The sequence below is a fragment of the Bidens hawaiensis genome, unplaced genomic scaffold (genome assembly GCF_021521415.1).
Source record: "Bidens hawaiensis isolate Kalapana, Puna unplaced genomic scaffold, B.hawaiensis_p1.1 tig00008951_1, whole genome shotgun sequence".
Classification (NCBI taxonomy): domain Eukaryota; kingdom Viridiplantae; phylum Streptophyta; class Magnoliopsida; order Asterales; family Asteraceae; genus Bidens; species Bidens hawaiensis.
This window is the reverse complement of record NW_027491653.1, coordinates 726,399-798,487: the sequence shown is the minus strand read 5'-3', so window position 1 is coordinate 798,487 and position 72,089 is coordinate 726,399. Positions and strand designations below refer to the sequence as shown.

Sequence of the window (72,089 nt, the reverse complement as noted above, 5' to 3'; positions counted from 1 at the left end):
ATATATATATATATATATATATATATAAGAGAACCCTAATAAAGTAAAAAACTATTAGGAACCCTTAACAACCAAACAATTTTTAAAATTTTTTATATATTAACATTATTTACTAGTAGTTTTATCATATTTTATATAAAAATTTTTGATTACATATATTAATCACAAGTTTACATATATGTAAAATTTATATACTAACATATTTACATAAATGTCAAATAAAACATAGATATGTATAAAAACTAATTTCAAAATTGTAATTGTAGATATAGATATAAATAATGATAAAACTAATCTCAAAGAACATTAACATACAAATTTTTTTTATAAAAAACGTTAGTTTTCAAGGGTTCCCAAATAATTTTACAGTTCTATATACTCATCCTATATATATGTGTGTGTGTATACTAAGCACCCACAATGGCTACAAATCCCAAAGTTTGAGTCTATGTGACACCAAACAAACTTAAGGAGGGTTAAAATCAACCATTATGAAGTTATGAAGTTTTGAAGTTTGTGATAGGTTTGTTTCTTCAATCCTGTAACAAACTTGCCTTGTGGGCCCATCTTTTATAAACACACATACTATATGTACATATACATATATATATATATATATATACATATTTAATATTTTTTAATAGGTTTGTGAAGGTTTATTGTTGTGAAAGAGAGTGTGGGTTTTTAAGAAAAGTTTGAAATTTGATGTGGCTATGGGTTTGTTGTTGTGGATTCTCTGAGATGGGATTCCTTAATTCTCCCCCTCGTGACTTATGAAAAAATTATAAGTTACAAAGTTATATTTATATTAATAGAACTTTTCCTCTCATATATTAAACAAACACAAACATCTTTTTTTAACTTTTTTAAATAAGTTACAAATGTCAAAAATAAGGAATCTCAGAAACCCACTAATACTATGTCTTTCGTGATAAAATAGTTGTCGTGACACATCACTGTCATGTTGGTGGTCATATGTTAATTTAAGCGTTGTGGGTTAATTCAGTTTAAATAAATTTAATAAAAAAAATGATTTGTTGTTAGTGGTGTTAGACCTCACCTTTTGAGCCCTTATGGGCGCCATCAAGATAACAGGGAGGGAGAAAGAAGCCATGGCGCCATCAAGATAATTTGGGTGTTGTGGTTTGGTTCCGGCTTTTGGTGGATGACTAGACTTTTGGCGCTTGCATGGCGCTCCACAATGCACAATCTAATAATAAAAAAGTTTCCATGGGTGCAACCCTCCCCATTCCTGGGTTGTTGGTCACCCTGTCAGACCCTATCAATAGTTTTGCTACCCGGTATCGTAAATGCAATTGATTACACATATGGGTTGTTTTATGATTGGCAAAACCAAGAAGATGAGACAATATATTTGTTATTGAAGATTTTTGTTTACTGCTTGAACATGCTTCATTCATTTAATTCAACGTACATATACGAAAGAAATATTATTAACTAACCCCACTAGAAACTAGTAAAAATTTAAAAACTTCTCTATGACTTAGAGCATTCACAATAGAGTCCCCATCGCCTAGCCATTCAGTAGTAACGGTACCCAAATTAGAAGGAAAACATGTAACTTTGTTCATTTTGTTGGCCCAGACGGATCAAACAATCGAATCAAACGAACTTATCAAACAAACGAACACGAGATATTGGGTAACAACCCTCGACTCTTTTCATATAATCAAACGAACATACCAAACGAACTTCACGGCTTATCAAACGTACATGGAGAAGAGACCTCTCTTAACTCTCTCTCTCAACTCTCTCTGAATTCTCTCTCTCTCAACTCACACTCATAAAACTAATAATCTAGACCCTATTTATAGACATACTAAACTTGCTCTACAAGACATACGTTTCCTAAACCTACTAAAATTCAAATAACTAAATTATAACTTAACAATATAAACCCTTAACTTTACTAATAATTCAAGATTAATCCTTCATTCACCCCCTTAATCTTGAATTGCTCATCTCTTTTGTACCACCAAGGTCTTGAATTCCCAATAGCACTCTTAACTCTTCAACTTTAATCATTGGTTCATCTTTACCCTTTCTTCTCAGTTGTTTTGTAACAAACTTGTTTAACAAGTTCTTCACATTCATCATTCATACCATTCACATTGATCTCATGTACCACTTCATTCACCACGTTCTTCTTTCTCACTTTTCTTTTCTTTATTTGCTCATCAAAACTTGCAGATGAGCTATCCATTCCTTTTTTATCAGACCCTACTGGACCTTCCATTCTTGCAATTCTTCTCAACCTTTCATTCGGTTCTGACTTTTGATCAACGAATGCATTGTTGACTTTCACACACGATTCTAAATCTGCAGACTTGTTAGCTGCACCATTCCTTTCATTCAATTCCATAACCTTTCTCTCATCATCATCACTAGAAAATTTCTTGCTTCCTTTCTCACTTATCTTATCAATTTTCTCATCTTCAAGGTTGTTTGAGTCATAAAAACATACCTTAAGATTCTCCATCTTCTCTTCTTCTTCTGAAGAAATTCTTTCTTTTTCTTCATTCAACCTTTCTTTTCCCTCCCTTCTCAAAACAGCTTGCAAATGCTTCTTCATTCTTAATAGCTTCCTGAGCTTCATTATTACGTGCTTGTTATTCTTGAACAATAGCATCCAACCTTTCCTTCTCAACGATCTTATCCAATCTTTCTTTCTTAGTGGCTTCTTGAGCTGCTTTTTCTTCTTCTACTTTTCGACATAATCAATTCGAGAAATCGAATCCTCAAAGCACGCCATACTTCCTTAGCATTCATAAGTATGCCAACTTGTACCAAGATGTCTTCCGGTAGGGTTTGACATATGAACCCTAACGCTGTATACATCTTCCGTTCATCTACAGTCACGCCGACTGTAGATTCAACAACTTCCCAAAAACCATACTCTTTCAGAAACCCCTCCATCTTGGTTGACCATACTTTGTAGTTCGATTTTGTCAATACGGGAAGTCCTCCAATCATCATCGTTTCTTTCCTATCTTCACTTTCTTCTCCGGTTTGCTATTTCAATTGGAATTGATTCTCGATCCCGAAATCAATCTCCAATAAATAACCAAACACCACAAACTTTATTTCTTCAGGAAACGTTCTTGATTACCTAACCGACCTTGAAAACCCAGTCACATAAACCGAAATCCTGGTATTATAATCTGCGACTTCAAATCAACTTGTGCGCTAATGGTCTGATTTTCTTGCTTAAAAGTTTAGCAAAACATACTTCTTTTCTTTGGGTTTTTTTTTCTTGATCGTCACAAACTCCAAAGTTCTTATAATGTAATTGCAATATAAAATCCAACAACAATAAAGTATTTTGATGTTGGCAGCTTGTGATTCGTTGTATGCCACAACTAATTTGATTGCAAAATCCAAAATCGAAAAACAAATTCCTCCTATTAGAACTTAGTACCGCAAATCATAAAAGAAAAAATATTACCTTCGATCTCTACTCCGTCAATCACCACACACCACCAATCACGAACAGAACTAGTACACGTTTGAACGAAACGAGCAGATGCAAAGAGCTTAACCGCTCTGATACCAATTGTTGGCCCAGACGGATCAAACAATCGAATCAAACGAACTTATCAAACAAACGAACACGAGATATTGGGTAACAACCCTCGACTCTTTTCATATAATCAAACGAACATACCAAACGAACTTCACGACTTATCAAACGTACATGGAGAAGAGACCTCTCTTAACTCTCTCTCAACTCTCTCTGAATTCTCTCTCTCTCAACTCACACTCATAAAACTAATAATCTAGACCCTATTTATAGACATACTAAACTTGCTCTACAAGACATACCAATCCTAAACCTACTAAAATTCAAATAACTAAATTATAACTTAACAATATAAACCCTTAACTTTACTAATAATTCAAGATTAATCCTTCACATTTTTACTCCTAAATTAAACTATATGTGAACAAATTTTAGTATCAACCTCAGCTTCAGGACCAAAAATTCGTGAATGTTGATCACCCAGACCTGACCAGTGGCCTGTAGCCCGTGTGAACTGCCCCGTTTAGACCAGCATTCACCCCCTAATCGGAGTTTGGTCACACCATTCATTCACATTGTGAACGAATTATCATTATTCTGGTAGCCTGCATGCATTTGTTTTAATACAGTGGTTTGATTTTAATTTGATTGTATTACAATGTTTCTGATAATGTATTTGTTGGCAGTTCCAATATTACAAACAACATTAATCATTGTATTTACCTTTTAGTCTTTGTTTACAGCTACTCAGTCCAAGATGTCGACCACGGTTAAAACAATTCCAATCGGTATTGATCTCGGAACAACATACTCGTGTGTTGCCGTCTGGTTTGATCAACACAACCGTGTTGAGATCCTCCCAAATGAACAGGGAAACAAAATCACCCCATCATGTGTGGCTTGTGACGACACTGGTCTATTAGTAGGTGAGGGGGCCAAAAACCAAATCACCAGGAATCCCAATAACACAGTTTTTGGTAAGTTGATTGGTAATTTGGTATAACAACTTGGATATTCAACATTATATACTTTGTTAATTGATTAAAGTTTATGATCTTTCATGTTTGCTGAATTTCAGATGTTAAACGTATAATGGGATGCAGATTCAGCGATACCAAATTGCAGAAAGACATAGAATCATGGCCTGTTAAGGTAATTGAAGGAGATAAGGATAAGCCAATGATTGTACTTGAACACATGGGTACTGATAAGGAATTTTCACCTGAAGAAATATCTTCTTTGATTTTAAAGAACTTGAAAGAAGCTGCTGAGGCATACATTGGAACAGCGGTTACAGATGTGGTGATTACGGTCCCTGCATATTTCAGTGACAAACAACGACAGGCAACAAAGGACGCTGGTACACTGGCCGGTCTCAATGTCATGCGATTGATCAGTGAGCCCACAGCAGCTTCAATTGCCTATGGTTTAGACAAGATTTCCGATCCAAACTACCCACAACACAAAAATGTGTTGGTCTTTGATTTAGGTGAAGGGACGTTTGATGTGTCACTTCTCACTATCAGCAGGGACGGAACCATTAGTGTTAAAGCAGTGGGTGGTGACACTCACTTGGGTGGAGAGGATTTTGACAAGGCAATGGTTGACCATTGCATTCAAGAATTTAAGAAAAAACAAAAGAAAGATATCAGTAACAATGCAAGAACAATGGGGAGATTGAAAGTTGCGTGCGAGAAAGCAAAACGGAATCTGTCATCGACAGCTGAAACTTCAATTGACATTGATTGCTTGTATGATGGAACTGATTTTTCAATGAAGGTCACCCGGGCTAAGTTTGAGGCTTTGAATGCTAGTTTTTTTGAGAAGTGCGTTGGGCATGTAGAAAATTGTTTAAGAGATGGGAATATGCACAAAAATAATGTCGATGACATCGTTCTTGTGGGCGGGTCGACTAGAATTCCTAAGGTACAACAAATGTTGGGTGAGTTTTTTGATTGGAAAACACTTTGCAAGAGCATTAATGCAGATGAAGCAGTTGCTTATGGTGCAGCGGTGTTGGCTGCGAACTTAAGTGGTAATGGCAATAAAGCTGTGAAAGATTTGATACTTTTGGATGTCACTCCTTTGTCCCTTGGTATCTCGTTAGAGGGAGGATATATGAGTGTACTTATTCCAAGAAACACACCAATACCCACCTTGAAGGAGGATATTTATAGGACATCTGTCGACGATTAAGAGGTCGCCCTAATCTCTGTGTATCAAGGTGAGTGCAAAGAAGACAAAGACAACATTTTCCTTGATGAATTCTGTCTTCATGGAATTCCACCAGCCCCTGCTGGTAAAGAAGAATCGAAGGTTAGCTTTAGCATAGATGCCAATGGTATTCTTGATGTCTCAGCTGAGCTGGTATCTACGGGTAACAAAAGAAGTATTGTAATTGCGGGGAGTGGAAACGTGTCCAAGGATGACATTGAGAAGATGCTGAAAAGGATTGACATGTGAACTCTATTGTTATAAGTAGCATGGCAGGATTAAAACAAGAGCTTTGTTAATGTTTTGCTTTCAAGAAGTTCTTTATCAACTCCGTATCACATTGTTATATAACCTCTGTGATTCTTAAGAATATGTAAGAACTTGTTATGGTTTTATGGAAATCAATGTTATTTACCAGCCTTGTTTTCTTTATGTATTCAAGTAGGTTTTGTTTAGTTATTTTTAATTACAACTGAATCTACCTCCTCTGTTTTCTCTTTTCTTCCTCTTTTTAATTAGTTGCGTACCGAACTAGGCATGTTCAAAACGGTTTGGGACTAGGAACCGGAACCGGTTCCTAACCGGTTCCTATATTCAAAACCCCCTTTTAAACCGGTTCCAGGCTCGAACCGGTTAGGGAACCGAACCGGTTCTCCCACCCTCGGACCCCTAACCTATCTAACCGGTTCTTACCGGTTCCTGTACCGTAACCGGTTGGAACCGGTTACAGTGTAAAATTTTTTTTTTTTTTTTTTCGTTTTTCGTTTGCGATTTGGATTCTAAACTACGATTCGTATTTGTATAACATGAAAAATAAAAAAATTGTGATACAGATTTGGTTATGTCTCGTTCCAAAACTCAACCGGACTAAACCAAGTGGTACCAAATTTATTTGATCGTTTATTATTGTATTTATGGACTTTCGGAAAAAATTTAATGCCAAAATTCATTATCAGGTGATTAACAAAAAGCCGAGGCCAAAAGTTTTAGGTCGAAATTCATTATATTGGCCTAATTTTCGTCAGGCCCATAAGGTTTATGCCAAAATATGTAACCGGAATAATATACCCAAACTAACAATAAACACTTTTAGAGTTTTAGGTTTTATTTTTTCAAAAAACCTAGAAAAATCGTTCAGTTTTGGTTTTGTCCCATACCGAACAAAACTATATATCTAAACCGCACCAAATCAGTTAGAACCGGTTCCGGATGGTTCGGTTCCAGAACCGGTTCCGGTTCGGTTTCGGTTCCTACCCGCCCCCACTCAGAAATGCAAGAACCGGTCACGGATCATCGGGTTGAATCAGATATGATCCGGTTCCTACAAAAAACGGGTAGGAACCGGTTCGGGTCCGGTTCGGGTCCACCGGTTCGGTTCCAGGAACCGGTTTCGTTGAACATCTCTATACCGAACCACAATAAAACTTAACGCTTACTTCGATTAAGGTTATGAGAGACGATTCAAAGCTGACTATAGCGTGGTTCTCACACATCGATAAGGTGATGGAATTAATCCCGATATCGTTAGTTCGTTAAAGAAATTAAAATCAGTTAAGGACTCTTAACTCTGTTAGTAAAGGGTGCTAACGTAATATATGTAATTAGTAGGCTAGATATGTAATTATTGTAAATAGATCAACCTGTGTGTCGCGCCCCCTTCGTGAACACGACAGTAGACTAGATACATCTGGCCACTTCCCACATCACCCCTGTTGCTTCAATCTCTCATGACCTGAGTCACCATTGTCTCGGTCACCCGGGCGACTATCAACGTTCTTTAAGATCTTGTTTGTCAAGAGTTTGAATAGTTCGCTCAGACTGTCCGTCAGTCTGAGGATGATATGCAGTACTCATGTCCAAGCGAGTTCCTAGCGCAGATTGGAGAGATTTCCAAAAGCGAGATATAAAACGGCCATCGCGATCGGATATGATGCTCAAAGGAGTACCATGACGGCAGACAATTTCCTTGACATAAAGCTGCGCGAGTTGCTCAACACGGTAGTTTTCACGAATGGGCAGAAAGTGAGCAGACTTAGTCAAACGATCCACTATTACCCAAATGCTATCATGTTTGCTTGCTGTCAAAGGTAACTTGGTAATAAAGTCCATCGCTACACATTCCCATTTCCACGTAGGAATTTCTGGTTGTTCGAGCAAACCAGATGGGCGTTGGTGTTCAGCTTTCACTTTAGAACAAGTCAGGCATCTAGCTACGAACACAGCAATATCCTTCTTCATACCGGGCCACCAATAAGTAATGCGCAAATCCTTGTACATTTTATCGGCGCCAGGATGAACGGAATATCGAGATTTGTGCGCTTCACTCAGGATATCAGTGCGAAGATTCTCATCAAAGGGAATCCAGATGCGATTAAGATAGCAGAGAATTCCACCCAGATTGGGCACAAAATGCGCTTCCGCGCCACACGCTAACTCGGCGCGAAGGTTACCATTACTGATGGATGCGCGCTGCGCGTCGCGAATGCGTGATTCAAGATTGCTCTGAATCGGCGCAAAGTGAAGCTGGGTGCGCGGCAAGATACAGTTAAGTTGGCAGGGTTTTCGGCTGAGCGCATCGGCTACCACATTAGCCTTACCAGGATGATACCGGATCTCACAATCGTAATCGCTGATGAGTTCGTTCCATCGGCGTTGCCTCATGTTGAGTTCCTTTTGATCAAAGATATGCTGAAGGCTTTTATGGTCAGTGTAGAGGATACACTTAGTACCATAAAGGTAGTGTCTCCAGATCTTCAAGGCAAAAACAACTGCACCAAGTTCGAGATCGTGAGTTGTATAATTCTTTTCATGAACCTTAAGTTGCCTTGATGCGTAAGCGATAACCTTGCCTCGTTGCATAAGAACACAACCGAGACCTTGGTTGGATGCATCGCAATACACGACAAAATCTTCATTACCCTCGGGTAGCGCAAGGACAGGAGCTTCACACAACAAACGCTTGAGCGTCAGAAAGGCTTCTTCTTGCTTCGAGCCCCAAATATACGGTTTACCTTTGTGCGTTAGAGCTGTTAAAGGCAAAGCGATTTTCGAGAAGTTCGAAATGAAGCGCCGGTAATAACCAGCTAAGCCCAGAAAGGAACGGATCTCGGTAGGAGTAGATGGCGTAATCCAGTTCTTGATTGCTTCAATTTTGGATGGGTCGACATGAATACCCATCTTGTTCACAACATGACCAAGAAACTGTACTTCATCAGACCAGAATTCACACTTGGAAAGCTTGGCAAAGAGCTGCTCGGCTCTAAGCTTTTGCAACACCAATCGGAGATGTTGCTCATGCTCGGCCTTGGTCTTAGAATACACCAGAACATCATCGATAAACACGATCACGAATTTATCCAGGAAGGGCCTACACACCCGATTCATTAGATCCATGAAAACGGCGGGTGCGTTGGTTAGACCGAAGGACATGACCAAGAATTCAAAATGGCCATAACGAGTTCGAAAAGCAGTCTTCGGAACATCTTCATCGCGGATGCGCAACTGGTGATAGCCAGAGCGGAGATCGATCTTCGAGAAACAAGAGGCACCTTGGAGTTGATCAAAGAGGTCGTCAATACGCGGTAAGGGATACCGGTTTTTAATGGTGAGTTTGTTCAACTCGCGGTAATCGATACACATGCGAAACGAACCATCTTTCTTTTTAACGAACAACACCGGAGCACCCCAGGGCGAAGAGCTAGGGCGAATGAATCCTTTAGCGGTCAACTCTTGAAGTTGACTTGCCAATTCTTGCATCTCAGCGGGCGCAAGACGGTAAGGAGATTTAGCTACGGGGGAAGCACCAGGGACAAGATCAATACGGAACTCGACTTCACGAGCGGGAGGGATACTAGGAATATCATCAGGAAAAACTTCAGGAAAATCACGCACAACAGGGATATCGCGAAGCTTCTTTTCTTCAGCAGGTTTGACCACATGGGCTAGAAATGCAATACACTTCTTCCGCATGAGTCTTCGGGCTTCGGCGCAAGACATAAGCTTAAGACCGCGGGAGGGTTTTTCGCCGTAGATGTGAAGATCACCATTTTCTCGAGGAATGCGAATCAACTTCTTGGCGCAAATAACTTCGGCGCGATTATTCGAGAGCCAGTCCATACCAATAATAACATCAAAGCTCCCAAGAGGCATGGGGATGAGGTCGATCAGAAAATCGTTTTCGTTAAGGTTAAGTGTGCAATCTTTAATCACAGAGTTAATTAAAACAGTTTCGCCGTTAGCCAATTCAACTGAAAAATCTTCTTTTAAATCGTTGCGCGGTCGCGCAAGCTTCTGCTCAAACGCGCGAGAAATAAAACTTCGATCGGCGCCAGTATCAAAAAGTATAGAAGCATAAAATCCATTAAGCAAAAATGTACCATTAACTACGTCATTATTCGCTTGCGCTTGGTGCGCGGTTATGTTAAAAGCTCGCCCACGCGCCACTTGGTTTGAAATCTGGTTTACCGGATTCGCTTGCGTAATCTGAACTTGTAGTCTTGGGCACGCGTTCCGGAAATGACTGGGATCACCGCAGTTAAAGCACGATCTGGGTCGTGGGTTTTGGTAGGTTGGTTGTGGATTCTGCGGGTAGACTGGTGGTGTTGGCGCAATTGGGTTGGCGAGAGGGACTCTACAGTATTCGGCAGAGTGACCAACGCGGCCACATCGGTTACATTGTCGACACGGGTTTGGGTTGGGTGGTGAAGTCTACAGGTTGGGCAAAAGGGTTGATTTCCTGTGTAAGGTTTCTTAATTGGCGGGGCAGGGAGTGCTGGATTGGTTAAGGCATAGTTGTGGACTATAGGAGGTGTTGGGTAGGTTGACAGTGGGTTAGGCGCGTAAACTGGAGGTTGATAAATGGGTTGCTGGACAATGGGCGGGTTGGTAAGCGCATAGGCTTTGCGCCTGCGCTTGAGGTTGTTACGGTTTGAGGGTTCAGGTTTGGTTTCTGTTGGTTCAAGGGCAGTCTTGGTGAGTTTGGTCTTTTCTGTTCCCCGCAGGAACAGGGTTCCTGCTCTGACATGGTTGTCGCTGAGCACAGCGGCCAACTCGATGGCGTCAGAGAGGGTTACTGGGTTTCTGGCCCATACAGAATCTTGAATTTCCATGGGGAGACCCCCAAGGAATTTCTCTATGGCTCGGCGGGAAGGGGTAACAAGGTGAGGGACAAGCAGGCTTAGTTCATGGAAGCGCGTCGCGTACTCGCGCGCTTCACCGCTGTACTGCTTGAGATTCCAAAATTCTTCCTCCAGGCGCTTAACTTCGTTGGGAGGGCAGAATTCTCGCGTCAGAATCTCCTTAAATTCCTCCCAGAGCATGCTAGAAGCAGTTTCTGCGCCACGCGCATGAGCTACTCCATTCCACCATGTAAGCGCTCTAGATTCCAGGACACTGGAAGCATACAGGGTTCGTCTGTCTGAGGGGCATTGGGTGTGGAGGAAAGTGTTTTCTATTTTCTCAAGCCACTGGAGCATCACGGTGGCTCCTTCAAGACCTGTGAACTTTGGAGGGTTACCCGCGTTAAAGGATTTAATGTTGTAACCAGAGGTGTTGGTATTGTTTTGGCTCAAAGCTTGGGCTATTGCGGCGGCCATTTCCTGGGAACGTTGCTGCGAGCGTCTGCGCGAGGCTTCTTTCCTCAGATGACGGCGAGATAGCGGAGGCATTCTATAAAAGTTTTAATTTTAGTTAATATCTTGGTTTTAGCGCAAAGTATAACCTCGAAAATCTTGGTTTCACGGAGTTAGATACTATCAAAAGTTAAAGTAAAATAAATGACCCTAAATGCAGACTTAATAAAGGTAACAAATTCGAATCAGAAATCGACAATTCATGTATCACCATGACTTTCCGAATTCCCAATTTAAAATATACGAGCAAACGAGTATTGGAGATTGACGATTCATGTATCACCATGACTTTTCAATCTTCAATATAAAACATACAAGAAAATGAGTATTGGAGGTTGACAATTCATGTATCACCATGACTTTTCAAGTCTCCAACCTCAGAACATAATCGTAAATGGAAATTGAAAATCAACTATTCATGTATCACCATGACTTTTCGGATTTTCAAATCCCACAAACGAATATGTAAGTAAAATCAATAAAAATCGAAATTCAACAAAAATCGAAATATCGCGAAATAAAACATAAAATCATATACTGCGCAAGCGCGAGCATATTCATAAATAACGAGTAATTAACAATAAGCGCGCAAACATGAGATTTCTCTCATGCGCGAGAAGGGACTCTTAGGTATTCTAGGCCGTTACGTCTAACCACCTATCCTAAAGTCAACGAGCTCTGATACCAATCTGTAACACCCCGACCAAAGGCGGATTATACATCGGGGCGCCACATATTGTTTCATTACTCGTGACACTATTGGGTGTCAATATTTAATAAATACATTCATTCGCGCACGCGCAGAGTAAACACAGATAACATAAATCATCATAAATCAATATATTATAAATCATAATATTCGAACAGCAAAAACTTGTCTTGACACATTTTAATCTAGGTCCAAAATAAAGAAAACTTCCTACGTGTCCACAAGCTCCAAAACAGCTACTGCAAACCTGAACATGTGTTAAAATAAACGTCAAACACTTGCGTGTTGGTGAGAAATCAAGTTTAATAGATAATAATAGATAACGATAAATCTGCGCGCAACACGTGTATGTCTGGTGTTTAACAAGGGTGCAATCAGATTGTGATCAAGCCTAAATAGATCATAGCTCATAGTTCATAGTTCAATCCGTGCTCCCAATTGAGCACAAAAACGAGAAAACATCTGTGCAAGTGTAAACAAAGAAAACCGTAAACGATAGGTCTCCCGTGTTCATCTAATGGATCCATGAAAACTTCGGAATAGGCCGAACAAAGCGGTTAATGATACACACATACAATTAAACAGCCAAGTAAACGTCCTCAACACATGGGATACTGCGCGACTAAAGTTCATAAACAAGTTTAAGACTCAAGTTGGTACGAACACATGAACATCCCAAAACATTAAAAATAAAAAGGGATTAGGTACGAGATTACTCACTTGATAAACGATGCGGTGTAAGATAAAGCAAGAACCAACTTTAAACAAGCACAAGTTAACCTATAATTAAAGATTATTGTTTTAACGATTTGTTTTAAGTCTTGATTATAAGTTAGCATAATTAATAAGTAAATTATTATATATAATATATATTACCGGAAAAGCAGGGTAGAACAGGGAGGAAGACGGAGGCAGAGAGGAGGCGGCAGAGAGAGCAAGGAGCAAGAGAACAGGAGAGATTAAGTGTTTTGTGTGTGTAGTGTTATGAAAATATTATTATTATTTATAGAGAAACCTTAGGGAACACAATTCCCCTCTTCTAGGGATTGTGTTCCCTCTTCTAGGGATACTGCGCGACTAAAGTTCATAAACAAGTTTAAGACTCAAGTTGGTACGAACACATGAACATCCCAAAACATTAAAAATAAAAAGGGATTAGGTACGAGATTACTCACTTGATAAACGATGCGGTGTAAGATAAAGCAAGAACCAACTTTAAACAAGTACAAGTTAACCTATAATTAAAGATTATTGTTTTAACGATTTGTTTTAAGTCTTGATTATAAGTTAGCATAATTAATAAGTAAATTATTATATATAATATATATTACCGGAAAAGCAGGGTAGAACAGGGAGGAAGACGGAGGCAGAGAGGAGGCGGCAGAGAGAGCAAGGAGCAAGAGAACAGGAGAGATTAAGTGTTTTGTGTGTGTAGTGTTATGAAAATATTATTATTATTTATAGAGAAACCTTAGGGAACACAATCCCTAGAAGAGGGGAAAAAGATCTCAAAAAGCAAAAGAAAAGCAAAAGATATCAAAAGATATGGCAGCAGGGAAAAAGAGAAAAAGGCTGACAGGGAATAGTAAAAAGCATGGGCGGATCAGAAAAAGGTACTGGTCAAGCATGGAAAAAGCAGATCTCAAAAGATAATGTCAGTCACTTTTTCTGCCAACCAATGGGGTTGGTGCGCATGCTGCGCCGAAAGTAACTTTTCAGACATAAAGCAGATTAGGTCAACAGCACAAAAGATAAGACAACACAAAAGCAAACGGCTAGATTAAACAGAAGAAAACTCAAAGGGTTTAGCGCGAGAAAGCTCGAGCGCGAAGGCAGACACAGAAGGTCAAGAGAGCGCGAGCGCGAAGGCAGACAGAACCAACCTTAACGCGTCGCGGAAAGAACTACATTTCTAAGCGCGCCGCGGGAAGAATCACATTTCTAAGCGCGCCGCGGGAAGAATCACATTTCTTAGCGCGCCGCGGGAGGAACTAAAATTCCTAGCGCGCCGCGGGAAGAACTATAATTCTTCGCGCGTCGAGGGATGAACTACGATTCTTAGCGCGCTGCGAGAAGAACTACAAATCCTTAGCGCGTCGCGGGAAGAACTACCGTTCTTAGCGCGCTGCGAGAAGAATTACAATTCTTAGCGCGCTGCGAGAAGAGTTCGTCTCGCGTAACGCTGAAACAGGTGGTCTTCACGCAGGATTCCTTGTAAGGGGTCTGGCGCGTGGAGCTGCGCAGACAACCTTAGGCGGAAAGGAACAAAGGACAAGCAAAGAGTTAGAAGAAAAAGAGGGAAACAAGGCGTAAGGGCGGGACGGCGACAAGAGGGAAAAGAAGGCGGAAAGAGAGAAGGAGAGGGACGGGACGGCGGAAAGAAAGAGAGAGAAAGAGGCGGGAAGGAAAATATATATTATTATTAAAAGTAAAATATAAGTATAAATATTAAATTATAAAAGAAAGAGATCGGGTCAGAGAAACGGGTACCTGGGTCGGGTCGGATCGGGGCAGATGTTACAGACAACCCGCGACTCTTTTCATATAATCAAACGAACTTATCAAACATATATGGAGACGAGACTCCTTGACTCTCTCTTAACCTTCTCTCAACTCTCTCTCTCATAAAACTAATAATCTAGACCTTATTTATAGATCTACTAAACTTGCTCTGCAAGACATACCTTTCATAAACCTACTACAATTCAAATAATTAAATTATAACTGAAGAAACATGAAATGGATCCGGGTCGGATCCATGTCCAAGTTCCCCGGTCTTTGAGATGAACGAACCACCGCCTTGATATTCTTCTCCGGTTGCTCGAGATCTGCCATGGAAAAGTGGGGGAGTGGAGGTGACTGCTAAGAGAATGAACTCTTGTTTACAGACACAAAAATATGTGGGAGCCAAGGGTCCAAGAGAATCCATTCAATGAATGATGAATGCTCCTTATATAGGGACTCCATGGCTACCATCATGAACCCTAACCTTTATTGGGCCAGGCCCGGTTAGGGGTTACCTCCACAAACCCCCAGCCCAATGTGCCTAATTAGTAGACAATAATAATAGTATAATAAACATTATACATAATGTAATAAATAAAGGCCCTACGTACCAGGTTTGACGTACCCTACACCTACAAGTCCCCCAGTCCAATGCTTCTCCTGGGCGTGCAAGCGGTTTGGTGAAGTTCTGGACTTATGAGGAATGCTCGGGAGTGAGGAGTAGTGCTTTTTTGACCCAATGCTTTCTATTATGACATTTTGCATGTGTGTCTACTTTGCTTCGGGTCGTAAGAGAGTTTAAATCATGATGGTGATTTTGGCACAAGGGCCTTTTATCATAAGATGACACGCATGCCATTAATTCGGCACGTGGCCATATGGGTTTATAAGGATTCCCAACCTTTGAGATCGGCGCGTGGCCATATGGGTTTATTATAAGGTTCCGCAACCTTTATGCGGGTTTTTATAAGGGTCCCCAACCTTTATGCGAGTTTTTTGTAAGGGTCTCCAACCTTTATGCGAGTTTTTTGTATAAAGGTCCCCCAACCTTATAATTGGACGTCTTCCATCCAAAGATGACATGTATGTCATAAATTTGGCGTGTAGTCATGTGGGTGTATTATAAGGTTCCCATCCTCGAGAGGATTATGAGGTGTGCCCAACCTAAGTTGGCGCGTGGCCATATGGGTGTATTATAAGGTTCCCATCCTCGGGCGAATTATGAGGTGTGCCCAACCTAAGTTGGCGCGTCTTCCATCCAAAGATGACACGCGCTAATGTAGTGGTGATATACCATGATGGTCCCCCAGTTCATTGCTGCTGAATAATGTTAGTAGCATTGAACTTGTAATAATAAACTTGTTAATAAAGTTTTAATCACATGCGCGGACGAGTATAAACAACTTTTTATATCAATTACAAAAATGATATTTGTTGTTTTAAGATGTCATATGAGATTAAATAATCGTTTAGGGTCATTGTTTACTAATAATCGTCCCAGATATTTGGTAATACTTACGTTTATTTGTAAAGTCTTGATATCGTCCATTTCATTTCATAAACAATTATGTCATATTATAATGACCTTTTAGTTTGTTAATAAAAATGGAAATTGTGTCAAGACATGACTTCACCCATAGTGAAAATCTTATTCACTCAATACCTTTCGTTTTGCTTTACTTTGAATATGATCAAATAAATATAAGTCAAAAGTTTGAGGTGCTATTGTGAAAATTTAGGAATTAATTTACAATGTTATCACGTGCTACTGACCTTGTCTACTAAGTTGCATGAATGCTTTCTTGGAAATCCAATTATTCCACTTGCCTACTCATCAACTATCTCCATTGAATTTGTGGTTTTGAGAAGATGAAGAGAATAAAACAGCAGAAAAACAACGCCTGCGGCCCGCGATGATCAGTTTCTTTGGTGCGTATGTAGCTCATGATTGCCGGAGCGTATCCATCTGAACCCGCGTATGACCCAGCAGTGGCCAGATTTGATCCGCGACTGCGCGTCAGTGACCTTGAGGTTGGTCCCTGTTCGGTGTTGTAGAACGTCAAGACTTGCACTTGACTCACGCGTGTAGTCCGCGTTGATCGTTATTGCTACTCCAGTGTGTCCGACCAACTGCGGGTAAAGTTGATCCGCACGAGCGAGCATGTTCTTGCGACCCGCGGGAGTCGTGATCAACCTGCGAAAGCTTTTTCTCAGCTTGCGAGACAGAAAATGACCCGCCAATATGGTGTAATCAATCCGCGGATGCTAGAAGATATGACCGCGGAAGCCATAAATGACCCGCCATTGTCTTCCTCGGAGTTTTTTAGGTGATCCGCGGAAGCTAGAATTGAGTCGTAAGCAAGACGCCGGAGCTTTTCTTGAGACCCGCGGGAGTCGTAATCAACCCGCGGAAGCTTTTTCGCGGCTCTCAGAAGACATAAAATGATCCGCCAATATGGTGTAATCAACCCGCGGGAGTCGTAATCAACCCGCGGAGGCTTTTCCGCGGCTTGCGGAAGACATAAAATGACCCGCCAATATTTTTCATGTTGCCCGCGGTGACTGAGTATAACGTGCCGGAGCACCTAAATGTCGAACTTTAATTTCATTTTGTACTCGCCACCCTTGTAGTTGCTTACACGAGGACTACTTGGACCCATAGTGGAAGATACAAAAGTTGTTTTGGTCGGCCTAGGGGTCTGTCATTGACCCACCGGGGATTTCAAGTGGCCGCGGAAGATGGAATTGGTCCACCGGAGTTTTTACATGGCTTGAGCAAAGTGTTTCAGAGATTGTCTCCTTAGACAAGGCAAGACTCCGCCATGTTGTACTTTTTGTAGCTGGAGTTGTACGCTTTACATCTAGTCAAATTTTCTTATGCAAATTTATACATATTTTGCTCTTTTCTTCTTTTTGGAAACGAGTATAACGATTATGTATGGGTTTGAAAATTGCCATATCTTTTTAGAGGTTTTTATACTCGTAACCCAATGACACTTTGACTAAACAAAAGATGGATCCGAAAAATCCATTTTTGCATGATGAACTCAGATTTGAAGTTTTCTGAACCGGATCGTGGCTGTATTGTCGGAAGAGTCATGATTTGTCCTGAGATATCATTGAATGAAGCAAAATATGGTTATTCCAAACTTTGGAAGTTTTATCGTTGGCAGGGGGTGAGCATGGCGGAGCGGTTTTGACACGCCAGAAATCATACGTGACCCGTTGCCGCCGGCTGCACTCACGCAGAGCTAACATGGATCTCCATAATCCATTTCTTGGTGAGCAGGTACATGCGAGTTGTCCGCGTTATCCGGACTTGAATTGTCATGGCTTGCGGACGTCGGATTCGAATGAGACCTCCCCGGGAATTTTCGGGTGTTAGAAGATCATCAAACGATTAACATAATTTAGTGGAGTAATAACACATGTGGCCCGCAATGGCGGAGTATAATCGCCGGGAACACGCATGCGGCCCGCTATGGCGAAGTATAATCGCCGGGAGCGCGCATGCGGCCCGCTATGGCAGAGTATAATCGTCGGGAGCGCGCATGCGGCCCGCCATGGCGGAGTATAATCGTCGGGAGCGCGCATGCGGCCCGCCATGGCGGAGTATAATCGCCGGAAGCTCGCATGCGACCCGCTATGGTGGAGTATAATCGTCGGGAGCGCGTATGCGGCCCGCTATGGCGGAGTATAATCGTCGTATAATCGCCGGGAGCGCGCATGCGGCCCACTATGGCGGAGTATAATCGCCGGGGTAAAGAATGTTCTAGGATTCTTTGTAAAGATAGTGGGCTTCCCTAGGCAAAGGATAAAGCTGCCAAGTTCACACCCTTCAATATATATATATATATTTCCCTCTCTCTTCATTACAACGCGTATGCGGCCCGCTATGGCGGAGTATAATCGCCGGGGTAACGAATGGTCTAGGATTCTTTGTAAAGATAGTGGGCTTCCCTAGGCAAAGGTTAAAGCTGCCAAGTTCACACCCTTCATATATATATATATATATATATATATATATATATATATATATATATATTTCCCTCTCTCTTCATTACAACCATACGTAGGTTTCAAAGTGTACCAACCCTGTTTTTAATCTTTTTTTTTTTTGCAATTGGAATCAGATCTCATGAAATCCAAATCTATAACTTTCCATTTGAAATCCAGATATGAAATTCTTTATATCTCGAGCTGAAGCTAAAGAAGAAATTGAAGAGTGGTTCATTGCCAGATATATGAGAAAACAGATCTGTACGAACACAGATCTGGAGGTACAAGATGAATTTTGGACCAAGATTATTGCTCAAATAAACTCAGATCTGAAGGAATTAGACCGGATCTGGCCTACATCACTCAGAAAAAACACACATTTAAGGGTTTCCCCCAAAGTTTGGTGGTATTTCTTCTTGTATACTTGCACATTTAAGGGTTTTCCCCAAAGTTTGTCAGGCGGATCGCGGTTCTGGCTCGCGGGTCGCGGTGCGGACGCCGGAGTGTTGACATGCGAATCGTGGTATTGACTTGCGGGTCGCGGTGCGGACGCCGAAGTGTTGTCAGGTGGATCGCGGTTCTGACTCGCGGGTCGCGGTGCGGACGCCAGAGTGTTGTTAGGCGGATCGCGGTTCTGACTCGCGGGTCGCGGTACCGACGCCGGAGTGTCGACATGCGGATCGGGGTTCTGACTCGCAGGTCGCGGTGCAGACGCCGGAGTGTCGACATGCGGATCGCGGTTCTGACTTGCGGGTCGCGGTGCAGACGCCAGAGTTTTTATCGCCTTGAGTGCGCATGCGGCCCGCTATAGCGGAGTTGAATCGCCGGAGCACTCATGCAGCTCATCTTTGCTGAGTTTGGATCCGCGGGAACTCACAAGTATTCTGCCATTTATGGCTTAGCGCGCATGCGGCCCACTATGGCGTAAATCGCCGGAACGCGTATGCGGCTCGTTGTAGCGTACTATTGGCCGTCCATATTTCTCTGGTGAACGTATTTTCAAAAGATGTATATCCAACCATTTAATATTGAAAATTGAAATCTGACTTGGTTGGTAGTAGACTATCATATATCCATAGGATTCCATAGGATGATGTCATATTGTACAACTTGCTTTGTTTTATGAGCTTTTACCTTACAGCTTTTTGCCGTACAATTATGTCTGCTCCTTTTTTCAAAACGAGTTGATTTAACCAGATCTAGGAATTTCATCCTTTTGATGTTTTGAAGATATAACCAGATCTAGAAATGTTTGAACATATAACCAGATCTGGGAACTAGAATCATCTCGTTTAGTCACAGACCTATACGGTTTTTCCTAGAATTTGGTGGTTTTTTCTTTTTATAACTTCCAGATCTTGAAGTATCTTTCAGATCTAGAATATTTGATGAACAGATCTGAGAACCGAGGTGAAAATCAAAGTATAATTCGTTGTCGTGTCCCATGGATGGCGCCAATGAAGAAACATGAAATGGATCCGGGTCGGATCCACAGGCGGCTCATCTTCGCACTCACCATCACCCCCTCATGGATAGGGCGCATGGGAGTTGGCGTGGCGGTCAGGGTCGTGAACCATGGCTGACCCTCATGAGCAGAAGCCAGAATCACTGGCATGGCCTCTTCCGCCTTGCGACAGATCATCGGGAACGGGACAACATCTTCCCTAATCCAGAAAAACATTTTTCTCGGTGGAAGCAAAACTATACCATCCATCGCGGAAGGTCATTTTGTAGAAAACGGCAAACATGCCGACAGATGGTTCAAAATTTCAAACTTGACAACAGAATTCGAAGTGTCGAATCCTCAACATCCCAAAAGGATGGATTTGAGATACGTGAATCCCATAAGTTGCCAAGATCGATTGGATAAATTTTGTTACCGGAATCCGGAAGTTCCCGGTCGTGAAATGGTCCACGTACAGAGCCATCTTCTTCGGCGGTGGACTGGTGGCAACAGAACCCTTCGCCGGCCGTTCTGGCTCCCATTCATATGCCAGACCGTATACGTTGACAACGTCATTAAAGTCTTTCTCCTTAAGATTTACAACGACGTCATGAATAGTGGGGGTACATTTCTTCTCTCCAGCCATTTAAGTAAGAAGAACAAGAGAAACTTCAGAAAGTTCAAGTCTCGAATGTTTGTGAGAAAGAGAATTTGAAAGTGGTAAGAGTTGAATGGAAGCCACGAGTGGTTTATTTATACTCATCGCAATTAATGCGACGGTTTGAGTGCAAGAGGAGAGAAACCGCGGACCGCCAGATGGTCGACACGTCAGGCGGGAGATTCTAGAAAGTGTGAACAGGCTGTCAAGGGCACCATACATGTCTTGTTAGTCGCCTCTAAGGAGTTTCTCTCTCCGCCACGTCATCATGACTATCCAACTTGCAAGAGTTTCAAATTTCAAAAATATCTTCAAAAGATATTATCACAGTCACAAATATAAAACTCTCAAAAGAATTCCTCAAAAGATTTCTTTCCATTATATCAAAAGATGATTACAATATTCGTAGAGAGATAATTACAAGAATTTAGAAATCTAGTCTATCTTATTCTACGGATTTAAGCTGCTGTATCTTCCGGAGCCTTTGGAGAAGTGTCCTCGGAAGAGTCATCCTCAGACTCATCACCTAGATAGCTCTTCAAATGTTGCACGCCGTCATGGGCGGAAGCAAACTCCGGAAGCATATTCTAGAGTGGGAAGACCAGGTCATCATGTTCTTTGATCCGTAAAGCACGTTCCTGCTTGACGTTAAGACCATAAAGCAGATGATCCTTAAACGTGCGATTACTCTGAGCATAGGCCATCCCTTCATGAAAACCTCTCACACGTCCTAGCGAGGAGGAGGCAGCCATCAGATTGGCAAAGCTATCCGTTAGCTCCGCACCTCCCTTGATGTGACGGACGATTTGTCAAAATAAAAACATAAGTCCTTAGCATCAAAATGCGAGATAAGAAATGAACATTAAAGTGGAAAAAACTTATAGTATCAACTACCCGAGTAAGGAACCATTGACAGTCTCGCTCCGCGTGTTCAGCTCGCATCTGGAGCTCTTGAGATTCCATAGTTGCTTCCGCACGAGCTTGCAGGAGGGAGTCATAAGCAGCTTGAATCTCAGCGGCTCTTTTGTCTCTAAGCTCAACTTGCTCCCCCTGCAACTTCAGCTCCGCCTCAAGCTCTTGGATTCGAGTGCCTTGAAGGGTCACTTGATTTTCCAAAGCCGAATTTGCTTCTTGAGCCCGGGCCAAATCATCTTTTTTCTTTTTGAGCCTTTGCCCGGGCAGCCTCAAGAAGGGAGTTCTGCTTTTCACAGGCTTCCTTCCATCGACGAGCAGCGGCAGCGTTGCGATTCTGCTCACTCCTGAGGGCGTTTTCCGTGCCCGTCTGCTTCCACTTAACAGTTTTGGCCGCCAAACGATGTTCCTCAGCCTTCTTCTGTCACACCCCCATCTAGGGCCTAGGAGCGTGACCCATAAGTTGGTAACGTATTTGTAAATAAATCAGAGTTGCGTTAATTTGCGGAAGACTTATAAAATTTAAGGATCAAAAGTGTAATTTATATATATACATTCAAAAGACGGGAATTATAAAATACCCATTTAAGTTGTTACAAAAATATTACTTGTTTATGTTTACAAACCACCATATTAGACTTATACAAAATAAATCCGAGCCATCGGATATTAGTAGCACTTCGTCATTCCAAGCGCTATCATTGTTCACCTGCAAAACGTAAGAAAATACGTCAGCAACGAATGCTGGTGAACACACTGACGCAAAATTATTTCTTTTACTTTATTACCCCTCGAGACTACGCCTGCCTCGGCCCAACGTGGCTTAGGAATAACAAAGTTAAATAACACATTATAAATATGAGCCTCTACTCTAGGTCACCTCAGCAAACACCGCAGCGTTCGACTTAGTTAAGTACCCGTAAATATACACAACGGTCGTACTCCCTGCAGGAGAGCACCCTACGACCAAGGGTGGTGCGATCATGCCCATACATCGCATAGTACCACCTATGTAAGGATCCCGACATACGTATACCACAGCCTGAGGGCTAGGTTCATACCCTTTATTTATAACGGTTTTAGGAACACATAGTTCCTTGTAAACAATTTCATAAAACAAGTTGACTCATTTTTAATAGGTAAAAGTTTGGGGGCGTATTCACCTTATCTCTTTAGGATCGGCTTCACTCACCGTCCAAGGGTCTTTCCCTTCTTTATCTCGCACCTATAGTACGAGTATAAATATCTGTTAGTCGGATACACGATCCGGCTTAAGACCTTTAGTCTTATTTTATATCTCAATCCTCGATTGAACCTTTAGTTCAATTCTTGTTTACTTGAAAACCTTTAGTTTAAAAGTAAGTTATAAACCCTTAGTTTATATTTAAAAAAAAACCCGACGTTTCTTCTTCTCCAAGAAACGTAATCATTTTCTTTTATTATTTAAGAATACTCATTATTCATTAAATAACATTTTCATAACAAAGAATATAAGCATATATACTTACACACATATATATGTAACTAAAACATTCAATGTTCATTCTTTCATTCCTTTCTTTGTTATGTTTTCTTTTCTTTTATCGAGGTATTGAGTATAACCTCGACTTAAAGACTTAAGCCTTTAATATAATATTCGAATTATATTGAATTCATTATTACGCCTAACCTTTAGTGGCGTAAAGAAACCCTAGGGACTCGAGCAGCACTCCAACGCCGCTTCTTTCTCGATCGTCAAATAATAACGTCAAGCTTCAACACTCGTCGACACGCTTTACGAGATTCTTCGCCATTACAACAACACCTTTGATCGTATGTGGGTGGAGGGTAGCACAAACTTCAAGGAAACGTTGGTACACAAATGAAGGTTCGGGACATGCTTTATGATGAAATATGGCACGCTTATCGAGGTATGGCTAGAGAGAGAGAGTAGTGAGATGTGAGAGCAGATTTGGTGTGCAGAAATGAGCTGCCCTTGGCCGCTATTTATAGGCAAAAATTTGGATCCCATCGCGTACCGCGATGGGTCCTTGGATGGCCCGTCGCGTACCGCGACGTAGGCCTGGCCAGTCACATACTAGACCTGCCACGTGTTGACACATGGCAGGCGCCGCACCACGTGGCGACACGTGGCGGCAGTGTTGCCACGTGGTGACACGTGGCGGCAGACGTTGCCACCGTGTGCCACGTGGCACACCTTGTCGACACCCCATCGCGTACGGCGATGGGTGTTTCTTTTGACCCGGGCGCGTACCGCTATGGGTCAAGAAAACATAATTTTTCATTTTTAACCCTCAACTTTGGAATTTGGCCATTTCAGTCCCTAGACTTTGGAAAATTGACATTTTAAACTTGAAATTTTCACGTTGTTACACCTTCCTCGCAGCTTCAAGAGCTCGAGAAGATTCACCTAGTTTCTCACCCATGGTACGCCATTCATGTAAGACTTCCTGACTACCGGCCAAAGCATTAGCCAGATGATAAGATAAGTCTGTATGAAGGTCGTGACGGGAAAGGTCATGCTGGTGCACCATTTCGGCCGGTGGTACACAGTGCTTCACAAAACTCATGCAGACCCCGAGGTTAATAAACCGGGATCCATTGGTAATATCCCATGGAGGGACAAACAAATCAAATTTATCTCCCAAGTTCGCATCCCCATAGTAACGGGAGCTTGAAGGCTCAAGGCGAACTGGGATTGAGAAAGATTGTTGAGGAGGAGGACGAGGAGGAGATTCGTCGGTCCTGAAACCCTCCGCATTCACGGCAGGGTTGCTCTCTTGAAAACCAGTAACACTCCCAGTCTGAAAAAGTTAGTCGTAACGACTATTAGCACCAGACTGAACGTTGGGTTCATCCAGTATAGTGTCAGTCGGGGGAGTGGGTGGCCTATCTTATGTCGTCACCTCAATTGGAGGAGATGGTGGCCTACCTTCCACAGTCTTCTCTGGAGAAGGAGACGGTTGTTTATCAGTTTTGGGGGGTCGGAGATGGTAACTTCTCAGACACATCGTCCCCAAAAATCGACGGATCTGCATGAAAAAGTTATACTTAGCTAATACTTCAAAACAATACAACACAGAAAGTAATAATGCATACCTTCTACAGTATCCATCCATTCAGCAAGATTGTACTGTAGCTTCTTGGGACGATGGATTTTTCTTTTCTTTTTTGAAGATCCTTCCCCGGCCTCCACGGTGCTTGCACCCGCATCACTCGCCTGAATGGACGAGAACCCCCTCTTCTTATCTAACTCTCCCAATAAGTGTGAGACTGAAGAAAATTCAGAGGTATCGACATTAGAGTTCCCCTCCTCTTGAGAGGCGGAGAATTCAGAGGTGTCGTCATCATCATTGCTTGATGATAGAATGACGATCATCCCATCAGAAGTAATGGCATTAAGGTGAGAATGGATTAGAACATACGCACCTGTTTGAAAGGTAGCGTCCGAAATCATAGGTTCAGCCCGCACCTTCTTTGGAAAAAGGAATCAGGACTTGGTTTTCTCAAGAATAGGTTGGTCCCCTGCATCACGGATGCTTTTGCGGACGCAACCTCTATCCTCAAAAAGGGCGTTAAGCATAGAACTCCGACCTGAAAAGATAAAATTCAATTAAAAAAGAAACTTTGAGGAAGAGAAAAGGCAAAAGGACAACTTACGTTCATTTAAATCAACAAAAATAGGTTCCAAAAATCCTGAAGGCCATAAGCGACTCATGCCTGCCCACACCAGGGCTTCCTCAGGCAGCGCCCGCATTGGCGTTGGTTCCGCACCACTCACAATCTTCATGGGCGGCCGTGACAACATCCGGCAACGCAGAATTAACCGAACGACGGACCATGGCAACAGGTACCACGTCCTTAGAGATCCAAAAAAATTTATTAACTTCATAACCAAGACTCCTATCAGAAAAGCATTGACATGTAAACCAACCGTCACAATTGGCAAGACGGTAAAAAACCGGAAATCGGTCAACATGTGGTACCATGTCACGTGCTATACATACAAATTCGTAGTGACGAATTCGCATTACAGCACGCTGGTGCAGTTGGGATAGATGAATCCCATAAGAAGTTAGCACCTTCATAAAAAATTTCGTTATGGGAAAACGGAAATTCTCATAAACAAAATAGTCAGAATAGACAGCCATTTTGCCAGGTAGTGGCAGGCTGGCTACATAACCCGGAGAAGGAAATTCCGACTCCCACTCCGGTGGAATGCCGTAAGTCTCCAGGAGTTTCTCATACTCAGAGTAATCCCATGAAACTTTTATTTCGTCAACTTAAGTCTGAACGTTCGACATTATAATGGGATTCAGTAAAATAGAAAGAAGATATATGTGAAGTTCAGAGAAAAACAAGAAGATTATCAGAAATCAAAGGCGATAAAACTTCGAATAGAAGATATTTCCTACTATTTATACCCATCGCAATTAATGCGATGGGATATGAACAGTGGGGAGAGAAAGTCATCGCCTAATTAACAAATGCCACGTTACGCGGGAAATTCGAAAAAGAGAAAATGTTGCACAGTCGGGTACAGTGACAGCCGTCATAAACTTTCCATCATCTGTTCACGCGCCTGCAAGTGATCAACTTGTCATTTTTCATGGTTATCTAGACCAACAGAAGATATTTTCCACCAAACCTCAAAATTCAAAAACCCCCAAAATACATTAAGTCCAAAATTTCACCCGCATAAAAACTTCAAGCGGAAGGAACACTGGACTGGGGGACTTATAGAGGTAGGGTACCAAAAAGACCCAAATACCCTTAAGTACCATCCTCGGGTCATAGAGGAACCTCTCATACACTACCCGCGGGACATATGGATCACCCACATATCACAGTAGTGAAGGAACAAACTCGTATCACGCGCGGAAGCATTCTGGCACCTTCAGAAGTCTTCTGCAGGACAGAACATCTGCCCGCCAAAATGGCCGGAAGACAATGTCAACGAGACAGTTGTCACCTATTAACTACCCTCTAGAAGAATGTCTACGATCGTTACTTGAAGAATACGTGACCCACCAGCCAATGAACAAAGGACACCTGGCCAGGTTGTTATAATCGTGCACATGGCCAGGGTGCAATCCGTCCTATCATTGGGCGACGCGTGTCCAGGTTGTTATACCCATGCACATGGGACGTATAGCTCAACCTATCACAAGAGGACACGCGTCCAGGCAGTTATCAAGATATTCTAGAAGAGGACAGCTAGCCCAATCACCTTCCTATATCCTTAGGCTATAAATACCCCGTCAACCTGCATGAGGTACTCATTCACTCACAGTTACTCTGACTTACTTATACTCTGATTACTCTTAGCCTGTTTACTTCAGTACTTCTCTCTTTACGAACGTTACTGATTCTCACGCCGGAGGGTGGTTACAGGAAGACCCCCCCCCCCTCTTGTCCTTCCTGTAACGAGAATCACGGTGTCTGTTTTGCAGGTTCCGGTCACTGGACTTTGGGAAGTTGTACTCATATTGTGTTAGTAGTTATCGTATTTTACCCTGTGGACTCATTGGATCCAGGACCCATACCAGGGGATTGGATTCGTGTTTCTTCAATAACTTAACAAAATAAACTCTTAACGTAACTAATAATTCAAGATTAATTCTTCATTCACCCCCCCTTAATCTTGAATTGTTCATCTCCTTTGTACCACCAAGGTCTTGAATTCCCAATAATGCTCTCAACTCTTCAATTTTAATCATTGGTTCATTTTTACCTTTTCTTTTCATTTGTTTGTAACAGACCTGTTTAACAAGTTCTTCACATTCATCATTCAAACCATCCACATTGATCTCAGATACAACTTCGTTCTCCATGTTCTTTTTTCTCACTTTTCATTTCTTTCTTTCATTATTAGAACCGTAGATGGTTTATTCTCTTTTTCTTTATCAGACCCTGTTGGGCCTTTCATTCTGACAATACTTCTCAACCTTTCATTCGGTTATGACTTTTCATCAACAACTGCTTGATTGTTGACTTTCACACACACTTCGAATCTTCAAAGCACGCCATACTTGCTCAACATTCATAAGTATGCCAACTTGTACCAAGATGTCTTCCGGTAGGGTTTGACATATGAACCCTAACACTGTATACATCTTCCATTCATCTACAACTACACCGACTGTAGGTTCAATAACATTCGAGAAACCATACTCTTTCATAAACCCCTCCATCTTGGTCGACCATACTTTGTAGTTCGATTTTGTCAATACTGGAAGTCCTCCAATCTCCATTGTGTCTTTTTCCAGTCGTTAACCAAACACCACAAACTTTTCTTAATAGTTCAACTTGGCACTATCTTTTCGATCTCGATCAACAAAAACAATAAACAATCGCAAAACTAGTAACAACATTCTTGCAATATTGATAATGCAAAAGCAAGATAGAAAACATTTAATTCCTTTGTGATATTCACGAACAGCAAAGACTAACAAAGAATATCTTTTTCTTTACTTTGGAAGTCACAAATTCCTATAGCACTTATCCTAAAAATTAGACAACTTCACAAACGAATTCCTACGGCGGAGGCTCTCTAAATTACTTAAGGTGCTTGGAACTTTCTTGATGATTCAACGAAAAGATGACTTACCTACTAGCTAGTTGTTTAATTGATTCAACAACTTGGTTGTGGGCTTGTCTCTAAATTAAATCGGCCGTAATTAATTCAATAGCCTCTTTTCTCGATCAACCGTTGCTTCTGTTTGGTTTTCTTGTCTTTCAACGAACCACACTAGAACTTCCTTCAAATTGTCTTGATACGAGTCTACGCTCTGATACCAATTGTTGGCCCAAACGGAATCAAACAATAAGATCAAACGAACTTATCAAACAAACAATCACGCGATATTGGGGTGACAACCCGCGACTCTTTTCATATAATCAAGCGAACTTCACGAACTTATCAAACATATATGGAGATGAGACTCCTTGACTCTCTCTTAACTTTCTCTCAACTCTCTCTCATAAAACTAATAATCTAGACCTTATTTATAAACCTACTAAACTTGCTCTTTAAGACATATCTTTCATAAACCTCTTCAAATAACTAAATTATAACTTAACAAAATAAACCCTTAACGTTACTAATAATTCAAGATTAATCCTTCATCTATGCTATCCCTTATTCCCTTCCACTGCTATTCACAGCCTTCAAAGCCGATCAACCCTGCGTGTTTTCCTTGGTTACCCATTCATAAACCGCCGTAATAAATGCTATAACTAATATCTTGTTTTTCATGAGACTATCTTCCCCTTCTCTAGCATTCACAAACCCGAACCATATTTCTATAAATTCATCACCTGCGAGACTGACCCTCACCCCTCCCTCAACCGGCCCAACATCCTCCAACAGACCACAAGCTCCCAACCTACATCTCCTTCCGTTTCGGTCCAGCCCTATCTTTCAATTATCAGAGTTCAACAATGGACACTCGATGTTCACTGATGTCAACAACTAACTGACTGAAACGAACTTGTTTATTGAATTAACTGATGTTGATTACAAATGAATATCGTCGCGTTGGTGTTTATTGCACGGATTCTTTTTATGGCATACATGTTTTCGGATTTAGTCTATGTATATGAAATTACATTTTGTTTCTCACTATTAACCTGAGGCTAACACATGGTTTGTTTCTGAAGTTTACGTTACATAATCTGTTAAATTTGTGTGAAATTACTACATATTTTTATCGTTATAATTAATTAAATGCCAAAAGCATATAGAATTCTTTATTAATAGGGTAAAGAAGAAAGTCATTTGATTGGAAAACATGATTATGGCAAGTCATATAGCTTATTAATTTTGGATTAAGAGTGTAAAGAGAAAAGTAATACTCAAAATAACACCTTTGAACCGTTTAATTCCGGCACATAGAGTTAGCAGATAAATGATGAATTACTCATTGTTGCCATTTGGACCCTGTTGGTATAGATTCACCAAACAATTCAAATTCAAAATGGATGATCAAAGAAAACCATTGAAAATACTATTTAATTAAAAAACTCAGATTAAATTCAGTTCAATAAGCATTCATCCCATTTGAAGCAAAACCTAAATGGGTTAAATGCCCATATAATAACTAGAAAACAAAGTAAAACAAACAATAATTCAAAGAATCAAAATTGAATCTAATTCATCAAAGCTCAATCGTCAATAGATTATATGAAGTGAAATCTAATTGGGTCGTACAGAATTGAAGTATTGAACAACATAATATTTGAGAGGACACCAGGAGATAATATAGAGATTAGAATACTAATTTAATCGATTCATACATGACTGAAGCGAAGTACAAACATGATTAACAAATAGAAACAACGACTCAAACTACCAACTACTCCATAAGCCATGTTCTTCTAACACTACTACAAAAATGATCAAAAGGTGCGATGCCAAAAAACCAAAAGGTGCAGTTTTATATATCAACCGCACCTTCTGAGAATAATTAAAGTTTAAATATAAATGGATACATAAGGTGTGGTTAAGAAGGTTTGTTAAATTTTTAATAAAAATGGAAGCAAAAGGTGCGGTCCTCTATTGAATATCAAATGAAAAATGGAATGAAACAACACAAAAACATGGTGCGTAATCAGTTCTACATCCCCCCAAAAATCCAAAATATTTTACATTCCCTCCATCTCAATCTAATTCACCATCAAATTGCAAACCCTAACTCAATAACTCTCTGTAGACAGCCTAAATCCATCTCCAGCCGGCAGCCACAATAGACCAGCCCCTAATTGCAAACCCTAACACTGAAATCAGCCCGTAATCGGACCACCCACGACCAACCGTTGACTGAAATCAGTACTTTACATCGTGAAATTAACAAGCACAGTAAGTCACAACTTCAATTCTTTTTTTACTTGTTAAGGCAGTAGGGAAACAGAACCAAGATAATCTTGTGTTTCAATTTCATTGTTTCAAAGGTGTGTTTGTTGGACTAGGTTATGCCAAGGTTTCCATGGATGGTATTGTTGATTCATATAAATATCTTAAAGTCTACAATGTAACAAATTAAACGAAGTGAAGTTGAAAAGGTTGAGCATTTAGTTCATCAGATAGTTCAATAAAGCAGTAAGGGTATATTTTTGGTTATGTTAATACATATTCTAGTATATTACTGTAATAACTAGTATAATATCTTTTTTGTTAGTTTGTAGCTTGCGAACCAACGTGCACCGAGCAAGTCACATACTTTGAGAGTGGACTTGTGTCGCCCGTTAGAGTTTTACAAGTGCCTTGCCACAAACACATGATGATGACACCGTGAACACTTCAAATCTACGTACACAAAACGTTGATCCATTTACTCCAATATTTTTTTATTTTTAACTTAGATTGATTTGTTCATATTATAACAATTTGTTTGTTATTTTAGGCCGATGAAGTGAATTGTGCCTTACCACAGCTTCATGATGAGAACATCGCGAGTAGTTCACTTTATCAATTGGTAGCCGACCCATTGACTCTTATATTTTTTGTTAATTTAGTTTGATTTTGTTAATGTTATAACAATTTGTTTGTTAATTTAGGTTGATAGTGCAACCAACAAAAAGATGGATGGAATGCGGTTATATGTTGATTAACCATATATAGGAGTTTGAAAAAGTAATTTGCATATATTTCAAGTTCAAATTTCAACTTATTTATTTATTTGTATACATTTAGATAGTTTGTTTATGTGTTTTTAGTTATGGAATGCACCAGAGACTACTTCTTATGAGGAAATTGAGAAGATGGTTGTAGACTTGATGCAATGTTGGACAAAGAAGGTGTTTGATGTATGAGGGCTGGACTATTGAGGCGTGCGTCTCAAGGTTAGCCTGGATTCTACCATTTTAAATCTAACGGGCCTTACCTAAATGATAACTTGCAATTTGACTAAAATTGTCAAAGATAGTGACTAAAATACCCAACCTGCTAATTTTCAACTAATGTTGACATGTACCAAATCTGCCTAGATTATGACCCATTAACAAAATTATTTTGAAATGATCTTGTGTGCTGCAACTTGCAGTTTGACTTGTGAGAAGTCAAACCGTCAAATATATATTATTTGCTTAATTTGCAGTATCATATAAAGCTTGTGACCCAAAATTGCCTAATACCATTGATGTGCTTGAAGTAGTCAAATAATTATTAACTAAAAATAAGCTAATCTAGACACTAAATAATAATTATAGACTCTTAAACTACTAACCGGCAAGTATACCGGTCGACTCTAGTACAACTAAGTAAGTCCGGATATCGAACCCCCGAGACTCTATAAATTACGTATACTAGCTAATTAGACTCAACTACAAGACGTGACTATTTAATAATAATGTTTGAAAGGGGGTTTTAAACTAATTATTAATTAACTAAACCTAACCCTAATTAAATAAAATATAATAAACTATTAAAACACTTAGATTAACTCAGATGATGAAAATAACTACCTAGGCTAGAATCCCCAATGTCACGACAATCAATCAAATGGGAAACTTAAGTTATGGAACTAGGATCGTAAAATAGACCATTGACAGAAAACCCGAACAGGACCCTTGACTTTCAAGAAGACACCTATGGATTTCTAACAAGTTTTAAGACTCACCAGTTTTATAAATTAAACTTCCTTACTGTTATTTAATAATTTATGTTTAAGTATCTTTATGACGAAATCCTACCTTACAGCGCGGAATTCAAAAGATAGTTAAGAAGACTCAATTGACTTAATAGACTAAGCTGACAATTAAACCTAGACGGACTCCTTACGAAGAACTAAATCTAGCAATCTTGACCAACAAAAATCTATCAATAACCTATCACCTTACAACTTTCTAGGCTAGCAGTTCACTTTTATCTATTTAATTGCTTTTATTGTTTATATGATTTTAATGCATATCAATCATAAACTAGTCAAAAACACACAGTGAATGACCTAACAAAACCCTATCCTATGAAACAATCACCAAGGGTAATGTGAAACAACAAGTAAATAAAACCAAGCAATCATACGCATCAATTAATTCAAACTCAACACTTTACTTAGAACATAAAATCCATAACGAAAAGAAATCCCAATCAAAATCAAACCGAACAAAGATTCATCACGACCTAGGTAGTTTATGAAGTTTAGCCTAGCATCATATAGTCTAAATCAAACAAAGCAAATAAAACTGAAAACATGGTGAAATAATGAGAAATGAAAGATTAAAGGCGATAAAACCCGTAGTCTTCGATCTTGAACGTAAAGCTCTTCACCAGCTGTTCTCGTGCCTTCAAAATCACCACAAGACTCGAAAGTATGCTCCAAGAAACTCCAATTCGTCTGGTGGCAGCAGGGTTATGTCAGGTTTAAGTTAAAGGTGTTTAAATAGCGAAAACAAGGCCCGACAATAACAAAAAACGAATTAAAAACCATCAGTAGTGCCTAGGCGCCGCGCCAAGGGCTTTTTGCCTTTCCCCTAGGCGCGGCGTGGCGTGCTTCACCAAGGGGGCCGGTCTGACCGGTTCTCTTTTCCGGTTCTTCCTGATCCGGTCTGACCGGTTCTCTTTTCCGGTTCTTCCTGACGCGTTCCGGATCTCCGTTTCGGCTTGTTTTTTGCCCTTTTTAATCACGATCAAATCCCGGAACCTACGACATACAAAAACGTTAGTAGTATACAAATCTTGACTAAAAACGAACAAAAACAATTAAAATATTAAATAAAATAAACAAGGGAAACATATATATTTAGCATTATATCAACCATAAATACCCTTGATAAGTAAACAACCAATCTGTTTGAAAATAAACTATAATTTATCGCTGACACGTTTAACTCATTTATGTATATTTGTTTATGGTCGTGAACCGTTTGTTTATTTTGTTGACGTATGGAAATAAACGAATACGAACACATTCAATTTCTTATTGAACATACTTGCATATATTTATTAAGCTTCATTATATTAATGTAGCATTATGTTTTGTTAGATGATTTTATGATTTTGGTTGCGAGCATGAAGACGTCGGTTCGGGTGTTCGGGTGGCAAGAATGAAGACGTCGGTTCGAGTTGTAAGAATGAAGATGTAGGTTTTAAAAGTTTGTGTATTACTTTTGTTTTTAAACATATGTATATTTGTGGTACAATGAAACTTTGTATATTATTCTCTTTGGGCTTTATAGAAATTTACGATGGATTTATAGTTTTCTGGAAATTTTTATTAGGTTATATAAAATATTATTTGTTTTTTGAAAATCAAAAAAGAAAATCATAAGGAGCTAAAGATGCGGTCAACAAAACAACATCTTTTGGATACAAGCAGGTTCAAATACAAGAGGTTCATATTAGCAGGTTCATATTTAATTGATTTGGTATAAGCAGAAGATGCTTATACCAAATCAATTGATTTCGTTTATTTTGACGTTATTTTACTAATCTCGTGAAAATAACGTTAAAAGTGACGGACGGTTAATCAGGCATCATGTAGTGGCGTTGATAGCCGAAAGACAAGGGTACATGCACCGATCAGCCGGTGTCCCGATGATTGAGTGCTATGTGCCTTATGTCCAAGGCTTGATGCAAAACTACTATCGAGCCGGGGGTCTCACCGGAAGCAGCCTCTCTATCCTTATGGGGTAGAGGTAAGGCTGTCTACATCTTACCCTCCTCAGACCCTACTATAGCTTTGCTATTGGTGGGATATACTGAGTACGATGATGATGATGATGATGTATAAGCAGAAGATGCGGTTCACATATAAGTGAGTAGAAGGTGCGGTTTACAGGAGGTGCGGTTCAATTTAAGTAAAAGGTGCGATGGTATTTAGTGCGGGCCTTGGACCACACCTTTTGGCAAAAAACACCGCATCTTTAGGGCTCTTATGTACTAGTGTAAACTAACGTGCACATATCAAAGTGACACCAACTTGAATACATAAATGAAACAAGGCTAGTAAATAAAATTTAATTCCATAAAACCTTAACAAAATCAAATATAATCTTAAGAATCATGGCAGTTGCATTGAATAGAGCTAGGAATTAAAAACAAACTTCTTACAAGCAAAACATGAAAAAACTTCTTACAAGCAAAACAAACAGTTGCTAATTATAACAATAGAGTTCAAAGGTTAATCTTTTTCAGCATCTTCTCAATGTCATCCTTGGACACATTTCCACTCCCAGCAATTACTATACTTCTTTTATTACCCGTGGATATCAACTCACCCGAGACATCGAGAATACCATTGGCATCCATGCTGAAGCAAACTTTAATTTTTTCTTTACCTGCAGGTGCTGGTGGAACGCCATAAAGAGTGAATTCATCTAGGAAAATGTTGTCTTCCACTTCATGACACTCGCCTTGATAAACTGATATTGTAACTATTTTTTGGTCGTCTGCCACTGTAACACGAGTTACCTCTTTGATGGTGGGTATTGGCGTGTTCCTTGGGATTATGACCGACATTGATCCATCCAAATGTTTAATACCAAGGGACAAAGGGGTGACATCTTGAAGTAATAAATCCTTCATAGCTTTATTGCCATTACCACTTAAGTTTGCAGCCAACACCGCTGCTCCATAAGCGACAGCTTCATCCGCATTAATACTCTTGCAAAGTGGTTTCCAATTAAAAAACTCACCTAGCATTTGCTGTACCTTAGGAATTCTAGTCGACCCACCAACAAGAACAACCTCATCCACGTTATTTTTGTGCATATTCCCATCTCTTAAACAATTTTCCACATGGCTCAATACACGTTTTAAAAAAACCAGCATTCAGATCCTCAAACTTAGCCCGGGTGACCTTCATTGAAAAATCAGTTCCATCATACAAGCAATCAATGTCAATCGAAGTTTCAGCTTTCTCACACGCAACTTTCAATCTCCCCATTGCTCTTGCATTTTTACTAACATCCTTCCTTTGTCTTCTCTTAAAATCTTGTACACAATGATCAACCATCGCCTTGTCAAAATCCTCTCCACCCAAATGAGTGTCACCGCCCACTGCTTTAACACTTATGGTTCCGTCTCTGCTGATAGTGAGAAATGACACATCAAATGTCCCTCCACCTAAATCAAAAACGAAAACGTTTTTCTGTTGTGGGTGGTTTGGGTCTGAAATCTTGTCTAGACCGTACGCAATTGCAGCTGCTGTGGGCTCACTAATCAGGCGCATGACATTGAGGCCAGCCAGAGTACCAACATCCTTTGTCGCCTGTCGTTGTCTGTCACTGAAATATGCAGGGACCATAATCACTGCATCTCTCACAGCTGTACCAAGGTATGCCTCGGCAGCCTCTTTCAAATTCTTCAGAATCATGGAAGATATTTCTTCAGCTGAAAACTTCTTGTTTGTATCCATGTGTTCAAGTACAATCATTGGCTTATCGTTAGATCCATCGAATACCTTAAAAGGCCATGATTCAATTTCTTTTTGCAGCCTGATATCACTGAATCTGCCCCCCCATTAAGCGCTTAACATCTGAAATTTACCATAAACGAAAGAACTTTATTATTTATTTAACATATTTATATGCTCAATAAAGGATAAATCTACGATTATCTTGTGTGACAAGTAACAAAGTAGTTCATGAATACAACTCACCGAAAAACGTGTTAGTGGGGTTCCTGGTGATTTGGTTTTTGGCCCCCTCACCTACTAAGAGACCAGTATCAAATAGAATGGCGTCGTCAAGCTCCAAATCAAGTAATAATCAAACCTGTAATAATGCATAAAATAATATTTGTCAGCACGTATGTTGGTCAGCAATTTCATAGTTTTGAGTATATATAATATGAGGCAGAATCCAAAAATCGTATATGAAACTATAAATAAAAGCAACCATTGCGGTATATAAATCATACGTAAATGAGGATCCTTTCTAATCGGTAACAACCGACATACTCGGATAATGAGGCCCTATTCTACTAGCGACTAAGTAGTTAGGGGAGCGTATTATCATACTTTTCAAGGCTCAACAACAACATAAAAATAAACACTCGTGCACGTAAAGCATATGAAGCATATAACACACAATAGAGCGAGTATTCTAGTATCACACACCCTAACGTTTGTGGTTTAAGGATCGAGTATTATAAATCATTCTTGTTTTTAATAAGTATGCATGTTACCCCCCAAAGTATAAAAGTGATAACGGGGGATGAAATGTACTCACATGAAATAAGTAAATTGAAGGATAGTTTGCGATAAAACGGGGTGTAAGGCCCCGAACCCGGTAGCCCTACTTTAGCGTCGGATTTACTCATAAACACAGTTCTTACAAATCAGAGTTCATTAAAACTTTCGCGGAATATAAAAACTTTCATAAACATTTCATAACAAAACACGTCTTGTCTTAAAACATCATTTTGTCTTTCAAAATAAACGAAACATTAAACTTAAACGTCTTGAGTCTTCAAATGCCAGTCTCCTATTCGCCCACCATGTGCCCGCTCAAGCTAGTTGTCTCATTCTACTCACCTGCGTGCATACTAAAAGTCAGCTACGCTGAGTGAGTTCTAGTTTATCGGACGCCATACAATACATACGCATACATACATATCCGAAGATACATATCCATGCTTAACTAGTTACCCTTCTGTTCTACATACATACTTACTACCATACATACATACATATCTACAATCACTAACCTCAGTCTACTGAGAGTACGTTCATAGTCCGCCGTCTATACCTGTACTCAAGGTCGTGAACACGTAAAAGATCCGCAGTCCTTACCTATGTTCACCATTCATGGTACGTGCAAGGTCCGCAGTCCTTCCCTATACCATCCTACATCCACAACACGTACAAGGTCCACAGTCCTTCCCTATGTTGCAACCTAATTCATAGCACGTACGAGGTCCGCAGTCCTCCCCTATGCTACCACATCACAAATACAGCATGTATAAGGTCCACAGTCATTTCCTATGCTGCAACCTAATTCATAGCACGTACGAGGTCCGCAGTCCTCCCCTATGCTACCACATCACAAATACAGCACGTATAAGGTCCACAGTCCTTTCCTATGCTGATGCCTATCTATAATACGTATAAGGTCCGCAGTCCTTAACTACGTTGTCGTCTATTATCTGTAACACGTATAAGGCCCACCGTCCCTATCCACGTTTACATCTATCATCTACATTACGTATAAGGCCCGCAGTCCTTAACTACGCCATCACCAGCCGAGTCTATGTCCGACAAAAGCTAGAGGGATTTGCCATCCTAACTTACTATGTCGAACGTAGAACTCAATACCATTCGTGTACCTGTATACACATACTTCACATATACAATAATTACATTATAGCATAAGAACACTCTAGGCGTTCTTTACATCATTCATTTAACAACCATACCCCTTGTCGATACGTGCAATATCCGAAGATTGTTCACGCCCCGACAAGTATTCATTTGTAATGTTCATACATCTTCGATATATAATATTCGTACCTTTATTTTTGACCTGACAGTACGCGCAATATCCGAAGATTGTTCGCGTACCGACAAGCAATCATTCATATCCATCACATATATCACATATGGCATACACTTATCACTTAGGATAAATGTATTAACAACACATCGAGTATGCACACAACCCCGAAAACATAACACATAAATGGGGCTAGAAACTCACCTGAACTCTGCCTCTTCCTCCGATAGTTGTAAATCCCTTCTTTAACTGAGCTCGGCTGACTGTATAAGTTACACGTATCAATACTCGCCTGATCTAATCTGGCGGCCTAGTATTAGCTTACTTTTACTTATCGCTTATAATTTATTTTCTAATCGAACTCGACTTTAGGCGAAGTTAAACCTTAGGCGAACTTAGCTTTAGGCGAAGTTAAACCTTAGGCGAACTTAGCTTTAGGCGAAGTTAACCCTTAGGCGAACTTAGCTTTAGGCGAAGTTAACCCTTAGGCGAACTTAGCTTTTAGGCGAAGTTGTCATCAGGCGAACTTAGCTTTTAGGCGAAGTTGTCATCAGGCGAACTTAGCTTGCAGGCAAAGTTCATCAGGCGAACTTAGCTTGCAGGCGAAGTTGTCGGCTGCAGCTACTGTTCGTCCTTAATCACCTTCGTTTCTTAACCAAATAACTCGATTTAGGTATCCACGTAATCGTCTGACCAGCGCCTACAAACCCCAACCATCAAATCGGCCTAACATCGATGTTTAAGGGGTGCGATTTAGGCATATAGGTTACGGGTTCTTTTAGGTTAACAATTAACCTATCAAATGCTAATCAATTCCAGTAATATTTGTTGCTTTAGGTTCGTTTATAACAAACTAACACAGATCTATGATTTCCCAAATCAAACCGAACCTATACGAACGATTTCTAACTATAAACGTACCTTGAACGAGTCGAACTACGAACCCGGTTAAGCCTTGATGTTGTTTTGGTCCGTCACGACGTTCCAGCACCAACAAGCTCGGGTTTTCGCCTTCGGATCTTGGTTCGGGTTGTGTGTGTTTTGGTGGTGTATGGAATATGTGAGAATGAGAATTAGATGGTGATTAATGGTATTTATATTTAGGGATCATGGGCTTAAGCCCATGGACTCTCCTTCCTTCTTTCATAACCCAAGTCCATAACCCATATCCATTACCCAACACTAGCCCGACCCATACCAACTCCTACTCTATTTATTTATTTCCCGATAACCCGAGTAAACTTTCCCTCTATTATTAAGTAATACAATTAATATTATTTTGGAAATTTCGGGATGTTGCACGGGGGAAGGGTAAGTTCAACGGGCAAGACCTAGATTAAAAAGGGTCTTGAGTTAGTAGATGGTTTTTAAAAGCTTTAAAGTAAAATAACTTGACAAGTAAAATAAATAATTAAAGTTTGAAGGCTAAAATGTAAATGCATAAGGAATTAAAGTAATAATTTTTGAAAAGTAAGTTTACTAGAAATTAGGTCTCGTTATTCTATTTATTAGTCTTTACTTAACCTTTGTTAAGTAAATATTTGGGTATAATTGCAATATTGCAAAGTTAAATAAATACCAAAACGAGATTTTACGAGTGTTCGGATTTGTCGGTTCGAGTCTTGATAATTCGTCAAGCTCGAAGCCGTGATTCCAAAATGTTATGAGATAACTCAGTGAAATCAAAAGAAGCTTAACCAAGTGTGTAGTTCTTATTGAGAAGAACCTCGACGTCCGTTAAGCGAGTGTTTGGTTTTGTCGGTCCAAACATGTTATAAGATCAAGTTAGATCCAACATACCAAGTGTTTTGAGAAAACAATTTAAAATTAGTTTATAAAATAGTTTTAGAGATAATATGAGATTCGGTGGCTCAAAACACACTAGTGTGTCTTAAGCGAGTGAACTCGGTTTAGTTCGGTTTTGGTTCGGTCCTTGAATCGTAATAAAACCGAGGATGGTTACCACATACCCAATACCATGGAATTTATTAAAATAATTTAGAAATGATAATACTTAAGTTTACATACAACATGTTAAAATAAAGTGTTTAAACAAGAGTTCGGTTTCGGTTCGGTCCTTGACTCGGAATGAAACCGAGGATGGTTACCACATATCCAATACCATAGAACTCATTAAAATAAACTTAAAAATAATAATACTCAAATCTTTCATACAATATGTTAACAATAAAGTATTACACAAAAGTTCGGTTTTGGTTTGGCTCTTGACTCGGGATGAAACCGAAAATGGTGGCCACATACCCAATACCATTGAACTATTAAAAAAATGATTTGGAAACTAAAAGCAAGTACGGACTAAACAATATTAATAAGCATAAACAAAATTAAAGCATAACTTAAAGTATTTATCAAGGACTATAATAGTCCTCCATGTAGCCTTGTAGCATGACACTTCAACCAACCGTGACCGGAGAAGTGAAAGTCGAAGGAAACAAGGGGTGTATATTATATATATGTTGCAACATCAAGCTTTTAAGTAACAAGAATTAGTTAGAAACAAAGATTAGTATTAGTTTGACCTTGAAGAGTCAAAACTATAAGAACTTGAATAATGTGTATCACACACAGGTTCCAACCATCTTCCTCTTTGTGGTACTTTGCAATCAACTAAAACGGACAGTTGATTTCTTGGTACCAGCGAGTCTGACAGTTGCCTTCCCCTTGTAAACACCACCACGATCACATCTAAGACACATCTTGTTCTTCTTGCCAGCAACATTTGTCTTAGACCTTTGGGTTACTATCACGTAGCCATTGTTAAGTCCGGTGTTGTACGCCCATTGCTTCAACTCATCGAAACACATAAAGACCTGAAATAAGATTCATTTTTGTTAATAACAGGATAACATAATACAAACATGAATAGAAAACATATATCTGTTCGGTTGAGAAAAAAATGACAAGATTCAACAAAAACAGTAGAGAAAGATTCATCGGATTCCACAACATTTTCTTCAGAATTATGCATTTCATTAACGAAATTTATCAATGTGGTTGGAAAAATAAATTTAGGTTGGTAATATTTTTAACAACATTTGGAAGGGATGAAGGGGGAGAAAGAAGTGAGTAAAATATACATATACTTCATTGTTTATAATTATCTAGTTCAAAGAAATAAGTTGGTAAAAAAAACCCACTGAGATCACACAATTTATATGATTGAAAGATTCTTTTTATACCTAATATTCGTCTTACAATATGGCCAAAGAATCGATTACACATAACACAGTTCGTATATCGGTGATGGATTGATTGATTAAATGTTGGAACACTCTTCACGCTTCCTGCAAAAGTAATTGCTCAATTTTAAAAATTCTTCGTCATACGTTTCGTATTATTTCTTATACAGTTCGTATAGATTACTTTTCATGATTTTTCAAAAACTACATGCATACGATTTGTATTATTTCTTATACGGTTCATATGGTTATGTTAGATTTACATGCTTCGTATGAAATGTTATACGTCTCGTCTTCCATATAATACGAAATGTGTAAAAAGGAATATGGCTCGTATAGTTTCTATAGTATATGACTCGTATAGCCTTCCATATGATCGTATGTCTTCTTTGATTTGATTAACTCAAGTAATTATTCCATACGCAGCGTATGCAGCCTATGATTAGATGGGGGAATGGTGTCAAATGGGTGTAAATTGTAACATTCGTCAATTTTCGGACTCGAAAACCCAACTCGTTTAATTTTATTTATTTATTTATTTATTTATTTATTTGATTATAGCTGTAAGATTATACAAAAACAACCCTTAGCTAACTTTGATTAACTCTCGCACCAACATCATAAACTCCAGGGATCCATTATATAAATTCTGATATTATAAATTAACATATTATATTCAAAATTAACCCCTAACCCATCTAACCGGTCCAACCAGACCACCCATGGACCCAACCCGACCCGGCGCACCAGAAATCCTTCAAAACCTCCAAGTACTGCTCGTTTATGATCGATTAATTTAGGCATTTGGAATATTCCATCCTATAATCTGTTAACCGACACCCAATTTTAGTAAACATGCGTTAATTTATCCATAATTTGGTCAATTAACCTTATTAAGCCCGAACAAACCCTAACTCGTGATCCTATATAATACAATCGTTACGAACCAATTAGACCTGCAGAAACCACCTCCTCCTCGTCGCCAACATTTCCCCTAAACTCAGTTCCATTTACAATTGTATCCCGTCACCCAAATTAACCTCTCATTGGCCGCAACTCTTTCGAGCAAATTCACCATCTTACCGGCTATTATAATTCGATTAACAGGTATGATATGAATCGAGATCTATCACCAAACAATAACCCTAAACTCATTTAATCAATCATGGACCAGATTATCCAATTGAATAGTCTAGGGTTCATGTCCTGTTTAAAACCTCATTTATATTTTGCAGATATGCAACTTTTAACAACTGGCCATGTTGGCTTAGTTGGATGGACCTTTGATTAACAAATGCTGGGTCGCGGTTTTGAACCCGACCCAACCGGTTTTTGGTTATTATTATTTTTTTCTTTTTTAACTTTATTTAAGGGTTTTTGAACCTTTTAAGATTAATTATCGCCTACACAATTAAACTTTTTAATATTATAAACCGAGACTTTGAGCCATTCTTTCCGTCATCCTAAAACCGGTTTTGTTATTTATTTATTTTTTAAATACTTTTAATCAATTTCTTGTATATTATTAACATTTAATAAACGTAAATATAATCCAAACCTCTAGACTTGTCGCTTTTCTTTTATATATATGTAATGATAACTCGTTTAATAATGCAAATTGTTTTCATTTTAAAGATTCATGTACGTATTAACTTTTCCAACTTTTATATCACTTTGAAGATCTAAAATATATAATAATAATAATAATAATAGTAATAGTAATAGCTTAAACCCTAAAATACTCCGAAATTCTTTTAAACCGATTTGTAACCGTAAGGTCATGTCGTATTATTTTATTGTTTATACCCCCTAGTTCATATTATCAACAAATTTAGATAATGAACTTAATGATATTTTAAATAACAATTGTACTTAAGGCCCAATCAAATCTCATTTTTATAAGTTTTGTTAATACTTTGTTATAATAAATCAATACTATCTTTAAACAACTAGGAGCTCTCGTTGACGTATCCCAAGGAGCTCGACCGTTTCTAGCTAAATTTTTATCGCCATCTCATATTCGTTAATCCACTCGTTAAGTTGAGTTTACATACCCCTTTTTCCATCTTTTATATTTTGGGGGTAGCATGTATACTATATTCAAGTTCACTTATATTTTATACCCACATCTACTCAAAACACGATTCAAAATATGTTTATGTGTGATTATTGCATGCTTTATGATAATCCTCTATGTGCTTAATTGTTTATGTTATGTTTGGTGGTTGGTATCTCATCCTCATCTATCGTTATCTAGTATGATCATACACTTACCCAAGTACTTTGATTTCTTATCAATAAGAACGGGTTCACATCTATTTAGTTGTTTACATCTTCATAAGAATTGCAATACTCATCATTTACATATGAATTGTGATTTATCTCAATATATATAAAACTAAAACTTATGTATTCTCACCAACATTCGTATTGACAAACTCTATTTTTATACATGCTACAGGTACAAGTAATTTACATTGATCAAGATTGAAGATATTAGTTTTTACCTTAGGATATTTATCTAAAACAATAAATATGATGTAATTGTTTTGATTATTATAATTGTGTACTTGTTTTGATATTAATAAATTAAATAATTATTGTCACTTTAATTAGTGTCTTTTGAGCTGTTATCCAATCAATACGTTACGTCTCGGCATGTTCCACCTTTGGTCGGGGTGTGACATAAATAGTGTATCTATATCAGAGCCCTTCATATAAGAGCATTTAGGAGTTTTTTTAGATGTTTTTAGAAGAGAGAGAAGATGAGATGGAAGAGATATGCAGTGAGGTGGAGGTGAGAGAGTGTAAAGAAGTTCTTGGTGAAGAATGGGTAAAAATATGTGAGTATGACTTTTTTTTGGAACAACCAACTAAGTAGTAACGTCGGGTACTTCGTACGCAGCCCTCATTGGCTAAAGGTATCCCTTGCCGCCCAAGAGACGTCTGGACGGACGAAGCCCTAGCGGTCCACTTATTGTGGGATTCCCCGGATAAAACTCGGCCCCCACGCCCGCCAAACGGCACGACAACTACGGGCCGGTAAAACCGGGTGAGATCAGGACTCGAACCCTGGCAAGCTAGGGTCATTCCTCATGTCTCCCATATAAATTGATGATAGTGAGGTTTGAACCTCCTACCTCTCACTAGTAAAATGAGTGTTTTACCATTGAGCCACATCCAAGAAAGAGAAGAAAGAGAAAAATGGTATTTTTATGTATTTTGTGTAAGGCAAGAGAGAGAGAAAATATATGATTGATGGGGCAAGTGTCACATGGAACACAAGAACACCCATCAAAAACCAATCTATTGGTGATGCTCTAACCCAACCGTCCCAACATCCTCCAACGGGCCCACATGCCACAACCTCTCAACTTATATCCCCTTCTGTTAACATGGGACACTCGATGTTCACTTATGTTAACTGAATGAATTGACGTTAATTGCAAGTGAATACAGTCGTGTTGGTGTTTATTGCATGGATTCTTTTTATGGCATGCATGTTTACAAATTTAGTCTATAGTATAAAGAAATTACATTTTGTTTCTCACTATTAACATGAGGCTAGCTAATACATGGTTTGTTTATGAATTTTCGTTATGTGACGTAATCTGTTAAATTTGTGTGAAATTACTATATATATATATATATCATTATAATTAAATGTCAAAAGAATATAGAATTTCTTTTTAATACGGTAAAGAGAAAAATCATTTGACTAGAAAACACGATTACGATAAGTGATTTAGCTTATTAATTTTGGATTAAGAGGGTAAGTAATACTCATATGGTGCTACTAAACATACTCTCCTGCCATACATTTTTACTAAACATACTCCTTTCCTCAAGTTTTACATTAATACGATTTAGACATTTTTATTCTCATTTGTTGTTATTTTTTATTATCATTATTATTTTTATATAAGCAATTTTTTTCTATTTTTATTAACCGTTTTTTTTCTATTTATCCTTTTATGTTTAAAAACCCTTAATAAAATCATATTTTTTCTTACTTCGAAAAACGTTTTTTTTTTCATATCTAAAAAAACGTTTTTCTTGTGTTTAAAAAAATGTTTTTTTTCTATACTTGTTTTAATCTTTTTGCAGAGCTTTTTTTTTAAATTAAGTGATAGTTTACATTATTATATAAAAAATCATAATGTTTTTTTATAAATAAAAAGGTAAATAACGTACAAGATAAACAAATTTGGCTATCTTCTCAGGTAACATTAATCTTATGCATCCAATCTTAACAAAAAAAATATCAAATTGTTTTGAATACATTTTATAAAAAAGATAAAAACTAGCTAGAGAAAACATACGAAACTTTTTAATACATGTAAAAAAACAAACTTTTAATAAGATCTTAAAGAAATAAAATAAAAATATCAATAACAAAAATATATAAAAGAACTGTAAAACAAAAATAAAAGACTTAATAGTTTTTATTTGATATTTTGAGAGAATTATAAAATTTAATAAGATGAACTAACATGTCAATTACAAATGTTAAGTGGTAATGAAAGTTTAGAGATGGTGTATGGTTAGCAATGGATTGGAGTACTTTTAGCCTGACCCTACTCAAAATAACACCTTTGAACTAGTTAATTCCAGCATAGAGAATTAGCAGATAAATGAAGAATTAATCACAGTCTCTATTTGGACCCTGTTGGTAGAGAGATTCACCAAACAATTCAAATTCAAAATATATGATCAAAGAAAACCATTGAAAATACTATTTAACTTAACAACTCAGACTAAATCCAGCTCAATAAACATTCATCCCATTTGAAGAAAAACCTAAATAAGTTAGATGCCCATATGTTGATAACAAGAAAACAAAGTAAAACAAATTAACAACATAATTCAAAGAACCAAAATTGAACCTAATTCATCAAAGCTCAATCGTCATTAGATGATATGAAGCGAAATCTATTTGGGTCGTATAGAATTGAAGTATTGAACAACATAATATTAGAGAGGACACCAGGAGATAATATGGAGATTAGAATACTAATTTAATCGATTCATACATGACTGAAGCGAAGTACAAACGTGATCAGTGCCGTCTCTGAGGATGCGGGGTACCTCCATGGCCCGTGTAAGGAAAAAATATTGGCCCCTATATATTAAAATTATTTTTGATGAGAAACCAAAAAAATGTTCGGATTAGTCTATTGGACAAAAAGAGTATACTTTTTGTTCTTTGAATTACACGAAATTCGAATTTTATAACTTTAGTTATTGGCTTTTGCTTTAAAAAATATATATTAGATATATATATAAGATTAAAGATCTTAATACAAACAAAGAAATTGATTCAAACAATAAAAAGAAAAGAATGTAGCCCATAAATTATGCAATACAAGTTCTGTACATCATCATGTACACAATTGAGTATACCATGTGAGCCACAAGACATTTTTAGTTAATTTTTATTTGTATCTAATTTATCTATTACATATCCTGCATTCTTTAAATTTCGAGCCCTAAAAATTTTTGGGCCTTTTGCGGTTGCACAGGCTGCACGGCCCTTGGGCCACGTGATTAACAAATAGAAACAACGACTCAAACTACCAACTACTCCATAAGCCATGTTCTTCTAAACTAACGTGCACATATCAAAGTGACACCAACTTGAATACATAAATGAAACAAGGCTAGTAAATAAAATTTAATTCCATAAAACCTTAACAAAATCAAATATAATCTTAAGAATCATGGCAGTTGCATTGAATAGAGCTAGGAATTAAAAACTAACTTCTTACAAGCAAAACATGAAAAAACTTCTTACAAGCAAAACAAACAGTTGCTAATTATAACAATAGAGTTCAAAGGTTAATCTTTTTCAGCATCTTCTCAATGTCATCCTTGGACAGATTTCCACTCCCAGCAATTACTATACTTCTTTTATTACCCGTGGATACCAACTCCCCTGAGACATCGAGAATACCATTGGCATCTATGCTGAAGCAAAGTTTAATTTTCTCTTCACCTGCAGAGGCTGGTGGAACGCCATAAAGAGTGAATTTATCTAGAAAAATGTTGTCTTTCACTTCATGACACTCACCTTGATAAACTGATATCGTAACTATTTCTTGGTTGTCGTCCACTGTAACACGAGATTCCTCTTTGATGGTGGGTATTGGCGTGTTCCTTGGGATTATGACCGACATTGATCCATTAGAATTTTTAACACCAAGAGACAAAGGGGTGACATCTAAAAGTATCATGTCCTTCACAGCTTTATTGCCATTACCACTTAAGTTTGCAGCCAACACCGCTGCTCCATAAGCAACTGCTTCATCTGCATTAATGCTCTTGCAAAGTGGCTTCCAATCAAAAAACTCACTAAGCATTTGTTGTACCTTAGGAATTCTAGTAGACCCACCCACAAGAACTGTGTCATCCACATTATTTTTGTGCATATTCCCATCTCTTAAACAATTTTCTACATGTCCAACGCACTTTTCAAAAAAATTAGCATTCAAAGCCTCAAATTTAGCCCGGGTGACCTTCATTGAAAAATCAATGCCGTCATACAAGCAATCAATTTCAATCGAAGTTTCAGCTGTTGAAGACAGGTTCCTCTTTGCTTTCTCACACGCAACTTTCAATCTCCCCATTGCTCTTGCATTTTTACTAATATCCTTCCTTTGTCTTCTCTTAAACTCTTGTACACAATGATCAACCATGACCTTGTCAAAATCCTCTCCACCCAAATGAGTGTCACCGCCCACGGCTTTAACAGTTATGATTCCATCCCTGCTGACAGTGAGAAGTGACACGTCAAATGTCCCTCCACCTAAATCAAAAACAAAAATGTTTTTCTGTTGTGGGTGGTTTGGGTCTGAAATCTTGTCTAGACCGTACGCAATTGCAGCTGCTGTGGGCTCACTAATCAAGCGCATGACATTAAGACCAGCCAGGGTGCCAGCATCCTTTGTCGCCTGTCGTTGTCTGTCACTGAAATATGCAGGGACCGTAATCACTGCATCTCTCACAGCTGTACCAAGGTATGCCTCGGCAGCCTCTTTCAACTTTTTTAGAATCATGGAAGATATCTTCAGCTGACAATTTCTTGTTTGTATCCATGTGTTCGAGTACAATCATTGGCTTATCATTAGATCCTTCGATTACCTTAAAAGGCCATGATTCAATGTCTTTTTGCATCCTGATATCACTGAATCTGCCCCCCCCCCCCCCATTAAGCGCTTAACATCTGAAATTTACCATAAAAGAAAGCACCTAATTAATTATCTAACATATTTATACGCTCAATAAAATATAAATCTAGGATTATCTTGTGTGACAAGTAACCAAGTTCATGAATACAACTCACCGTAAACTGTGTTAGTGGGGTTCCTGGTGATTTGGTGTCTAGCGCCCTCACCTACTAAAAGATGTGTGTCGTTGTCAAGAGCCACGCATGATGGGGTGATTTTGTTACCCTGTTCATTGGGAAGGATCTCAACACGGTTGTGTTGATCGAACCAGGCAGCGACACAAGAATATGTTGTTCCAAGATCAATACCTATTGGAGTTGTTTTCACACTACTTGACATTGTGGAATACGTGCCTAGCTATACATACACAAAGATTCTCAATGAATCAATTATACACCGTAAAATCCCACTCACAAGGTTTAAATGGAAACGCGCCTTACCTATGGCTCCAAGAGTATAAAGAACAACCACTAGGTAAATAAAAACACATACAAACAGAAATAGAACATAACACTTATCAACACATTCACAATTGTAAGAAGTGGGAGTAGCAAAAGATAAACAGACAGGGAAGCAAACAAAAACTAAATAATTTTCATACTGATTTTGGCGCTACATGCCTAACTCACCCAACCTAGGACCTTGAGTCTTAACCATCCCTCCCATGCCATCGGACCAGAAAAATAAAAAAAATGAAAAACCGGATAGATTTAAAAACCCATACAACAATCTTCTGCTTTTGTCGGTTTTGATCTACCAAGCAAAACGTTTAGGGAAGCTAAAATAAACTTAAAACCCAAACAATAATCAACTAAAATGCTCGATGTTAACTTACGGTATAATTCGAACGCCGATAGAAACTAATCTCAACTGGTACAACCGACGGCAGCCAGAAAACTTCGATATCAAACTGCGTTGACTGGTAAATGCAACTGAGCCGGCACGACGACTTATATTAGGGAGAGGAACGGCCATACTGTGATTATTATTATTATTATTATTATTATATCCCTACTCGTAGCATTTGAGTTTATTATTATTATTATTATTATTATCGTAGCATTTATTATTATTATTATTATTATTATTATTATTATTATTATTATTATTATTATTCCTACTGGTAACATTTGAGTTTATTATTAAGATTATTTTTATTATTATTATCTCTACTTGTGGCATTTTAAGTTTATTATTATTATCCCTACTTGTGACATTTTAAGTTATTATTATTATTATTATTATTATTATTATTATTATCACCACCCGTGGCATTTTAAGTTCATTATTATTTTTATTATCCCTACTTGTAACATTTTAAGTTTATTATCATTATTACCCCTACTTGTGGCATTATGATTTTATTATTATTATTATTATTATTATTATTATTATTATTATTATTATCCCTACTTGTAGTATTTTGTGTTTATTTTGGCATAAGAATTTGATTTAAACTTTGCAAGGTACCGTGCCAAAAGTAATCGAAACAAACTTGTGTTGAGTTACCACCTCAAAGCCTAAGAAAGGCAACGCTTGAGTCTGGTTTACCAACTAAATAATATTATTTTTTATATGTTAATTTAATTAGTTTATCCACATAAGATGTCAAGTAAACAATTCCTATAAATAAATTATCCACCTAATAAACAATTTAATTTTAAACATTAACTCCTAAGTTGGAGAATGTTTCAAAATAAATGTTTATAATCATCATTTATTAAGTAATAAAGACAATTAATTGTCTTCATTGTTTTTTTTTAAGTTTTGAGCTTTTGTTATTTTTTTTTTGTTAATGGAAATTATTTATGAACGTTTGTACTAGATTTATGGATGTTTGGATTGAAATTGTGGTTTAAATCAAGAAGTTTGGATTTTATTGTTGCTTTAATAATGTTTTAATCAAAATTACAATTAACTGTTATATCTCATTGTTATATTTATATTTGAAAATTTTTTTATGTTGTATACTTATATGTTTTATAATTTCAATAAAAATAATATTTATAGCACACAACTTATGTTACAACATCTACATATTTATGCTTCATAGTTTACAGCATATGATTTCAGTGGATAATGAAGTTTAATTAATATTTATTTATTTATTTATTTATTTTTTGTAAAAGTTAGAAAGATGCAATTGTAAAGTTAGCGCATACTTTGTTGGTGATGAAACAATTTAGAAATGTAGCAACGCGAAGTATAACTCATAAGTTGTCACCGCTGTTATCGATTAATGAGTTACAGATTTATAGCCTTTTGTTTATTTTTCCTGGATAATGATAGTCTATATTGTGTACACACAACTTCATATTCTATGACATCTACCTCATGTTCTGTTTTGATATATAGTTAGATCATATTATGGATATTTTTTTTAACATTGTACTCTATATTCAACATGTGTAGCATACAGATTATATATCAACCTAATTAACTTATTATACCTTCTATTATAATAAAACTCATAATTAACCTTTGCCTATTTTACCCTAAATAATGGAATGTTCATAAAATACAAATATACTTGATGGATCGATAGTCTCCGGATGAAAAGTCAACACGCATGAGACAAAGTCAAAAGACCAAAGACTTTTGGAGCGAAATAGATAAGAAACTGCGATAATAACTCTAAAATATTTGTAACTTGCGATTTAATGAGGAGAAATAAATATTTAAGTAGCCTTTTAATAACAAAGAAACAAGGTTGTTTGACAAAATTATGTTGAACCATTAAGATACCTAACTAATTAAGAGTAGTCTCATTGGTTTGCATGTTTCTAAGGCTTACCTATTAAGAGACTTCATTAACCATTAAAAGGTTGTTTGGTAGTTTTTTAATGATTTCATAGGTAAAGTATGTTTTGTTCATCAAAACGACACATGTTAATGGTTAATGAAGCAGGGGCAGACATGTTCATAGGCAGACATACATTGCCCGGGGAGGGGGGGGGGGGGGGGGTTCAAGGCAACACCCTCGAGTTTTAAAATTATAATGTAGTGTTATATATATATATAGGGGATGGATCTTGCGAGAAGTGATATTACAGCGAGAAGTGAATGTGTAAATCCATTAATCCCTAATTTTTTATTCTCTTGCTTATGATGTTACCTACATGTATGTAGGTTGGTTGTATTTATATCTTAATACACATTCAAACCTACCTATACACATACAAATGTACCGAGCCACATTGAAACCTACATACCTACACACATACAAACATGCATACACATATACAAACATACATACCTACACACGTACACAACGCACCTACACATAAGAAATGGAGTGAAATTAGGGATTAATGGAGTTACATTTTCACTTATCGCACTTCTCGCTGTAAAAAACTTCTGAAATGATCCAATACCTATATATATATATATAGGGTGGGGTTAAAATAAGAAGTGGAGTTTGTGTAAGAAGTGTAAGAAGTAATCTGGTGCGTTAGATATGTTGATCTGATGGTGGATATTGTTAGTGTGTTTTTTGTTCGGTGTGTTTTATTTTTTTAAGGGTAAAAACCACTTCTTACACTTCTTATGATAGTTTTACCTCTTATTTTAACCTTGCTATATATATATATATATATATATATATATATATATATATTGAACATCAAAGAAGTTTCCATAACATAACAAATAAACTCCAGCAGGAAGGTGGAGATGACACAACATAATACAAGGAAAATATAAAAGTGGACTAGAGCCTCACTTACCAGCACACCTAAAAGACATCAAAATAAAAGAACTACAGCCCTTAGAGAACCTTAAGCTAAATACAAGATAAAGGTGAACTAATCCAATCCTGTCAAACAATCTATTTATACAAAATAAAGGTGCAAATCCACCCAGTTCGTTGCGGAGGAAATTATGTAGCGTTATATAGAAAAACTAAAGTAAAGCCTATAAAAATATAAGGTGAACCCATAACAAAACTAAACAAGTAGTGTAGTGGTTAAGGCATAGGATGTTAACTATAAGGTCCTTGGCTTGATTCCATTTGTGACTGTTTTCTAAAAACCTTTTTTAATGTTTAAATGGGGTTCCATTCTCGCCCAAAACCAAATGATGTTTTTCAGTTATTAAAATATTTTTTACCAATAAATTTCGTTCACTTTTCTAGTTGAATCTTTTTATTTAGGAAAAATAGATTTTATTAATCTCACTTTTTCGAGGTTGGACGATAATATTCCCACATCATAAAATTGTTGTCACTGGTTCCACTTTTCACAATATTTGTTTTCATTTGAAAAACATAACATCATTAAGTTTTTCTGAATTTCAAGCTATTTTTTTAGGATTTTTGATTGGAATGGAGATATGAGTTGATTAATGTAATACTTACCTCGAAACAATGCTTCAAACGGCAATCATAACGGGGATACGAGTGTTTAAACTTCCATACTAGAAGCTTGAACATGATGAAACCCTGTTTGCGTCTCTTTAGTTTGTTGGCAGAGTCACCTTGAGTCCCTTAAACGTAAAATGAAACGATTAAGTCCATGTTTGTCACACCCCGATTTAGGGCCTAGGCGTTTGACCACAAGTTGGTACCTGTTTTGTAAATACATCAGAGTTGCGGGTTATTTTAGCGGAAGACTTTGGTTGAATAGAATATTAATTTATTTGAAAACTTCTCGGATAATAAATACCCGGTGTTTGATTTATAACGTTTGTTGAAATATCGTTTGTAATATTTTAATAATTAGAAACTGAGCCATCATTACCTTGTGAACATCTAACTCCATGAATGTCTTGCTACATGTAGTAATCTGTATTCCCTGAAATGTGGGGAAAATACGTCAGCTATATGCTGGTGAACACGTATGACTCTATAAAACATTTGAATGACAATATAATACAAATATAGTTTTCTCTACAAGCTCAGCAGAAGCATTTCTACTTCTGGTCTATGTACCACTGCCCTACACACAATTGTTCCCGAGCCATGTAGCCCTTACTGGGAGACTAGTTATGACCATTAGCCCGCGGCCACGTAGCCTTAGAATGATTAGGCTAAACGATTATGTTTGGATCCAGACACATGTGTATTCGATCTTAGTTGACTTTATTTTCTACTTTGTATTATAAAGTTTTAGAGATTTCTCGAACTCATATAGACATTTGATTGACTCGTTAAGACAAACACCCGTTCGTCTCATTGAGTATAAATATGTTTTGACTGATTAAAAAGGTTAACGTATTCACGTTATAAAAGGTTTGAACGTATTCACCTGTGATTGTCTGTTCTGAATGATATGGTGATTTCGTTTGAAACCTTGACTGTGAATGAATGATTGATTGACTGACTGATTGATTGATTGACCTATAATAAAATAGGTATATAAATATCCGGATCGTCTCTTGATCCGGCTATAGACCTTTAGTCTGGTTTAAATAGCTTTAAACCTTGATTGATTATTTGTTTGAATAAAATATTTAGACCCGTAGTCTTTCTGTTTATTTACCAAATCATATGATGAGTTTCTTCTTCATGAAGAAACATCTAAATTCTGTTTCTTCTTCAAGAAGAAACATTCATTGACTGTTATGCATGTAAAATCTTATGTTTCTTACACATGAAGAAACAATGTTTTAACTATATTCTTTGTATACGAATGATATGTTTCTTAATCGTGAAGAAATTATATTTCCTTATGAATGTAAAACTGATGTTTCTTAGTTGTAAAGAAACACTATTATAATCCTTTGTATGTTTAAAGCTTATGTAAACGTAATTATGATCAAGGTTTGGGCTATACCCCTGACTATGGTCTAAGCCATATAATAATAATACCATAATGACTTAGGTCAGAACCCTTACCTTACACGAGTATTCGAAGTTAGATACGTAAGTTTGTACGAGCAGCATTTCTACTCTATGTCGCGTACTGGTGCTTAGATTGTCAGAACTTCGGGGCTTAGCACGAACTTCGAGGTTGGCACGCAAAACGAGGCAACATATGGTGTCCGTCATGACGTGCACATACTTCGAGATAGAATGTTGGGTTATTTTCGGGTGGCACGCGCTTCAAGGTATCGTCGGTGTATGTCACGGATTACGAGGTGACGATTGTCGGGTCGGGGCATGGAAACCGAGGTAGCGAGAGAGTATATTTCTAGAGAGAGAAAGTTTTGGTGTGAGAATGTAGGAGCCGTGAGCCCTCCCTTTATAGGCTGATTTTGGGTCCCATCGCGGTACGCGATGGGTCCTCTTCCTTGGCTGTCGCGTACCGCGAAGCCACCAATTCTGCACGGGCGCCACGTGTTGACACGTGGCCTGCCACACGTCCTTCCTTGCTGCCACGTGTCACCAGAAGGTGACACGTGTCCCTGAGTCATCACGGACCATCGCGCTACGCGATGACCTGTCCTTAGACTCATCGCGTATCGCGATGGGTCCTTGGATACAAATTTTTATTTTCGGTCCCTTGTCTTTGATAGCTTGTCACTTCTAGGCTAACTCCCAAGTGCAAAGTGCGCCAAAACAGCGCCATATTGCGCCCATCGCCCGAGCCGGAGCCCGTCTCTTCCTTATAAAGAGCTTCCATTTCTTTACCACTTTCCATGTGGGATGGGTTTTAATTTACTTATTTTTACCCATGTGGAATGCTTCCACTTTCTTACATCTTTAAATTTGAGATGGAATTTCTTTATCCCATATCCTTAACATAATGTGACTTTATTTATGGGATATTTTATTTCCTTATCAAATGATCTTGTTTTCTTTAAATTTTCCCAACACTTATTTTAGGGAATAATTTTGATCCTTTAACTTAACTAAGTTGTCAAATTTGGACCAAATATTTGAGGATGTTACAATGTTCTGGCGGGTCGGTTTGCTTCCCTCCGTCATCACGTCCGTCTATCAGCATGGAGGGACATTTGATATGTCACTTCTCACTATCAGCAGGGATGGAACCATAATTGTAAAAGCTGTGGGCGGTGACACTCATTTGGGTGGAGAGGATTTTGACAAGGCCATGGTTAATCATTGTGTGCAAGAGTTTAAGAGAAGACAAATGAAGGATATTAGTAAAAATGCAAGAGCAATGGGGAGATTGAAGGTTGCGTGTGAGAAAGCAAACAGGGATTTGTCTTAAACAACTGAAACTTCGATTGATATTGATTGCTTGTATGATGGCATCAATTTTTCAATGAAGGTCACCCGGGCTAAATTTGAGGCTTTGAATGCTAGTATTTTTTGAGAAGTGTGTTGGACATGCAGAAAATTGTTTAAGAGATGGGAATATGCCCAAAAATAATGTTGATGAAACTTTCTTGTGGGCGGGTCGTCTAGTATTCCTAAAGTACAACAAATGCTGGGTGAGTTTTTTGACTGCAAACCACTTGGAAGAGCATTAATGCTAATGAAGCAGTTGCTTATGGCGCAGCGGTGTTGGCTGCAAACTTAAGTGGTAATGGCAATAAAGCTGTGAAAGATTTGATACATTTTGATATCACTCCTTTGTCCCTTGGTATGATAGTAGAAGGAAAGTATATGAGTGTACTAATTCCAAGGAACACACCAATACCGACCATGAAGGAGTATATGTTTACGACAACTGTTGACAATCAAGTGACTATCTCAATCACAGTGTTTTAAGGTGAATGTCATGAAACGAAAGACAACATCTTTCTTGGTGAATTCAAGCATCATGGTGTTCCACCAACCCCTGCAGGTAAAAAAGCAATGAAGGTTTGCTTTAGCATAGATGCGAATGGTATTTTTGATGTGTCAGCTGAGTTTGTATCCACGGGTAATAAAAGAAGTTTAGTAATTACTAGGAGTGGTAATGTGTCCAAGGTTGACATTGAGAAGATGCTGAAAAAGATTCACCTTTGAACTCTATTGTTATAATTAGCATGAGAGGCTTATAACAAGAGCATTGTTAATGTTTGCTTTAAAGAAGCTTGTTATCAACTCCAAATCGCGTTACTCTATAACTGCCACGATTCTTAATAGTATATTAGAACTTGTTATGGTTTTATGGAAATCAATGTTATTTACCACCCTTGTTTTCTTTATGTACTCAAGTTGGTTTTTAATTACAACTAAATCTACCTCCCCTGCTTTTCTTTTCTTTTCTTTCCTCTTTTTAATTAATTACAGATTCATAATAAAACTTAACGCTTACTGCAATTAAGGTTATGAGAGAGGATTCCATGTTGAATATGGTGTGTTCCTTGGAGGCCTATAGCCATGACTTACAGACAAACAAGCATGGTTCTCACCCATAAATAAGGTTACTGGAATTGATCCTGACCTCGTTAGTTCGCTAAAGAGTAGTTATAAGTCAGTTAAGGACTCTGCTAGTAAAGTTAGGAGGTGCTAAATGTAATATATGTAATTAGTAGGCTAGATATGTAATTTGTAAATAGATCAACCTGTGTGCCGCACACTCGCACCCCTTAGTAAACGCGGCAGTAGACTAGGCACATCTGGCTATTTCCCACATCACCCGTGATGCTTCAATCTCTAGACCCCGTGGCACCATCATCTCGGTCACCCGAGAGACTCTATCTACGTTCTTTGAAATCTTGCTTTTCTTTAATTCACATACTAAAAGCTCCTGTTTTTGTTCTTCTTGTCTGTTTGGCAAATATACTAAGTTACCATTTTCTTATTAAAATTCAATACATATTTACCATTTTTTTTATTTGTGGATGTCTCATGCTATAAGTTCAAGTGGTCATCGATACTATTTTTATTTTATGTTTAGATGACATAACCAATTTTCTTTGGACATCACAAGGTTTATTTTACACTCAATTCTATCATCTTGTTAAAACACAATTCAATCAACCTATCAAAACTCTTCAATGTGATAACAGGACAAAATATAACAATCAATTATTTCAAACCTTCTATTCCAATGACCAGCTTAATAAATGCTATAATCTTCAAACTCGTCAAATAATAATTTCACAATATGTTATTTTTCATGAGACTATCTTCCCCTACTCCACCATTCACAAACCCGAAATTTATTACCTTACAAATGACGCTCACCCCTCCCTATGGCCTATGGTATGGTACAATTCATCTAACCCAACCGGCCCAACGTCCTCCAACAGACCCACAACCTCTCAACCTACTTCCCCTTCTGTTTCGGTCCAGCCCTGTCAGAGTTTAACATGTGACACTCGATGTTCATTGATGTTAACAGCTAAGTGCCTTAGCCAAATTTGATTACTGAATAAATTGATGTTAATTTCAAATGAATATCGTCGCATTGGTGTTTATTGCATCATGTTTTCAGATTTAGTCTATAATAATTACATTTTGTTTCTCACTATTAATCTGAGGCTAACACGAGGTTTGTTTCTGAAGTTTACGATACGTAATCTGTTAAATTTGTGTGAAATTACTATCTATTTTGATTGTTATAATTAAATACCAAAAGAATATAGAATTCCTTGTAAATAAGGTAAACAGAAAAATCATTTGACTGGAAAACACGATTATGATAAGTCATTTAGCTAATTAATTTTGGATTAAGAGGGTAAAGAGAAAAGTAATACTCAAAATAACACCTTTGAACCAGTTAATTCCAGCATAGAGAGTTGGCAGATAAATGATGAATTACTCATTGTTGCCATTTGCACCCTGTTTGTACAGATTCACCAAACAATTCGAACTCAAAATTCATGATAAAAGAAAACCGTTAAAACACAATTTAAAACAACTCAAACTGTATCCAGTTTATGAAGGCTCAATAAACATTCATCCTATTTGAAGCAAAATCAAAATGGGTTAGATGCTCATATGCTGATAACCTAGAAAACAAAGTAAAATAAACAATATAACTCAAAAGAACCAAAACTGAACCTAATTCATAAAAGCTCATACAGAATTGAACAACAGAAGTTGATGTGTAATGTGATGTTAATTGAGTAGACTAAGGTAGAAAACTGAATAACAGCGTACATCAGGATTTCGATAACGTACTTTCCTCCAGACTTACCATACAGTCCGTGAGAATCAGCACGGAGAATCCGAGATTGATTTTTCACAGCCGGCGCAGCCGATGAATTTGTTGACGGTTGGTCATCAGGAGATAATATAGAGATTAGAATACTAACTTGATCAATTCATACATGATTCAAGCAAAGTACAAACATGAATAATAAATAGAAACAAAGACTCAAACTACAAACTACTCCGTAACCCATGTTCTTTTCTAAACTAATGCTGAGTTGCTGACACAAGGATGGTAAATATAATTTTGATACCATAAAACCTTAGCAAGTTCTAATATATTTTCAAAATTCATAGCCGCAGGACTAAAATAGAACTAGGAGTTGATTATAACAAACTTCCTAAAAGCAAAACATTAATGCTGCCCTTGTTTTAACAAGTTCTAATATATTTTAATCCATGTTATATATAATAATAGAGTTCACTGGTCTATCTTTATCAGCATCTTATCCATGTCATCCTTGGACACATTTCCACTCCCAGCAATTACTATACTTTTTTTATTACCCGTGGATACCAACTCCCCTGAGACATCGAGAATACCATTGGCATCTATGCTGAAGCAAAGTTTAATTTTCTCTTCACCTGCAGAGGCTGGTGGAACGCCATAAAGAGTGAATTTATCTAGAAAAATGTTGTCTTTCACTTCATGACACTCACCTTGATAAACTGATATCGTAACTATTTCTTGGTTGTCGTCCACTGTAACACGAGATTCCTCTTTGATGGTGGGTATTGGCGTGTTCCTTGGGATTATGACCGACATTGATCCATTAGAATTTTTAACACCAAGAGACAAAGGGGTGACATCTAAAAGTATCATGTCCTTCACAGCTTTATTGCCATTACCACTTAAGTTTGCAGCCAACACCGCTGCTCCATAAGCAACTGCTTCATCTGCATTAACGCTCCTGCAAAGTGGCTTCCAATCAAAAAACTCACTAAGCATTTGTTGTACCTTCGGAATTCTAGTAGACCCACCCACAAGAACTATATCATCCACATTATTTTTGTGCATATTCCCATCTCTTAAAACAAGTTTCAACATGCTCAATGCACTTACTAAAAAAACCAGCATTCAGACCCTCAAACTTTGCCCGGGTGACCTTCATCGAAAAATCAGTTCCATCATACAAGCAATCAATGTCAATCGAAGTTTCAGCTGTTTAAGACAAATCCCTCTTTGCTTTCTCACACGTAACTTTCAATCTCCCCATTGCTCTTGCATTGTTACTAATATCCTTCCTTTGTCTTCTCTTAAACTCTTGTACACAACGATCAACCATGGCCTTGTCAAAATCCTCTCCACCCAAATGAGTGTCACCACCTACGGCTTTAACAGTTATGGTTCCATCCCTGTTGATAGTGAGAAGTGACACGTCAAATGTCCCTCCACCTAAATCAAATACAAAAACATTTTTCTGTTGTGGGTGGTTTGGGTCTGAAATCTTGTCTAGACCGTACGCAATTGCAGCTGCTGTGGGCTCGCTAATCAAGCGCATGACATTTAGACCAGCCAGTGTACCAGCATCCTTTGTCGCCTGTCGTTGTTTGTCACTGAAATATGCAGGGACAGTAATCACTGCATCTCTCACAGCTGTACCAAGGTATGCCTCGGCAGCCTCTTTCAACTTCTTCAGAATCATTGAAGATATTTCTTCAGCTGAAAACTTCTTGTTTGTATCCATGTGTTCGAGTACAATCATTGGCTTATCGTTAGATCCTTCGGTTACCTTAAAAGGCCATGTCTCAATGTCTTTTTTCAGCCTGATATCACTGAATCTGCCCCCCATTAAGCGCTTAACATCTGAAATTTACCATAAACAAAAGCACATAAACTTTATTAATTAATTGGCATACTATATACTCAATAAAGGAGAAATCCACGATTTTCTTGTATGACAGATATCAAAGTTGTTGACTAATAAAACTCACCGAAAACCGTGTTAGTGGGGTTCCTGGTAATTTGGTTTTTGGCACCCTCACCTACTAAAAGGTGTGTGTTGTTGTCAAGAGCCACACATGATGGGGTGACCTTGTTTCCCTGTTCATTAGTAAAGATCTCAACACGATTGTGTTGATCGAACCAGGCAGCGACACACGAGTATGTTGTTCCAAGATCAATACCTATGGGAGTTGTTTTCACAGTTCTTGACATGGTGGAATACATGCGTGGCTATACATACACAAAGATTCTCAATCAATCAATTATCCATCGTAAAATACCACTCACAGAGTAGGGTCCAGAGAGTGTTTATATGAAAACACACATTACCCCTATTCAAAGGGATAGAAAGGCGGCTATTAGCAAGACCCCCCCCCCCCGGCTCCAAGGGTAACAAACATAAGGTAAATAAAAACACATACAAACTGATATAAAACACAAAACTTAACAACACATATGTATAAACAAAAAACGTACAAACGAAAAACTAAAGAATTTTCATACTCTAAAACCCCCCACCTAGGTCTGACATGCTCCTCTACGCCTTGAAGCATGCCTAATGCCTAATGTATATACGATCTCGTATAAATCCTTAATGTACATACACAAAGGTTTTAGTATTAACCTTTTTTTTAAACGGATAGTCTATTTTTTTAGTAGTGTATAAAATTACCCCCCAATAACTGACACATGATGATAACCGTCCATACTGATTTTGACGCTTACTCAAGAACACCATCAAGGAGACCATGAGAAAACTCCCTTGAGTCGGATTTCGAACCCGAGACGTCAGGGTTCCCAAAGTCTTAAGTATCAACCCCATGTACCATGTTATTGGACCATAAATGAAAATAAAATACAACCCCCTGGAGTAGAGACCCAAAGTCTTTACACCGTGTAATTGGACCAGAAATGAAAATAATAAAATAAAATAAAGCCCAGATAGGCTTTTGTCAGTTAATATGATCTACCAAGCAAAACGTGTAGAAAACTAAAGTCGATTTAAGACCCAAACAATAATCAAGTAAAATGGTCGATATTAGCTTACTGTATAAGTCGAACGCCGATGAAACTAATCCCAACCTGTACGAACGACGGCAGTTGCCGGAAAACTTGGATGTCAAACTGCTGTGATGTGACTGACTGGTGTATGAGTCGAAATCGGAGGTATCAAGCAAAGCTTGAGCGGTACGACGGTTTATATTACTGTTTAATTTAATTAATTAATTAATTATATATATATATATATATATATATATTAAGTTAATACGAGTATAATTTTATTCCAATTTTGTTCTATAAGTTAAAATACAAATAATAACAAAAATAAAAAAGTAAGAAAAAATATAATTTATTTATTTTATATTTGAATGGTTAAGATTAATTTAATACATAAAAATTAATGAGAATGACAGTGAGGTAATAACCCATATTTGTTCACTTTCTCTCTTCATATGCAAGTAAATGTCAATTCCCCCATCATTTTAAAACGTTCATAACTTTTTCATACGACATTTTTATTTAAAAATTTTCACATTAATAACAAGCGTTTTTTTATCTTTAATATGAGTATCATATTGTTATATAAAAAAATAATGAGTTTTTTTAATTGTGTTTTTTTGTTATTCATTGTCTTTTTTAATTGAGTTTTCAAATGCATTGTATTACAGATTTTGATTATTAATTGTGTTTTTCAATTGGTATTCATATTAAAGACAAAAATTAAACACAAGGATTTCATCATTGTGTCTTTTTGTTCGTCGATATGTTTTAGTCATTGTGTAATACGTTCATTATCTTTTATTCGGATTGACATATGGCATTCACTTAATTTAAGAAAAATAGTATCAGGTACATTATATAATACGTTCAAGTCATTGTGTAATATGTTATTTCCACTGTGTGTTACATTTCTAGTCATTGTGTCTTACGTTTTAGCATTTTAGGTCATTGTGTTTTACGTTTCAAGTTATTGTGTAACATGAATTCATCATTGTGTTTTATGTATTAGATAATTTTTGTTATTTTATCATTATTTTTACATATTATTATTACACAACGATGTTATTAGTATTTAAAAAAAACATAATAATGAGTTGAAAGACACAATGACGAAAAAAACACAATGACGAAAAAAAACACTATGATAAGCGAAAAGACACAATGACTTGCATGCACTGTGAGAAAATATTTACTATTACTTTTATACTCTTTTTCTTTTGATCCTCACTTGACACATGTCAATTTATTTGTGGCTTCTCACACTTCTCTTTTTTGTTTGAAGTTTTTTTTATCAAAAATGAGATGGGTGAAAAACTATTTATCAAAATAGGTGATTTGAAAAGTGTGTATCACAATAAGAAAATAACTGTTTGCGTCCATGTGGTTTCAAGGCGGATGCACAATGAGTCCTCAAAAGAAAATTTGAACTGGTTGAGTCCCTGTGGTTTCAAAAATGAACCATTTGAGTCCCTGTCAGATCTAAAATTACTTGTTTACCCTTTTTAATGATCCATATGAGTCCTTGTGGTTAAGTAATTCCTCAGTTTTAGTCCCTCTTTAAAAATTACCTCCAAATTACATAGTTAACCTCCAAACTATAATCAATCAAGCAATAATCAACTAACCAAACCATAATCAACCAAAAATAAATGAATCAAACTATTTTTTAACAAAAATATAAAAAAAAACCTTAAAAAAACGAACTAAACTAAATTTTTTTTAACAAAAATAGACAACCAAACCTTTTTTAACAGAAATACGAACCGAACTATTTTTTAACAGAAATACGAACCAAACTAAATTTGAATAAAAATAAACGAACCAGGATAATTTTTTAACAAAAATAAACGATCGAAGTACCTTTTTAGCGAAAATAAACGAACAATTTTTTACTAATGATTCGGTTAAAAAAATGATTCTGTTTGTTTAGTTTGCTTAAAAAGTTAGTTTGGTTCGTTTATTTGTATTAAAAAGTAATTCGGTTCGTTAATTTTTTTTGAAAAGGTGGTTCGTTTGTTTATTTTTGTTAAAAAAATTGGTCAAGTTTATTTATTTTTGTTAAAAGGTGAAAAGGACTTTAAGTGACAAATTATAAATGTTCAAGGACTCAGAGTGACAATATATATATATATAGAAGTGAAATGTCGAATTACCCTTGAAGCTAACATAGTTAAGTAACAGCAGGGACTTAAATAGTTCATTTTTGAAACCACAGGGATTCAACCAGTTCATATTTTATTTTGGGGGACTCATTGTGCCTCCTCCCTAAAACCACATGGACACAAATAGTAATTTTCTCAAATAAATATTTTAAAAAAACTTGTTTCTCTCTTTCCAAATCTTATTGGACAAAATACAATCTTTTAAAAACAAGATAAAAAAGGTACAGATGTATATACATACAAAATTTGTATGAAGAAATTGATAAAATGGAACGCCATAGACCATTTCTTTATATTTTTTTTAATTAATTTAAACATGATTCTATCATTTTCATTTCACTTTTACGTAATTATTAATTATTATTAGAGGATATATTTGAAACATTTAAATTGATTTGGAACTATCTAATCCCCATACGTTACTTGCGATTGGTAATTTGTTATTCAATTCACTAGTCGTACACTGGATATACAATACTCTGTCAAACGACCAGCTAGTCCGGGTTATCAAGAATGACACCACCGAATGGACTAAAATCGAACTCATTTTTAAAACAAAAAAGGTTCATGAGACCTAGCAGTAGATCTCCAATCTCCTACTCAGTTCATGCACATCCATGGATGCCTATTGCCAGAAACTTAAAGACCTAGCAGACCAACCAGGAGATGTCGACCACCTGGTAAGCTTATACAGACTTGTCCTTCAATTACTTTGTGGCTTCGAGAGAATATATCGATGTTAAAACATCATTAATCAAAGTGTCCCCTCGTGGGACACAATCCAACCCATGATCCAACTCGAGCAACAACGACAAACAATAGGACAACAATCATCATCGACTGTCCTAACTGCCCCTAGTGATCGACCAAGCCAGAGTAGCAACAACGGAGCCACCTAACAGTCTACCAAGGGAACCCCCTGTCAGCGTAGATCCTAGTATTAACAAGGACGTGGGCAAAAATCACAAAGTGGAGTTGGACGTGGCTTTAAGGAACACACTGCAATTTTTGCAACAAGCTATTTCAGTGTTGTCCGACATTAAACATAAGTCGATCTTCAACCAAATTCGGGGGTTCTCTTTATTTCGAGTATCAAAACAATGTTTTATGCATTTTCCCTTTGAACAAATTGGGATGAGACTTGAGTGGTTGAGTGGTTTTGCATTTTAGAGACTTTTTGATAGATGAAGAAGTAGTGTAATCAAACATAACAATCCAATCTCTCTTTAAACTAAGTTGGTTAAAATGGTCAATTACCAGTTTCTAACTGCTAATAACAACTATATAGCCGTTAGAAAAGGGTCAGAATGTTTAAAAACATGTTAACGTAGTGAGCGGATAACCAATTTTTGATTTATTCAAAATAATCGGTTTGGGTTAACCGATTAGTAATTGGTTGGAGCTCAAAAATTTATAACCGCCTCCTAACCATTCTAACAATTGGATGGTAACGGGTTTCTCCAATATCGACTATTAACAAGTTTCGATTTGATTAACTGATTAGGATTTACACCTGTAATCATAAATATTCGGTTTTATAGTGTAGGAAATTAGTAACTACATCATCATCATCATCGTACTCAGTAAATCCCACCAATAGCAAAGCTATGGTAGGGTCTGAGGAGGGTAAGATGTAGACAACGGACAACCTTACCTAATAGGCTTATATTTAGCGTATATAACTTGCCATGTAATTAGCATTATTGTTAAGATCTTTATCAAAAGTTAGGAGATTGTATTTTGGATATTTATACCAAGTTAATGAGATTGGATCAATTGAGCACAAAATTACGATCTCCATCATGGTATCACGCCACCATCGTTCCTAACCCTAGCCATCACCAAATTTTTTTCACCTTCTTCCTCGTCTCATCTCTTCATCCTTGCTTCTGATCCTTTATCACTCTCACAATAACTATGGAATCCAACTTTCAACATCATGCATGGCCTTCTCAAAGCAATCAGTGGACGACCCAATCTCAAAACAACTTTCCACAATATTCCCAAACCCCACAATATCCAAACAATTGGCCCAGCCTACCTTATCAATACCCCACCACCTCTCCGCCCAGTAATGATAACAACAGCAACCCCGGACCCGGTCTTCTCGGTCCTCGTCCCAATCAAGCTTATGCAGCGGCATATGCACCCGCCAACATTGAACAAGCTCTTTATAACATGTCACTGAACCCGTCTGATCAATGGCACATGGATACCGGTGCAACGTCACACATGACCAACAACCCAGGTAATTTTGAGTCTGTTCTTAATACCGGCATTTTACATAATATTATTGTTGGAAATGGCACAACTATCCCGGTAACCGGACAAGGCAACCAATACCTACCACCACCTTACCCACCACTTAAATTAAACAATGTCCTTTATGCCCCAAAACTAATTAAAAATCTTATTTATGTTCGTCGCTTAACTGTTGACAATTGGGTTTCAATCGAATTCGATCCTTTTGGTTTTCTTGTGAAGGATTTTGAGACCCGGATCCCTATCCTTCGATGCAACAGCAACGGTGATCTCTATCCCTTGCTTCCACCAGATTCCACACACCACACCTCTCCTTCCACTTTTGCTGCAATTTCTCATCAACTTTGGCATCAACGACTCGGTCATCCCGGGCCAACGATATTACAATCTTTAAAACATTCAAATGTTATTTCTTTTAATAAATTGAATAAGAAAATTTGCCAATCTTGTATTTTGGGAAAAAGTGTTAAATTGCCATTTATGCCATCTAATACTTTTATCACTTCACCCTTTGATATAATACATAGTGACTTGTGGACATCACCAATTGTTAGCACTAGTGGCCATCGATATTATGTACTTTTCTTAGATGACCAAACAGACTTCCTTTGGACATTCCCACTTGCCAAAAAGTCTAATGTTTTTTCTATTTTTAACACTTTCTCTAAACAAATTGAAACACAATTCGAGAGAAAAATAAAAATGTTTCAATGTGATAACAGGACCGAAATGTCTATCAATTCCTCGTTTAAACAGTTTTGTGACCAAAATGGTATGATTCTTCGTCTTTTATGCCCACATACATCTTCTTAAAATGGAAAAGCGGAACGAAAAATCCGCTCAATTAATAATATTATTCGAACCCTTCTAGCTCATGCTTCTTTACCACCCACCTTTTGGCACTATGCCTTAGACATGGCCACATATCTACGTAATATTCTTCCTAGCAAACTTCACAAATTTAAAACCCCCACCGAACTCCTCTATCATAGATACCCCGCCTATGATCACCTTCGGGTCTTCGCTCTCTCTGTTACCCTCTCCACCCGTCCACTCTTACACACAAACTTGCCTATCGATCTAATCCATGTGTTTTTATAGGCTACCCGACTAACCATCGCGGGTACAAGTGCCTTGATCTTAAAACCCATCAAATCATTATTTCTCGCCATGTTGTCTTTGACGAGACGATATTCCCATTTTCCCACCAAGTTTCAACTACACCCTCCGCCTCCTCTTCTTCATATGAATTCCTATCCACACCTCCACATCCACACCTTTGGAATTATATTGACCCAAATCCTCTCTCCAACCAAACAAAAATAATCACCTCACCTCTCTCACTGTTCATACGCCACAACCCCACCCACAATCTAAACCTCCTCCTCAAGCTACTTTGGACCACTCCTTCCAAAACCCACCTTCCGGCTCCACCTCACCCACTTCTCTGACCCAACTCACTCACACACCACAACCTAATATAGCCCACTCTACACAATTCCAAACCACTCCAGATTCTCCATCAAACAATTTTGATTCCCAACCTACACTTCATTCTACTCACCAACAAACACAACAATCTCAAATACCCAACCCAGTAACCAATCTAGCTCCCCCTAACCGTACCATGCGAACACGTGGTATGGACGGCATAATAAAACCAAAGAAATTGTTTAATCTTACCGCAGCCACCATTACACCCATTCCCAAAACCCCCGCTTTTGCCTTGTCCATACCGGAATGGCACAGCGCCATGACCAATGAGTATAATGCCCCTATTAAAAATGATACTTGGGAACTCGTGCCACGACACCTGCAAATGAATGTGATTCGGAGTTTGTGGTTATTTAAACATAAGTTTCGTTCGGATGGTAGCCTTGAACGCTACAAAGCTCGTTTAATTTGTGATGGGCGTTCTCAACAGGTTGGTATAGATTGCGGGGAAACATTTAGTCCGGTCGTTAAACCGGCTACAATTCGAACAGTTTTATCTATTGCTTTATCATGATCATGGCATGTACATCAGCTCGACGTTACTAATGCTTTTTTACATGGGACTCTAAATGAAACCGTGTACATGTACCAACCAATGGGTTTTCGAAACAAAGAATATCCAAATCATGTGTGTCGGTTGAAGAAATCACTCTACGGGTTAAAACAGGCACCAAGGGCTTGGTATCAAAGATTTACAAATTTTGTGTTAAAATTGGGGTTTCGTCAAAGTGGGTGTGATAATTCTTTATTTATTCTACATCAGGGATCCGATTCGGCCTATCTTCTTCTATATGTTGACGACATTCTTCTCACAGCTTCGTCGGTTTCATTACGACAACAAATCATGTCGCATTTAGCTACCGAATTTGCAATGAAAGACCTTGGGCAACTTAGCTACTTTCTTGGAATATCCGTTACTCGCAAAGGTGACACTATGTTTCTCTCTCAGAGTGCTTACGCTCACGACATAGTTAAACGGGCCGTCATGCAATCATGCAAGCATGTTGCTACCCCTGTGGATACTAATGGTAAACTGAGCGCTGTCTCCGGCTCCCCGTTTGATGATCCAACACTTTATCGCAGTCTCACAGGGGCATTACAATACCTAATGTTTACTCGACCCGACATTAGTTATGCAGTCCAACAGCTTTGTATGCATATGCATGCCCCCATGACAACCCACTAGGATGCTCTCAAACGCATAATCCGCTATGTGAAGGGAACGATAGATCTTGGTCTCACATTGGGTCAAACGGTTAACCCGTCATTGCTCGCTTACACCGACGCTGATTGGGCCGGGTGTCCGGACACTCGACGGTCTACATCGGGCTATTGTGTCTATTATGGATCGAACCTCATTTCATGGTCTTCGAAACGACAACCGACTATATCTCGATCTAGCGCCGAGGCAGAATACCGGGGTGTTGCTAATGTAGTCGCTGAAATATGTTGGCTTCGGAATCTCTTATTGGAACTTCATCGCCCGTTTTCTTGCGCGACACTTGTATATTGTGATAACGTTAGCGCCATTTACCTATCGGGTAATCCCGTACAACACCAGCGTACAAAGCACATCAAGCTCGATATTCATTTTGTACGCGAACAAGGGCAGCGGGGACAAGTCCGTATTCTCCATGTTCCATCACCGTATCAAGTTGCCGATATCTTCACTAAAGGCCTACAGCGCATACTTTTTGAGGATTTTCGATCCAGTCTCAACATTCAGTCACCTCCGTTTTCGACTGCGGGGGTGTAATAGGCTTATATTTAGCCTATATAACTTGCCATGTAATTAGCATTATTGTTAAGATCTTTATCAAAAGTTAGGAGATTGTATTTTGGATACTTGTACCAAGTTAATGAGATTGGATCAATTGAGCACAAAATTACGATCTCCATGCCTCTACCCCGTTGGAACAAAGAGGCTGCTTCCAGTGAGACCTTCGGCTCGATAGTAGTTTTGCATAAAACCTTGGACATAAGACACATAATACTCAACCATTGGACACCCGCCGATTGGTGCACCTTTGTCTTTCGGCCATCAACGCCACCACATGATGTCTGATTAACCTTCCACCACTTTTAACATTATTTTCACGAAATTAGTAAAATAACGTCAAAGTTAGTGCAATTTCACTTTTGCTCACCTAAAGCCCACATATATACATTATATGTGCGCACCGCAACCAGAGCGTAAATAATAACTACTTATAGAGTTTTATTAGACCTACATATAATATTCTTTGTTTCTTTAGCTTTGTATTATTGCTCATTTCTGTAATTAATAGACATTTTTTTCTTACAAAGTAATGTAGACGAAGAAAAATGGCGAGTCAATGGCAATGCTTAAAACGTAGGTGGGGCTATCCACCCTCCTTGGTGTTTAATGAAAAATTAATTCGTATTTTACCAATCAGTTTTTTTCTTTTTTGTTACTAAATAGTTCTTCCTATATAATATTAGTCAAAGCAATATACCATGTACTCGTGTAGCATGCAATAATCTCTAAAATCTAAACACCATTTGACCTTAATCCTCCATCATCCGATGCTTCTCTCGGTTCTTAAGGGGTGTTTTTAGTCTACTTAGTGTCTTATTTTATTAAGTGTTTTAGTTGTTCTTTTTTTGTTTTCTTGGTGTTTATTGTGGTGTATCTAGCTTCTTGCTAGCTTTTGGATGGAATAAGATTTCTTATGCGGTTAAAAAAAAAGAAGAAAAAACTGACCTTAAGGTGTTCATTAGCAAAAAGATAGCATGCCAAATGGTCACGAAAGGTTTTCGTTGCATAAACAGTCACAAAAGAATGCATTTGGTGATATGAATATGATATTATATATGACTTAAAAAGAACTTAACGTTTCAAGCTCGATTATTTATTATTGATTATTGCACTAATTCAAGTTTATTCATACATCACATAAGTAAACGACCAACAACATATATCAAGTAGTTCACTAGTAAGGAGACTGGCCAATGTAGTTACCACGAGGATAATAACTACAAATAACGAACCACCAACCATTATTGACGCATTGCACCCTAGCGCACCCAAGTTGATTAGAGTTACGCCACACCACTTGAGTATAATGCCCACAAACTTTTCCATTAGCACAAGTATTGGAATTGTGATCATAATTTGCTTTTTCACTTACCCATAAGTTCACGGCTGCAACACCCGTGAATGCACCACTACCCTCGGCAAGGTTCTCACCATATGGTCCACTGGAATGGATGAGATTGCAGTCTTGTGCCCTCTGGTTAGCATAGTTTTGAGCATATGCTGCCACAGTTGTGTTCCATACCATGCTTCCAACACCCACTTGGGCTCGTGCCGCATTATGAGCATTTAAGTAATCTCCTTGGCTGTTTTGCGCGTGGGTGCTTTGAAACATGGCCAAACTAAAGAAACAAATAACTGCAAATTGAAGTTTGAAAGACCCCATAACGTACTCTAGCTTATTTGTTAAACTATTGGTGTTTAATTTGAGGATGGAGATGCATGATTCCCAAGTGCCTATTTATAGAATAATATGGCTATTGGAATGACAATTTTATAAAGGTCAATAACTTAAGCGTACCAATGTCACGAACTTCTAGATAGGCAGTGAAAATGAATTTAAAAACATGTAACATTTTTTTAACTAATATACACTTAACTTGCTCTTAATCTATACCAATGTTCACTATGAAATTAGTGCTCTTAATCATTTAAGGAGAAACATCTTCGCTCATTAGGACCATTAGCTACAACCCCTTTAGTAATAAACACATGTAATTAGCCAATATATTTTATACTTGCGGTACTTAATGACTACTTTTAATTTTTAAAATTTAACTCTTGTAAACAGTGTTGTAAAAGTCCCGACTAGACATCGATTAATCCCTAATTAATCGCTAGTCTCCACTTCAATGATTAATTTTGTGCTAGTCGGCTAATTAATCGGTCAACGGTCAAATACAGCTAAAATCAACGGTTTCAGGCAAGATCTAACCAAAATCAGTGGTTCTCGACGAGATTCCGATCAAAATAAGCAATTTCCGACGAGATTCCAGCAAAAACTAGCGGCTTCTAGCGAGATTTCAGCCAATTTCCAGCCAAAATATGTTTGTGTATGTCACACCCCCTTTTTAAGCCTAGGAGTATGATCAATAGTTGGTACCACAAGTGTTAATAAATCAGAGTTACATTACTTTAGCGGAAGTCTTATAAAACTTGTGGATTTAAGTTGTAAATATTTACATAAACAAAAGTCGGGTTTTAAAGATTCCCGAACTTAAGTACAAAAGATTACTTGTTTTTATATTACAAAACCACCATTATATATTTAAGTTTATACACAATAAAATCCAAGCCATCGAATTAAATATAGCACTTCGACATCCCAAGCGCTATTCTTGTTCACCTGCAAAATGTAAGAAAATACGTCAGCAACGAATGCTGGTGAACACGCTGACGCAAAATATTTTCTTTTACTTTATTACTCCTCGAGACTACGCCTGCCTCGACCCAACGTGACTTAGGAATAACAAAGTCAAATAACACGTTATAAACATGAGCCTCTACTCTAGGTCACCTCAGCAAACACCGTAGCGTTCGACTTAGTTAAGTACCCGTAAATATACACAACGGTCATACTCCATGCAGGAGAGCGTCCTACGACCAAGGGTGGTGCGATGTGCCCATTCATTGCGTAGTACCACCTATGTAAGGATCCAAACACACGTATACCACAGCCTGAGGGCTAGGTTCATACCCTTATT

At 37.9% G+C, this 72,089-nt stretch overlaps 2 protein-coding genes and 3 pseudogenes across 4 annotated transcripts; 1 reads left to right on the top strand and 4 right to left on the bottom strand.

The window, feature by feature from the left end:
- Positions 1 to 4,610: 4,610 nt before the first annotated feature.
- LOC143530604 (heat shock cognate 70 kDa protein-like) lies at positions 4,611 to 6,191 on the top strand. The gene has a single exon (XM_077026092.1). It carries the CDS (start codon positions 4,634 to 4,636, stop codon positions 5,735 to 5,737), a length of 1,104 nt encoding a protein of 367 aa, XP_076882207.1. The 5' UTR covers positions 4,611 to 4,633; the 3' UTR covers positions 5,738 to 6,191.
- A 28,520-nt stretch (positions 6,192 to 34,711) lies between these two features.
- On the bottom strand, positions 34,712 to 41,035 carry LOC143530635 (heat shock cognate 70 kDa protein-like; annotated as a pseudogene).
- Positions 41,036 to 47,072: 6,037 nt separating this feature from the next.
- On the bottom strand, positions 47,073 to 48,906 carry LOC143530603 (heat shock cognate 70 kDa protein-like; annotated as a pseudogene). Its single transcript, XR_013134897.1, has 2 exons — positions 48,589 to 48,906; positions 47,073 to 48,468 (listed from the first exon to the last, which is right to left on the bottom strand). The product of XR_013134897.1 is annotated as a heat shock cognate 70 kDa protein-like (transcript).
- A 9,805-nt stretch (positions 48,907 to 58,711) lies between these two features.
- Positions 58,712 to 60,696, bottom strand: LOC143530602 (heat shock cognate 70 kDa protein-like; annotated as a pseudogene). The gene is made up of 2 exons (XR_013134896.1): positions 60,399 to 60,696; positions 58,712 to 60,270 (listed from the first exon to the last, which is right to left on the bottom strand). The product of XR_013134896.1 is annotated as a heat shock cognate 70 kDa protein-like (transcript).
- A 9,502-nt stretch (positions 60,697 to 70,198) lies between these two features.
- LOC143530600 (pathogenesis-related leaf protein 4-like) lies at positions 70,199 to 70,790 on the bottom strand. The gene has a single exon (XM_077026091.1). It carries the CDS (start codon positions 70,769 to 70,771, stop codon positions 70,283 to 70,285), a length of 489 nt encoding a protein of 162 aa, XP_076882206.1. The 5' UTR covers positions 70,772 to 70,790; the 3' UTR covers positions 70,199 to 70,282.
- Between the last annotated feature and the right edge of the window lie 1,299 nt (positions 70,791 to 72,089).

What these genes read in the sequence shown, in the direction of transcription:
- LOC143530604 (XM_077026092.1), top strand. Translation starts at nt 4,634, where the DNA reads ATGGGATGCAGATTCAGCGATACCAAATTGCAGAAAGACATAGAATCA.
- LOC143530600 (XM_077026091.1), bottom strand. Translation starts at nt 70,771, where the DNA reads ATGGGGTCTTTCAAACTTCAATTTGCAGTTATTTGTTTCTTTAGTTTG.